Source organism: Ranitomeya imitator, chromosome 9, assembly GCF_032444005.1.
Source record: "Ranitomeya imitator isolate aRanImi1 chromosome 9, aRanImi1.pri, whole genome shotgun sequence".
Lineage (NCBI taxonomy): Eukaryota > Metazoa > Chordata > Amphibia > Anura > Dendrobatidae > Ranitomeya > Ranitomeya imitator.
The window spans coordinates 39,943,574-40,012,832 of record NC_091290.1 but is presented as its reverse complement, the minus strand read 5'-3'; the positions used below and the strand labels follow the sequence as shown (position 1 = coordinate 40,012,832).

At 45.0% G+C, this 69,259-nt stretch overlaps 1 protein-coding gene across 2 annotated transcripts; it reads right to left on the bottom strand.

The window, feature by feature from the left end:
• Positions 1-20,018: 20,018 nt before the first annotated feature.
• On the bottom strand, positions 20,019-54,941 carry DPF2 (double PHD fingers 2). 2 transcript variants are annotated; one of them, XM_069739219.1, is made up of 12 exons: positions 54,879-54,941; positions 51,338-51,498; positions 49,799-49,906; positions 47,977-48,137; positions 47,159-47,251; positions 38,217-38,295; positions 30,533-30,574; positions 26,495-26,650; positions 25,718-25,846; positions 22,957-23,069; positions 22,706-22,787; positions 20,019-22,590 (listed from the first exon to the last, which is right to left on the bottom strand). In XM_069739219.1, the coding sequence occupies exons 1-12, from the start codon at positions 54,899-54,901 to the stop codon at positions 22,517-22,519; spliced, it is 1,221 nt and encodes a 406-aa protein (XP_069595320.1). In that variant the 5' UTR covers positions 54,902-54,941; the 3' UTR covers positions 20,019-22,516. The 2 variants fall into 2 exon arrangements, with proteins under 2 accessions (XP_069595320.1, XP_069595321.1); XM_069739220.1 differs by lacking the exon at positions 30,533-30,574 and having other exon boundaries at positions 20,235-22,590.
• Between the last annotated feature and the right edge of the window lie 14,318 nt (positions 54,942-69,259).

Below are 69,259 nucleotides of genomic sequence, written 5' to 3'. Positions count from 1 at the left end.
GGAGTACTACAGGTAACAAGTTCAAAATAGGTGCAATTAATACAGGTAATGAGTGCAGAGTAGGAAGCTTCTTAAAGAAAATCTAACAGGTATGAGAGCCAGAATTCTTGCTGGTTGTTCAGTGATCAAATACTTATTTCATGCAATAAATGCAATTTAATTATGTAAAAATCCTACAATGTGATTTTCTGTTTTTGTATTTTTAGATTCTGTCTCTCACAGGTGAAGTGTACCTGCGATAGAAATTACAGCCCTCTCTATTCTTTATAGGTGATTGACAACTCTGACTTTACAGGTCCTCGAGAAGGGCACCAAGAGATAGAAATACAAGTAGGCTGGAAGGTGCTTGGAACTGCTCGGCCAAGGATACACTGAGTGCCTGTGCTTGGTTTGAACAGTCATTTGTGCTGACGGACTCTCTTTAACCTTATATATGTAGCCTTATATGTTAGGAAGAACTCTTTAATATACATATCATTCTTACCTGGAACGGGTTTTATGGAGAACTGGTTTGTGCCGTTCTTCACTGAAGTGCAAAAATAAGAAAATATACTATATTTCCCCTCTATAAATCCATGGCTACATCACATCTGTAATATGGGAGTCCGCTTTCGCCTCTACATTGAAAATGGATATAAAAAAACCTCAAGAAGAAACAAGGTGAGCAGATCATTAGGGCGTATATAGAATTTCAGGCGACAGGAGGAATATACTATATGTTATACACCAGGGATGCCGTCGATACAATTCTTATTTCATAAATCAATAGTACACATGAAAATAAGCAACTTTGTAATATTGACACAATGAATGAAATTTCGTCCAGCTCCTTGGATAAAATGGATAAATCTTCCTTCATTAGAAAAACATTAAAATTCCATCAAAAATTCCGGGGCACAGAATGACGGACAGGCAAACATTGATGTTTCTCTTTCAAATTCATGGGTAAAATGTGTATTCAATGAATACAGACTTTCCCATTGCGGAGATAAATGGTGGTTGGTGCTTCTAAGATTCTATGGAGCGGGGGAGGAGCTGGAGGCGGATACCAACATTGTGCGGCAGGTTCTCCTGACATGACAGTTACACTTCTCCACAAAGGTGTATCTTGGGTTTCTGGCACCCGGGGCAAGAATTCATTTCGGCGCCCCCCCCCCCCCCCCAAGGACATATGTCCCCCGTCAGCCCCATCATTGCCGTCTCCTCCCCCACCATCCCCATCATTGCTCTCTCCCCGTCAGCCCCATCATTGCCCTCTCCTCCGCCACCATCCCCGTCATTGCTCTCTCCCCGTCAGCCCCATCATTGCCCTCTCCTCCGCCACCATCCCCGTCATTGCCCTCTCCCCGTCAGCCCCATCATTGCCCTCTCCTCCGCCACCATCCTTGTCATTGCCCTCTCCCCCCACACACACATATTCACATACACACACACACATTCACACACACACACACACAAATACACACATTCACATACACACACACACATTCACATACACACACACATACATACACACACATTCACACACATTCACATACACCTCTCACCTCTCCTCGCGCTCTGCCGCAGCATATCATCGCCTTCCTCTGACACAGCCGGCCGCTGAATGATGACGTCATCCAGCGGCGCGTCTGTGTGAGAGGAAGCAAGAGGAAGCAGAAAGACAGATCGCTGGGCAGCGGAGCTGCAGGGATTTCTCTCTGCCCGCCGCAGCCACTCTGCAGGGGCTCCCCTCCACCTCTGCACACGTTGGGAGCCGGCGCTCTGCAGCTTCTCTGTGTCGGCTGTCACCTTGACAGTCGGCACAGAGAACAGCTGACTCCCAGACCGGGGGCGGCAGAATGCTGCCGCCGGGGGGGGGAGACACTGCGGACCGCTGCATTAGGCGGCCCGTCTGCGCCCCCCTACCGGCTGCTCCCCCCTAGATACGCCACTGGTTCTCCATAGAACTTTATGAGCACCAACTGTCAGCTCAGTAATAGGAAAGTCTGTATTCATTGAAGAAACATTTTACCAGTGAATTGAGAATTTTGGGAATGAATGATCAGTCCAGGAGGAGAAACGCGCAGATTTTTCTTATAAGATCTATTACAAATTTTCTTATTTTCATCTGTACTATTGATTTATTGGGATTTTTTTTTAAATGACATTGAAGCTAAAAAGGAAGGATTTGCCGATATAAATCAAACAGATCGTTTACTTTTAATTCCTGCAGTCATTTTATTGGTTACCATGGATCATAAGCTTATAAATCACTTCCGCTCGGTGAATCTAAAGCAATTTGATTCTCCTCGCCGTCAGGTGGGGCGGTGCGGTCACATCCGATTTTGTCCGAAATGACAGCTTGTGCCGTGATCATTAGCGTTCGCCGGCTTCTGGATTCACTTTGCAAACACCAGGCAGGAGGTGGTGGCAGGAAGCAGAGTTTTCACACGGGACAAGGGACGGAGTGTTTGCTCGCGGATCTCGGCATGTTTGAGTGCGTGTTTGTGTGTGTGTAACTAAGGCCATGGAGAAGACTTAATGAATATGGAGACTCAGTGCGACAATTCATGTATACATACACCTCTGTCATCTCCGAGGGCGACAAACCTATTCATCATCAGCACATAAAATGATCAGTCCACCGCCATGAAACTGATGCATGGTGTGTGAATAACAAGGAGTGCTACCGGATGGAGAACTCCGAACACCAAAATATTCGTGTATTCTATTTGTATCTAAATAAAACATACATGTAAACAAAATATATATATATAATAAATATAAAAATATTTATTTCAGATATTTTATGTATATATAAAATATATATTACTTTTATATATTATACATATTTTTCCTTGTATATATATTTTATACACATTTCTGTATATATTACTTATATATATATTATACATATTTCTATATATAAGCAATATATATGAGAGAGAGAATGTATAAAATATATATATAAGTAATATATAGAGTAATATATATATATAAATATATATATATATATATATGTAATATATAGAGAGAAATATGCATAAAATACATATACTATATCTAAGAATAATTACTGGTATGTGTGTTTTGTATTTATCTAAGAATCTTCTAGGTGTCACTTTATGAAGTTCTTGCGCTTCTAGACTTTAATTTAGAAGTAAGCCTCAGTGTCACCTCTTGTTACCAACCCACAGCTCCAGCACTTACCCCCAATTCTCCCCTTTGGTCTCAGTTAACATTTATACAGAACCTACAAGCATCACGACTGAGGCCAATGATTGACTGCAGCGGTCCGGTGGACGTAGACTCAATGATCACAACAGAAAAGTAAAGAGACTGGTGAAGGCTGCTGGAAGAACCAGGCAGTAGCAGTGGAGTATTGTTTGTTTGTTTTTTAATACAATTCCCAACCGGTAGAATAGATAGGAAACTCCTAGACAGCCGCTTTAAAGGGAATCTGTCACCAGGATTCTGCCATCTAAACTGAGAGCAGCAGAGACCCTGATTCCAGCGATGTGTCAATTACTGGGCTGCTTGCTGTAGTTTTGATAAAACCACTGCTTTGTCCTCAGAGATTATCACTAGAGGGCAGGTAAAAGTGCTAAAACCTAAGCTCTGTATAATTCCACCCACCGTCACCGATTGGCAACTTTCTGCCTATGCACAGTGTACACGGAAAGCTGCCAATCAGTGCAGTGCGAGGGGTTATACACAGCTCAGCATTCAGAGCAGTGTAGATTTGATCAAAATTGCAGCAAACGGCCCAGTATGTGCACACATAGCAGAGACCCTGATTCCAGCACCTACATTCTGCTGCTCTCGGATGGGGTAGCAAAAACCTGATAACAGATTCCTGTTAAATGTTCTATGGTGAACTAAGCTGTGGGCTTCATCGTTCCCATTTGATAGCCTTGGTGGGGGGGCTGATGCTATAGGACCCACGTCCAGCATTGTATATACTATGGACGGTAGGTTTCAGGCATGCCCACGCTCCACAAAACTCCATTAAGGACTACAGCCCCTTCATGATGATAGGTGATGGTCCTAGGGGGTCGTTCTGATCAAACATCGACCAGCCTAATGTTCGACTATCAGTTTGAACCCCGTTTAATTTTCTGCATTAGTTCAGCTGTACGGAGGCACATTGAGTCGTTATGGGTGCACGAGACATCGTATTTTCTCCAACACGCATTGCGCTGCTGAATGCCATAATTCAGAACATACTTTTCCATTTTCTCATGGACACTTGTTAGAAGACAACATGAAGACTGTGATTTAGAACACCACCGGTCTCCAGAACACGGGTATCCATCGAGACAAAGCCTCCTGTGACAACACATTTAAGCCCCGAAACAGCTGTCTGTGGATGGATACCATGCTTGGCATAGGTGGCTTTCCTTCATAGGATGCTGCCCTTCCCGTGGTTGTTCCTTCCCGGGGAAAGGCCTGGCTATTCACTGCTTGCGTCGAGAAACACGTGATGGTGTCTCCGCAGCTTCTTTACATGCATCTGCATATTTCCCATAAGGGATGGGGGCAGTGTTCTGGAATCACTGCGTTGAGAAACACGTGATGGTGTCTCCGCAGTGTTGGATGTTTTGGTCTCCCCGAGGCCAATCATCTGTGCCTTTATAGCCTTTTTACTAGGCACTGCTCCTAATAGCCAGATTCCTACTCCACACTGATGAGGGGCAAAAACCCCGAAACAGCTGTCTGTGGATGGATACCATGCTTGGCATAGGTGGCTTTCCTTCATAGGATGCTGCCCTTCCCGTGGTTGTTCCTTCCCGGGGAAAGGCCTGGCTATTCACTGCTTGCTTCGAGAAACACGTGATGGTGTCTCCACAGCTTCTTTACTTGCATCTGCATATTTCCCATAAGGGATGGGGGCAGTGTTCTGGAATCACTGCGTTGAGATGTTGGATGTTGGATGTTTTGGTCTCCCCGAGGCCAATCATCTGTGCCTTTATAACACATTTAAGTTCATCGGAAATCCGTTACTACGCTCTACAAATTAGTCCGGGATCATACATGCGAGAAACACGTCCGTGTCTCGCATGTGAAATCCAAGCTCTGGCACTGTGGAGCGGAGCGTGCGGCCGCATAGCAACCCATGGAGCCGAACGCTCTGCTCCCAAGTGCTGGCGCCAGAGCTTGGGTTTCACATGCGAGACACGGACGTGTTTCTCGCACGTGTGACCCGGCTTTAGTCCTCTTACAGGACAAAAGAATCTCACAAGTCCCACCTAGGAGGGGTACCTGCCCTTCATGTCAGCGTACAACCCTTTAAGGAGCCTTGCAATATGACCAGGGATAAATGCCCTGCCAGCCTGTTTCTGACTTTTTACCTCTCATCAGTGTAGAGCAGATTCTTACTCGCGGAGTGTGACACAATTGAGGCAACGTGGGGGAACTACTGGTTCTCCTTAAAGAGACTAGCTGCATATAGAGTCTTAAAGGCAATGCGCCATGCTAGAAAATTATGCCAATTAATTCTCTAGAACCACCAATGACACTGCCGTTTTTTGCAGTTTTGCCCCTCGTGTAGAGCAGATTCTTGCTGACTGAGTGTGACACAATTGAGGCATTAGGCTTCTTTCACACTTCCGTCAGTACTCGGCCGTCACGAAGCGTCGGATGTACGAAAAAAACATTCCCTTGAACGTTTTTTTGCTACGACGGCCCGCCAAATTCCGACGCATCCAGTGCACGACGTATGGAACGTGTGTCCATATGTCGGTAATACAAGTCTATGTGAATAAAACGCAACCTGCGGGCATCTTTGCAGGATGCATTTTTTTTCACAAAACGACGCATTGTGACGGGTTCTGAACAACGTAAGTGTGAAAGTAGCCTTATGAGGGAAGTACTGGCGGTCCATAAAGAGACCAGCTGAGCATGGAATCTTAAAGGTAATACCCCATGGGACAAAATTTGCAAATTACTTCTCTAAATGAACCAATGAAACGGCCATTTTGGGGGGTTTGCCCCTCATCAGTGTAGAGCAGATTTTTGATGTGTGTGACAATTGAGGCATCGCGGGGGACGTATTGGCTCTCTTTAAAGAGACAAGCTGCATATAGAGTCTTAAAGGTAATTCCCCACGGGACAAAAACTAATGAAACTGCCGGTTTCTGGGCTTTTGCTCCTCATAAGGATATGGCAAAAAAAATCTTTTTACTCAGATGTTCTGGTTTTATAACTTTCTCACTAATTGCCCTGCAATGCTCCACGTATACTTATCTACTATGGGTATATCTGGATTAGGAATAGAATAGCATTAATTTCACAAATAAACATAACCTGGTGTTATTCAGAAAGACGATTCCTTTTAGCTTTTTTTTTTTTATTAACCGGAATTGAACTTTAAAAATCTTAGTGCTCTGTGTCCTTTGCAATCCAAGAAAAGTCCATTTTTTTCCCTGCTTTATTGAATGCAATAATGGCTTTCTGCTTTGCTAAAACAATTACAAAGGTTTCCGTAATATCCCATTAGCATTTAACATGATTAATTAAGGATCGGTCCAGAGAAATTGTTATTGTGACACCGGAGTAATGGTCAGAATGTGAATAATAAATGATCTCGCCGTTATTTACCCTCATCCGCAGTATAGAAGATTATGTCAGCACACGACAGTGGACAGTCATGGACCGAGCAGTGTTAGGCCGTGTTCACACACTGCAGACATGAATAATTATGTCATAATTGCGCAGCCTCATTCAATAGCATTGTGCCATGCAGGTACACCGCACCGTCTGCTCACTTTTCAATCCCATATATTGGGTCAGAGGTTTAATTTTTATTTTTTGGACCAAGAATTTCTCAAGTTTTGGTAACTAGGATCAGTTTTATCAACAAGAAATATCACCTTTTTTTTTTAGGATCCTACTATATACTTACAGTTTGAGCAGTATGTAAATTCTTAAAGGGATTGTCCAGGTCTAAAATATGGATGCCTTATTTATGGGAGAAGTCATCAATATCAGATTTGTGGTGGTCCAACACCCCAGCCCACCCACTCACTCAGCTGTTATCCCCTGCAGTCAGTTGTGACCAGTGCAGCGCCATATATTGATTAGTGGCCGCACCCAGGTATTGCACCTTATCGCCGTTTCAGCTGATTAGTTCAGAACCATCTGGTTCATGGGGGGACGGGGACACCATGGGCCTCTGTGATTTCAAATGCCAGGTCTGAATTTCAGCCGCAGTCCGTACCTGCTTTACACCAAGATTTTGCACCAAAAGAATGAAGCAGGCCATTAACCCTTTTCACACACCGGCGACCTTGCTATTTAGATGCCACTGTCTATAATTACTGGCAAAACAGCAGTGATCGGAGTTAACTCCAGTCGCTGCTGTTACAAGGTGCTGACTGTATATAACACACGCCATCTCCTGGGTATTGGTGCAGGGTCTGCTCAATTCATATACATTTGTACCTGAATTGTGGGGTTATAATAACTAACTGCTGCTTCACGGATTATTCGGTTTTATTTTTTATTGTTTTAATTCCGCCGTACAGTTCTGGGGATACGGTCATTTTTATTTAGGGCTAATTTTTATGGTCTTTACAATGGAGCGTTTCTTACAGGATCCTCTGGGGCGTGTCTTTAGGCTCCTCTAAATTGTTATCCTGCGAGCAACGCCTCCTTGATAAAGTCCTAAAAATAAGCGCTAAATAAAAAAAACAAAAAAAGCCCAGATCTTTGGAATCATACGATGGATTAAAAAAAAAAAAAAAAACACAAAACAACTAAATAGTCTGAGGGGCAGAGGAAATAAACTAAATGTAAAAACTAGACGCTTTACTGGTCATCTTTAATGACTTTATGACCCTTGTGAGATGGCTCATTCTCCTGCCATAAAGGGACTTTTTGAAAAAGGGTAAATTGCTGCTACAAAAAGATGATCTTGGTCAGCGAGAATGCTTAGGTAAGGTACTAATGTCCTAACGTCCGTCCATAAATGGACCCAGAAAGTGTCAAAGGAAATCGCTCAGTGTACCTTTGGCGTGGCCAAATAGTTCAGTGCATCTACTGGTCTTCCATCTATCTCCTCCCTTCTCTGGCTCTATGAAGGAAGAGCTGTCAATCAAAGAAGAGGGGGTGGAGTTAGATGGGGAAAAAAGCAGGTAGGGAGGTATATTTAAATGTCTGGTCACGCCAAGGGTGTACCGAGCGCCTGCACTTGGTGTAAACAGTCATTCTGTGCCGACAGAGTCCCTTTAAATACCGGTCCCATATCCTCTACAACCAATGACCATGGAGATGATTGAAACGGCTACGATCACTTGACTTTCCCAGTCCAACGTGGATTCAGACAAACGATTCAAGGAAAACTTGGAAACCCGATTTTATGCTGCACTCCGGGATCGCGTGTCTCGTAACAAAGCGGCCATTAAATGTATATATCACCGTGGGTCTAGACTGGAGCACAGGCACTTGACTAAATCCCCACAAACATGGGAAGTATGTATGAACTGCGTGTCTGGTTTTAAACCTAGGAATCCAATCCTGACCACAATCACAGATGAGGCAAAAAGCCACATTTTTACCTGGTTTATTATATATATATATATATATATATATATATATATATATATATATATATATATATATATATATATATATATATACACACGGCTATAGATGTTCAAGGTTAAAATGTTAAATTTATATTTTATGTGAATAAAAGTTGATATATATATATATATATATATATATCACATGTAAAACACCATGGAATAAATGGCACTATAATAATAATATATATTAAAAAAATTAGACTGAGAATGCCTTTATTTGGCAGTGAAATGAGCTGTGATGAGCTATCATTCCATCAGTGACTAATAAAATTAAATTCCAATTGCTAGTTTTGATCTAATTGTTGCAAGGACTTTGGCAGGTATAATGCAGAGGGCAGGCGGTGAATGACCTCTACTGGGGGACTTTGGAATTGCAGTGTAAAACTGGCCTATGTGCAGCTTTACAGAAAAATATAAAAAAAAACAACACATGCCAAAACAGGGGAACCAGCGTAGCACAGAGCTGTGCTAAAAAATATTTTTTTTTAATTATTTTTAATGGAATTAAATTTTTTAATAAAACGTGTGATGACAGAGAATAGATGCTCTTCTATTACCGGTTTCCTTTCACAAATTGAACATTATTTACAGGATAACCTTTTTTATTCTTATTTTAAATCAATTACCACCTTTATGGAGGTATAATGCAAGTTTGATTGCAAACGTTCCTTCACAAAGGCTAACTACAAGGAGTAAAAAAAAAATAAAAAAAACAAACCTAACAGCAACAAGTTTGGGAAGTCTGAGTTGCTATAAACTTACAGACTCCAGCTTTAAATAAATATATCTGTTGATTTTTCAACTTTTTATAGGAATTTTGACAAGTTCAGAAATATAAATATACATTATGTGGTATCAATGTAAAGTTCGGATTTATAAAAGAGAAAAAAAAAAAGAAAAAGGGAGAGAGCAATGTTACCAGCAAATCTCTTACTAATCATTGGCCATTTATGGAGTCGGAGCTAAATTCGGAATGTGGAACAAGTTGTCAGCACCTTGACTTACCGACTCCACAGCCCTGATCGGTACCAGGTAGGAGGACACTATAGAAGAAGCTCAAGGACGGTTTTGTTTATATACAGTGGCACGTATAAGTTTGGGCACCCATGGTTACGGTTATTGTGAATAGTTATGCAAGTTGATGTTGAAATTATCTCTAAACGGCCTAAAGTTAAATACAAAAGAAGACATTTCCTTTGTATTTTAGACAAAATAATATATATCTACAGTATGTCATTTTTTAAATTTTTACAAATTACAAAAAGGATAATGGGTTGATGCAAAAGTTTGGGCGCCCTTAGAGATTTGTGTGCTTAAGATAAGGTCTGAAACCTTGGTTAAAGGTAATTAGCCTGTTCGGGTTGTGGCTTGTTCACCATCATCGTTAGGAAAGGCCAGGTGATGCAAATTTCCAGCTTTATAAAATCCCAGCCTCCTCTAACTTTGTGCCAGAAAACAGCAGCCATGGGTTCTTCTAAGCAGCTGCCTAGCATGAAAATGGTGGAGGCCCACAGAGCAGGAGAAGGCTATAAGAAGGTAGCAAAGTATTTTCAAGTTGCCTTTTCCTCAGTTCGAAATGTAATTGAGAAATGACAGTTAACAGGAACAGTGGAGGTCAAGATAAGGTCAGGAAGAGCAAGCAAAACTTCAGTGAGAGCGGCTTGTAGGATTGCTAAAAAGTCAAATCAAATCCCCCGCTTGACTGCGAAACCCCTGCTTGACTCTGGAGTTCTGGTACATTGTTCAACTGTTCAGAGACCCCTGCACAAATAAGGCCTTCATGGAAGAGTCATCAGCAGAAAACCTCTGCTGCATCCTCACCATAAAATTCAGGGTCAGAAGTATGCAAAAGAACATCTAAACAACCCTGATCCATTTTGTAAACAAGTCCTATGGACAAAGGAGGTTAAAATAGAAGTCTTTGGACAGAATGATCAAAGGTATGTGTGGAGGGAAAAAAGGGCACAGAGTATCAGGAAAAGAACATCTCGCTAACCAGTAAGCATGGGGGTGGATCAATCATGCTTTGGAGAGGGGGGGGGGGTTTGTTACAGCCAATGGCACAGGGAACATTTCACAGGTAGAGGAAGAATGGGCTAAATGAAATTTCAACAAATTTTGGATGCAAACATATCACAATCTGTAAAAAAAAAAAAAGCTGAAGTTGAAAAAAGGATGGCTTGTAACAATGGAGAACCTCAAAAGGCACAAGCTGAAGGTTTTACAATGGCCCTCACAGTCCCCTGATCTGAACATCATTGAAAATCTGTGTCTAGACCTCAAAATAGCAAAGGATGCATGACAACCCAGGAATCTCACAGAACTGGAAGACTGTTACAAAGGAAGAATGGATGAAAATCCCTCAAACAAAAGTTGGAAGACTCGTCTAACTACAAAAAGCGTTTACAAGCTGTGACACTATATTATTTATAGATAAACTTGGCACACACGTGGTCAAATGAAAGTGAGATTTAATTGAAAGAGAGTACATAGAATATTGACGTTTCGGTCTCAGGCTAGACCTTCATCAATGTACCTCTCAGAGTATTTCATAGATTGACGTTCTAATAGGAGATTAATCCCTCTGCTTGTGGCTGGTACAGCTATAAATAGCAGGCTACACTTGGCGCCGGTGCTGTGCTGTGCGGACGCGGCATCCACCGTTCGTCCTGAGTGTAAATGTACTTACATTCCGGTGTCTGTCCCCCGGCGCTGTGCTTCTCTGCACTTGTGTAAGCGCCGGCCAGCCGTAAAGCAGATTACAGCGGTGACGTCACTGCTGTGCTTTACGGCCACCCGGCGCTCACAGTCAGTGCAGAGAAGCAGAGCGCCGGGGGACAGACACCGGAATGTAAGTATGTAATTTTTTTTTTTTTTACGTTTACGCTGGTAACCAGGGTAAACATCGGGTTACTAAGTGCGGCCCTGCGCTTAGTAACCCGATGCCGATGTTTACCCTGGTTACCAGGGGACTTTGCATAGTTGGTCGCTGGAGAGCTGTGACAGCTCTCCAGCGACCACACAGCGACGCTGCAGCGATCGGGATCATTGTCTAGATCGCTGCAGCGTTGCTAAATGTGACGGTACCTTCACTTAGTAAATTGGCAATTCCCATGAGGCCAAGGCATTTTTTATTACTTTAGTTAAACCCTACATATATCTTATGTGGAAAATCAGTATGTTTAGCTACAAACTAAGAATTCTTAGGATGCTTTCACATTGTGGTTATCTTCACGTTCTTGGGGCCCCCTAAGTGCTTGCGTCCGAACTCCCCCTCCGTCACAAAAAGGCGCTGACTGGGACACTTGCTGTAATGGCGAATCTACGCTCCGTGATGCATAATTTTTGGAAGTATATGCCTACTGGACGTGGACACCCAGCTGCAATCTACTACGTCTTAGTGTCCACCTCCTGTAGCCGCACAAGTCCAAAAATTATGCATGAAAAAAGTAAACGGTGACTCCATCGGCACCATTATAGTCAATGGCCCTATTGGCGCTTATTTCAGAAACCTGTTTTGTGGGGAGGGGGGGCTTCAAACGCAAGTCCCATCGAGTTTCACGAACATGCAGAAGAGTGCAATGTGAAAGCGCCTTTATACACACTAAAAAAAAAAAATACAATTTCTTAAAAGGATCTTTAATTACGACAAAAAAAAAAAAAGGTTTAAATGGAAAAGGCAAAGAAAAATGTAATCTCTGACTCAAATTTGGCACTAGACGTGACAAAACCTTTTACTCTGTATGTTTACAGTGTAATAAAAAAAACATCTTCCTAAGACAGGAAATTAATATTTATATCACTACAAGAGAAGCATGGAAAAGCAGCAATGCCAAAACAGAAAGGCAACAAAAATGGCATTGTAACCAAATCCGGGAAGATTATAAGATCTAAATAAACACACACAAAAAAAAAGATAATAAACAAATGATGGTGACAGAGGCCAAGTCCTACGCTGATGCAACATTAAAATTGTGCTGGAAATATAAAACTCCTGTCCTAGTCTGTTACAATCATTAGTGATGACAAAAAAAAAAAAACCTCAACGAACCTCAGAAGCTTCTCATTATTTCGCTTACTTATTTTCTTTTGCATGGTGTTAAAAAAAATAAAATGTGGTAAATAACTCTGGAATCTTCAATGGATCCCACCGATTCTAAAACAGATTTTTTGTAACATATTGTACTTCAAGATCAAGGTAACATTTATTCGATATGACTTGCGCTTATTTGTGAAAAAAAAAAAGTGAAATTTGGCGAAAATTGTGCAAATTTTTTATTTTTATGCTCAGAGTTATGTCACACAAAATAGTTAATAAATAATAAATCCCACTAGTCTACTTTACATCAGTACATTTTAGGAAACTTTTTTTTTGTTATGAAGTTATAAGGGTTAAAAGTTGACCAGCGATTTCTCATTTTTTCAACAAGATGTACAAAACCTTTTTTTTTTTTTTTTTTTTTTAAAGGGACCACAACACATTAGAAGTGACTTTGAGGGATCTAAAAGACAGAAAATACCCATGTGACACCATTCTAAAAAGTGCACCCGCTCAAGGTGCTCAAAACCACAGTCAAGAAGTTTATTAACCCTTCAGGTGCTTCACAGGAATTTTTGGAATGTGGAAGAAAAAAAAATGAATATTTAACTTTTCTTTTTCCACAATTTTTTTTACTTTAGACCCAATTTTTTTAATTTTCACAAGGGTAACAGGAAAAAAATGGACCCCAAAATTTGTTGTGCAATTTCTCCTGAGCATGCAGATACTACATACATGGGGGGGAAACCACTGTTTTGGTGCACAACAGGGCTCAGAAGGGAAGGAGCAGCATTAGACTTTTTGAATGTAAAATTTGCTGACATAATCAGCAGACACCATGTTGCGTTTGGAGAGCCCCTGATGTGCCTAAACAGTGGAAACCCCCAAGTGACACCATTTTAGAAAGTAGACCCCCTATGGGAACTTATCTAGATGTGCTTCACAGAGGTTTATAATGTAGAGCTGTGAAGAAAAACAACAAAACACATTTTTCCCACAAAAATGTTATTTCAGCCCCAAATGTTTCACTTTCACAAAAGTAACAGAAGAAAATGGAACCCAAAATTTGTTTTGCGATTTCTCCCGAGTTCGCAAATACCCCATACGTGGGTGTAAACTACTGTTTGCGCGTACGACAGGATTCAAAAATGGGAGTGACTAAGTGGAACGCAGACTTTGATAAAATTGTCAGCATTTGGAGAGCCCGTGATGTGCCAAAACAGTGGGAAAATCCACACAAGTGACCCAGTTATGGAAAATAGACCCCTCAACGAATATATCTAGATGTGTGGTGAGCACCTTGAACCCACCTGTGCTTCACAGAACCTTACAATGTTAATCTGTGGAAATGAAAAAATATATATACAATTTTTCACCCAAAAATGTTTTTGCTATTTTTCCCCATTTTCACTAGGATAGCAGGAAAAAATGGATCCAGAAATATGTGCATGTTCTCCTGAGTACACAAATACCCCCATATGTGGTTGAAAAATTTTGAGGCACAGTGCACAGCTCAGAAGGGAAGGAGCACCATATTGGAGTTCAGATTTTGCTGGACTGGTTTGAGAGTGTCATGTCACATTGGCAGAGCCCCTGAGGTGCCAGAACAGCAGAACCCCCCTCCCCCCCATAAGAGACTCCATTTTTGGCCAGGATCACCTTGTGAGACACTCGCACGAGTCTCGCACTCAATACCTGGCACTGCCTTCAGCACTCGGACCAGAGCGCTCAGCTACACAGAAATACATGCAGCCGCATGCTACGGTTCCGAGTGCCGGCGGTAGCGCCGTGTATTAAGATGCGAGACTCGTGCCAGTTTTTCGCAAGTGTGATTCCGGCTACAAACAACCTCTCAATGAATTCATCTAGGGGTGCAGTGATCATATTGACACCACAGGTGGGTCATAGAATTTTATAGCAATGGGTTGTGAATAAAAATAAATTATATTTTTACTAGCAAAATTTAGCTTTGGCCCCAGATTTTACATTTTCACAATAGGAAATGCGTAAAAATGGCACCAAAATTTGTCCCAATCTGCTGACTGTAGACCCCCACATGTGGCTGTACAGTACTGCTTAGCCGTACGGCGAGATTCTGAAGGGGCAGAGCGCTATTTGCCTACTGGAGCACAGGTTTTCCTAGAATAGTTTGCGGACTCCATATACATAACTCCCAAGAGATAAAAGAGAAAAATCCCCCCCTCAAGTGGCCCCCTTCTTTGGAAATGATACCCCTTCGGGAATTTTTATACAGGTGTAGTGCCGATTTTGATTCCATAAGTGTTGTCCAGAAACAAGCAGCAGTGGATGTTGCCAAGTGAAAATTGGAAACGGTCGTTGTAGTGACCAGTACGCTGTAGTCACCAGTACGTTATGCCCAGCTCACGTTTCTGGAGAAATGCGCCCATAAATTAGGCGGGCTCACATTGCTACAGAAATGCCAAACATGTGGATGCTAAATGTGGATTAGACACACTGTGTGGCTCAAAAAGGGAGAAGGGCATTTGGAAGTGCAGAATTCACTGGATTTCTTTTTTGGAGGGTGAGGAGCCATTTTGCTTTCCCAGAGCCTTTGTACTAGCAGTAACAGGGAAGCGCCCTATATTTCCATTACAGATACAGATGACAGACCGAGTGGGAACTTGCTTTTTTTTTGTATGGATTGATTTGAAGCTTTTGTTAGGAACATTTTACATAACGTTTGGGATCGCATTTATCCTGTGCTCTACGCTGAGCGGTTACATCAAGGTTTTCACCTTAATCTCCTAGTGACGTGATTCAGATGAAACCCCCGATAGATCCATCTATCTATATAATCGTCTAAGGGGTACTTCCGTTTGTTTGTAATGGAAATCCCGAGTTGGTCGCGGCCGGCCGCGACCAATAAGCGACAGGCTTAGTCTGGCCGCGAATTGGCCCCTCCCTACTCTCGTCAGTGCCCCCTCCCTACTCTCTTCCAATCAGTGCCAGTGTCGCCCAATCCCGGACCAACTTTTTACTATTGATGCGGTCTACCGATGCGCACGATGATGCTGCCAGTTTCCGTTCCCAGTGATGCATTGCGAAATTACCCAATGACTTAGCGGTCTGATAAAGAGGAGTTACCCCCTTGAAACGCGTAGGAAAGCGTCCTACCCACGCACCCATCCTTCCTTACAGTGACATCACATCAGCCTGGCCCCTCATCATCACGGCGTCCTCAGTGTTTGCTTCTGGCAGGGGCACGCTAGGTGCAGGCGTCTTCTGCTTTCCCCTCTTCCCCGCTGGGGAACTACAAGTGGCAGAGGCATACTCCTGACTTAACGGCACCAGACAATTGACAGCACCTCCACCGCTAATAGTCAAGTAAGTGGTTTTTCAGACATACGACATTACGGGACACCAGTACAGGATCCCCTGACGATATTATCCTAATACTAGCCAGCAGCTATACCTAGCCGGCTCCATTGGATACCTGGCTTAATATAGCCAATCATTTAAGGATGGACTAAGAGCATTAACAGCACACAAGCCAACGTCAGATTAACGGCTTACTATCAGCAGATATATCAGTAAGTACCATTAATTTATAGGTATTTTTTTCTTGCAACACACTGTGGTCCCAATATATTCCCAGTACATCGTATCCTTACATTTGTAGCCAGCCATCTTTAAGTCTCTCATCAAGATCCAGCATATATTCACACCAGCAGACAAGTTTTGTTTTTTCTTCAATCCTTGCCTGTCATCGAAGTAACAAGCAAATATACTAAACGAACACGTATATTAGTACAATCTACTGTGAATATATCACTAATTGCTGCATCATTTTACTAGTTTCCATTTTTGGACATTACATCCTCTCACGTCACCAAGAGAATTCGCTAACCTTCTCTACCACAAGAGTAAGTACACTCTACTTTTTTTGTCCTTTTAGACCAATTGGTACAACAGTAGCGCGGTGAATATTATTTATGTAATATTACCTCGTAAAGGGATAACCCAAAATTGTCAAAAAGCTATAGAAAAAAAAAAAGTTTTAACTTACCTGTTCTGTGATCCCCGCCAGTCCAGCAATGACTGATGACAAAAGACTGGTACATCCAGACTAGCGTGAATAGGTGCATACCAGGAGCTACCTCCATGTACAATATGCAAAAAACTGGATGTGCCAGTTTGTCATTTGTACGTTGGCTTTTAAAAATAACAAAATGTAAATGGTCCATTGCTAAAGTTTGGGCACCCTGCATGGTGGGCACCCTGCATGGTTAGTACCTGGTAGCACCCTCTTTTGCAAGCATCACAGCTTTGTAAACCATTTTTGTAGCCAGACAAGTCTTTCAATTCTTGTTTGAGGGATTTTCATCTATTGTTCCTTGGAGCATTCTTCCAGTTCTGTGAGATTCCTGGATTGTCTTGCATGCACTGATATTTTGAGGTCTAGCCACAGATTTTCAATGATGTACAGATCAGGAGACGGAGGTCCATTGTAAAACCTTCAGTTTGCGCCTTTTGACGTTGTCTATTGTGGATTTTGACGTGTTTAGGATCATTATTATTGTAGGAGCCATCCTCTTCCTCTTTTCAACTTCAGCTTTTTTTTTTTTTTTTACAGGTGTTTGCATCAAGAAATTGTTGCAATTTCATTGAATCCGTTCTTCCCTCTACCAGTGAAATCTACCCCATGCCATTGGCTGCAACACGCCAAAGTATGATTGATCCACAGCTATGCTTAATGGTTGGCGAGATGTTCTTTTCCTGAAATTCTGAGCCTTTTTATTTTTTTTCCCCACGCATATCTTTGATCATTGTGGTAACAGAGTTCTATTTTAACATCATCAGTGTACAGGACTTGTTCTCTAAATGCATCAGGCTTGTTTAGATGTTCTTTTGCATTCGTCCGACGCTGAATTTTATGATGACGATGCAGGAGAGGTTTTCTTCTGATGACTTCCACGAAGGCCATATTTGTGCAGGGGTCTCTGAACAGTAGAACAATGTAAAACAACTCCAGAGTCTGCTAAATCTTTCTGAAGGTCTTTTGCAGTCAAGAGGGGATTCTGTTTTGCCTCTCTAGCAATCCTACATGAAGCGCCCACTGAAATTTTGATTGGTCTTCCAGACCTTATATATTGACCTCCACTGTTCCTGGTAACTGCCATGTCTTAATTACATTTCAAACTGGGGAAAAGGCAACTAGAAAAAGCTTTGCCATCTTCTTATAGTCTTCTGCTTTGTGGGCCTCCATTTTCATACTAGGCAGCTGCTTAGAAGAACCCATGGCTGCTGTTTTCTGGCACAAAGTTAGAGGAGGCTGGATTTTTATATAGCTGGGAAATCTGTATCACCTGGCTGATGATGATGATTGATGATGATCAAGCCAATATCCTAACAGGCTAACTAAGGCCTGAAAACTCGGTCAGTTATCTCAGCACACAAATCTGCAAGGGTGCCCAAACTATTGTATCGGCCCATTTTCTTTTTTGTAATCTTTCAACTGTAAAAAAATTACAATATACTTGTTTTGTTTTTTTTTGCCTTAAATACAAGGAAATGTGTCATCTTTAACTTTAGGACTTTTAGAGATCATTTCAACTTCAACTTGCTTAACTGTTCAGAATAACAGTAAACTTTGACCAAGAGTGCCAACACGTTTACTTTCCATTGCATATTGGTATATGATGACATGATTCTTGCAGGGCTGACAGCAATCAGACCTGGTGGCAATGAAACAGGGCATTGGCCGGGCAAGTAATGCTTCTATTATAAACTATACAATATTCATTTCCAATTTTATTTCTTTTGCAGACCATTGAGACATGTCCATGTATTTGAGTCACAGATCAAAATGAACCATGTGTGGGTTCGTGATTAATATTGTAATATGCAGAAGCTGCGTGGTTTGTATGATCCTCCCATGTTTGTGTGGGTTTCTGTTGTGAATTCTGTGGCAGAGCTCCCTCCTGTGGTCACAAGTGGTACTTCGGCTGATTCTCTCTGGGAGCTTCCGTTTGTGGAGGAAAGTGGTACTGCGGCTTCTGAGTTTCCTCCCTCAGGTGATCTGGTGAGGTCGTTAGGTGCTTCTCTACTTAACTCCACCTAATGCTTTGATCCATGCTTCCTGTCAATGTTCCAGTGTTGGACTTGTTTTTCCCTGGATCATTCCTGTGGCCTGCTGCTCTGCATAGCTAAGTTCTTCTTTGCTATTTGTTTGCTATTTTTTCTGTCCAGCTTGTCTAATTGTTTTGCTGGAATCTCTGGGACGCAAAGGGTGTACCTCCGTGCCGTTAGTTCGGTACGGAGGGTCTTTTTGCCCCCTTTGCGTGGTTTTCTTTAGGGTTTTGTGTAGACCGCAAAGTTATCTTTCCTATCCTCGCTCTGTTAAGAAAGTCGGGCCTCATTTTGCTGAATCTATTTCATCCCTACGTTTGTCTTTTCATCTTAACTCACAGTCATTATATGTGGGGAGCTGCCTTTTCCTTTGGGGTATTTCTCTGAGGCAAGGTAGGCTTATTTTCTATCTTCAGGCTAGTTAGTTTCTCAGGCTGTGCCGAGTTGCATAGGCAGAGTTAGGCGCAATCCACGGCTGCCTCTAGTGTTGTTTGGAGAGGATTAGGGATTGCGGTCTGCAGAGTTCCCACGTCTCAGAGCTCGTTCTATTATTTTGGGTTATTGTCAGATCACTGTATATGCTCTGACCGCTATGTCCATTGTGATACTGAATTGCCTATCACAACAGGTTTCCTCCTACACTCCAAAGACCTGGTGATGGGAAATTTACATTGTGAGTCCCAATGGGGACAGCAATGATGTAGTCTGTAAAGCACTGCAGAATAGGATGGCTACAGAAGTAAATGAGAATTTAATAAAAAAAAATAATCTTATTTTAGGGGGAATGGGAGGGTCTCAATGAGGTATGCAAACAACTAAGTGATCAGAGCACCATTTCTTTTGAAAGATTGTTCAGCTCTTCCGTTTTTTTTTTTCTTTCCAAGAATTTAGAATGGGTGCATTTTAAGATCAAAAGAAAAGTGATAAGTTTCCACACACATATACACTAGTGATGAGCGAATGTACTCGTTGCTCGGGTGACCTTCGAGTATTTATGACTGCTCGGAGATTTAGTTTTCCTCCCCTCAGCTGAATGATTTACAGCTACTAGCCTGCTTGATTACATGTGGGGATTCTCTAGCAACCAGACAACCCCCACATGTACTCAGGCTGGCTAGCAGCTGTAAATCATTCAGCTGCCGGGATGAAAACTAGATTTTCGAGCAGCCATAAATACTCGGGAGGTCACCCGAGCAACGAGTACATTCGCTCATCACTAATATACACTTATATATCACCCCTCCAGAGGTTTGACTAGTCATTTGGATGATGCCAGCCACTTTAAAACTAGGACCCAAATGGTTAAATAATCACATAGCCAAGTAGTCTTCATTTATTCCTTAAATATTTTGCCTTAAAAATAGCACTTTGTTACCATCGCCATCCACAAACAGTGGCTTCAGGCAATGATTTAGATCCAGAGATCTGACACACACTTCCTTCCATATTAAGTAATGCAGAGATAAATCCACCAAGATTAATTTTTCATTTTGGGATTCGAAACCAACAGCAATTGGAAAAAAAAGATAGAAAACCCCGGCACAGAGCATTTAATTCTTAATAAAGAAAAGCCAGAAGAGATTAAAAATGACCTGTTTCCTGTAACTTAATAAGAGTTTAATGTATTACAATAAGATACATGTCGCTCACATAAGACAGCTGGTATTGGACCCTGAGCTCTCCCAGTGCACTACCATGTTTAGTGTTGTACGTCTTCACGGTCAGAGACTTTACTGGCTCTGGTTGTGATAAGAGGCCTCCAAAATTACAAGAACATTTTGGTCTCGTGTCTACACCAGTCGTGTCCTGCTAATAACACTGTCGTAGCCCTCTTTAAAAGCACATAGCATCCTATCCAATAATGGAACCTACCTAACAAACAAGTGCACAGATAAAACACTCCAGAACTCGTGGGCAGATTGTGCCCTTGCCTGTCCCCAGTTTGAGCAAGTTCTTGAAGGGCTTTAAGTAAAAGAGTAAGTGATGGGATGCAACGGAAAAAAAATAAAGTCACAACTCTGCACTTTATAGCTTGGAATAGACAGCCATCTTGGGGAGAATAAAAAAGGGATTGGTATAAAGCACATTTTATTTTTTTCCTACCACCAAAAATAACTGCTTGCAGCACATCGTCAGGGCTTCTTAGTAACAGGACCTTCTTTTTTTGCCTTAATTTTTTCCAATTGGCAAATGTTCTTCAAGCATGGAAAGTGTCATGGTTTAACGCTGCGTCCCCTTCAGTGACCACCCTCAGCACGTGGACAGAAGCATGGTTTCAAGCAAGTGAATGGGATTGGCTGTAGTTCCCGAACCGTTAGAACTCAGAGGACCTCACTAATTAAAAAAAATGATGGCATATGTTAGATTACTAGTGATGAGAGAACATGCTCAGTTAGAGTATCTTGGGCGTGCTCGGATAATATATTCGAGCCCCTGTGGCTGCATGTCTCGCGGCTGTTGCAACACATGCAGGAATTGTCAAACAGGAAATCCATGGATGTGCTATGACCGCCTACCGCCGCAGGGACTCAAATATATTCTCCGAGCATGCCCAAGATACTCAAATAACGTTATGTGAGCACGTTCGCTTATCTCTAAAGATTACCCTTTTAATGTCCAAGACCCCAACTAGGAGCCTTGTGCGAACTTTGAAGATCCAATAAAACTGGCGATCTGCCATCTCCTAGTACTCTTCTTGGCATTACTGCACATGCCGATGTTCTGCAACATTAACCATGTTTTATAAAAAAAAAAAAAAAAAAATCCCAAAAATACTCATTATTTTCACAATAGATTCCCTTTATTATTTATATGGAGTTGGGTGAAGGGTCTAAAAAGTGACACTCGCACGCTAAGAGCCCATGATCATGTGCTAGATGCCACTTATTCTGGTGAACATGCAACATGGAGCAACATTTTGCAAACATTTTGACGTGAGTACAATTCAAAACTTGATTAGCAAGAGGGAGAGAAGAGGAAAAAAAAAAAAAATACCTAGTTTACTAAATACAATGATTACTTTATTTTCTTAAGTTAAATTTCCTATGCTATAACGATAACTGGATACTTGAATGGGTCTATAGATCTAAAATGCCCATCAGTCACTTCTCCCCTTCAATCCAGGTATTTTTAAAAAAATATATGTATACTCTAGAAAAATAATGAATATTGCAACTTTTTCCAATGCTGAAAAGCATTTAGTAAGCAATAAGAGAATCCAGCAGAAATGGTGTTGGAAGGTTGAACTTGTCGGAAGGAGGCTGACGGCTTCAGTACTGATAAATTAAGTTGCAAAAGTATCATACACAAGTTTTCGCTCTCCCCCATTAAACACTGGTTTTCGCCGGGGAAGAAAAACACCATACGGTATATTTTGAAGTACCCATAAAAGTGTGAGTTGAGGCTTTATACTGCAAACTTATCCGTATGTACCAGCATTTCACACCTCTAAAAATCTAAGCTAGAACTCAGGTAAAAACCTGGGATCGCCCCCTCACTTTAAACGTGTGGTCTGCTATGACCGATGGTTTCTTACGGGGAGAATCTTAGTGACATGAGAGTTCCAGCAATCAAGAGGTTCATTTTTGATATATTTTGCAGTCTACCCCACACATTTTGCAATGAAGGACACACTGTGCATATTTACGTGCGTGCACACACATACATATACACAGCTTGTGGATAAAGAAGCATTTGTATATATAGATATATTCCAAAAAAAAAAAAATCTATGTTTTTTTTTCCATGATGTGGTAAAGGATCAGGTCCACAAGCTCCGCAGTGCTCCTCACCCTGTATTGTCTATTTGGCTAAAATGTCAGGAGTTTTGGTTCTGAAAAATAGAAGCTTTGTCTTTAAGAAGAGCCAGGCACAAATGACAACTCCAGCTTCCTAAGAAATAAGAGAAAGGAAGGTTAGAGGGGAAAAAAAAAAAAAAAATAATAGTAATGAGATTCCAGTATAGCGGAGAATACCTTTAATTTTAATTATTTTTTTTTTTACTTACCCTCAGGAGGCTCTGCCATAGGAGGTGAGAGACAGTACATATGATATCCTCGGTCGCAGTCGTCACAGAACAGCAACTGGTCCTGTGAAAATAAGCAGCTCAGAAACCGTCTAAGACATAATGCACTTACAGGCAGGATGCATAGCGCCGATACAGTAAAACATGAGAGATAGAAAAATCAAAGTGCAGGCGATAAATCAGATCCAAGGTCTACTTAGCACTTTGGAAATAAAACGTATAAATTTACTCACGTCATTTTCTGATGTCCCGCAAATGTTACAGCACTTGCACTCAATGCACTGCCAGCGGTACGTCTTCACTGCGGCCATCATCACCGGTGTAAACTGCAAACAGGAGGGGTGCCCTATGAGCGCAAGAAAAACGGGGCTCAGAAGTAGGGTCCAAAATAGATTTCTTTTTGTCGTTTTAAAATGTGCGCATAAAACTTCATTGTCTTGCCATATTTATTTTTTTTGTCAGTTGCTTGACTGGAAGAGGCGGTTGCTCAACAATGCAGGGTATAACATCACAATGCAAAGGGAAACACTAAAATTTAATATATAAAAAAAAAAGCTACTAAAAAGAGAAAGATGATGGTGATTATGAGCATTGAAGGAATCCACGGCCATTAATATCCCACACTGGACAGGTTAGCTAATATTTTCCTTCATAACAATGGAGTATTTATTTATTTTTTGGTTCAAAAGGCCAAAAAAAAAAAACCCCATCTCCAGAATTCAAACTTAGCAAAAAGTTATCGCGTAAAGCTTCATATTAAAAAGTAAAAAACAACACTTAATACTGCGGTGATCTATCTACACATGCTTCCTCTGACCGTGACTGACATCCCGAAGTAGAATATATCTCTGGAGTCAGCAGTGCTCCGATTTCTGGATAAGAGCTTCAAATTCCCTGCATAGATGCACATTTTAAAGGAAACCTTCTGGTAGCCACTAGAGGACTTTAGTAGCCTAATGTATGCGGTTTTTATACGACGTTCAATGCATAGATGGTGTGCTGTAAGGTCCTGAGCACTCATTACCGGGGATCGCACAGAGCTAGAATGTTTTATGTCCATGCAGGGGATTTGGGGCTCTGTATGACTGAAACAAAAGCACTGACTGCTATAACAGAAGAAGAAGCATTAAAGCCTAGAAATAAACACCTTTGGAAACCTTTTATTTCGGTGACTCATTTCTGTGTTCATTGCTGGTTGCCGAATGAGTCAACTGAGAACCCATCAGGGAGCTGGTTCCAACCGGAGAGTTTGTAGCCCTTTATCGTTTTCTGAGCCCCTTTGTTTATTTAGGACCATAAAACACAGCAGAGGAGCTGAACTTTCATGTGATCATAAACTAGAAGAAAGTTAATTGGAAAAAAAAAAAAGCTGCAAGCTCCTCCAGTCAAAGCAATCTCACTGAAGGATTCTCAAATAACTCAGTCTGCAGTTAGCAATCGGCAGGGAAACAAAGCCAAAGAGCACAATTTTTAATGAAGCCCTATTGTAAGCAAATGCATGAAGCAATGTACACTCTCAGTAATTAACTTAGGGGTTCAGATAGCGCACTCGCCACGGAGCCAGACTTACTATTATGTGCGTATACTGTGTGTGTGCACCGCTTACGAGAGCGGCACACTTCAGATTGGTGTTTAGAGTGATCGGTGGAGGCCTGTAACCCACTCAACAGCAGCCATTTGTAGCGCTTATTATAGATGTATGTAAGTTATGCTTTACTTTAGTTTAAAATATATATTTATATATCTCTATCCCATCTGACTTTCCTTAGAATGTATAATCGTGTATCATCTGGCCCTATGTGACACCGGGCTTGGAAAGACATTTGCACACTGAGTGCTGTAGAAGAAACCATCACCTACAACAACAAAATAAAGAAAACTTACGCCATTTATTGGTAATCTGCAGTTAAATAGTTAACCCCATGCTGAAGTGCAGCTACAAGAAAAAATAAAAAATAAAAAAGAAGAAGTTTTAGTCCCCTACCAGCCTCTAGCTTCCAGTCATCAGGATGGTGCAGGGAACGATTACAGGACCGCTTATCAGTCATTGTGGCTGTAATCCCTCTCCAGCAGATTGATTGACAGCTCTCGGCAGTGTATTCATGCAGAGCAGGCTGTCAATGTGTTGGTGAATCAAGCGTGTCCTGATGACTGTAAGCAAGCAGCTGCAGGGAAAAAAAAAAACCCATAACATTTTCTCCCTGTAGCCGCAGCTCCAGTAAAGCAGTCAGACATTATTTACTTGCAGGTAAAAAGCTTTTAGAATTAGGTATTTTCTGTGGTGACAAGTTACCTTTTTAACGCTACACGCAAAAATTGAAGATGTGTTGTTAACACCTAAAAACAAAATAGGCTAATACAGGTGATGGCTGAGCCATTATGTGGTTTATTACGCTTAAACCGAAGACTAAATATATCATCTCACTGCAGAAATTATTAAACTGATGTAACCCATCTTTAATAAATAAAAAAAACAAAACGAAAAAAAAACAAAAAAAAACTGTCAGTCTCTTTCTCACCGTACTTTAGTTACAAAACATGAACCCACACAGACTGGTTTTTCTGCAGACTGCTCCGTCTGTTGCATCGATTTCACATTTATTTGCATAGTTATATTAGATTGCATTTCATTATAAAGCACAATGACATCTGGCATTTTTAAATTATTTAATTACAGTAACATGTTACTTTATTGCACCACAACTATAGTCTAATTGTTTTTTGTTGTTTTTTTTTCAATTCTCAGCTAGTAACATGGGAGAGGCAATAGTAGAAGCACTGTACTCATTGTTTTGGGGGAAGGTGGGAGAAAAGAGGAGCACCCAACACACATCGGTAAGTAGGGAAGGGCATGCATCTCGACCAAGAATGGTAAAACTTCCCAATATGTAAACTTTTCAGTCAGTGTATACCACCCAGCCATCTTGAAAACCAGGCAACTGTTGAGCTCCCATACTGCTCATTGTATCACCCTCTTTACCCTGCCTCTCATACCCGAGCGACCGCAGTCTGAGCAAGATACCAGCTCTTCGGGCTGGTTCGTTTTCTTGTTGATCTTCGAATCTCCAAGGCAAAAGTCACAGTAATTGTTAGGCAACGCAAGACCATCAGGGCCCTTCTTGGCTACAAGGAAAAATGAGAAAACAAAAAAAAAAAAAAAAAAAAGGAAGCATCAGTTTATCATGGGGACGATTCCGTTAAAAACTCTTAATTGGCAGGAAAAGCCAAATAATTTTTAATCATGTATTTGCATTTACGAGACGCTATGGTACTAAAGCAGGGATCTAACTAGAGGCTAGATCTTCAATCGGTGCTTATAAATGCGTCTCTACTAGTGATGAGCGAATATACTCGTTACTCGAGACTTCTCGAGCACGCTCGGGGGGCCTCTGAGTATTTTTTAGCGCTCGGAGATTTAGTTTTTCTTGCCGCAGCTGAATGATTTATATCTGGTAGCCAGCATAAGTACATGTGGGGATTCCCTAGCAACAAGGCAACCTCCACATGTACTTATGCTGGCTAACAGATGTAAATCATTCAGCTGCGGCAAGAAAAACAAACTCCGAGCACTAAAAAATACTCGGAGGACCCCCGAGCATGCTCAAGAAATCTTGAGTAACTAGTATATTCGCTCATCACTAGTCTCTACGTTTGTATGGCAATGGTCACCATCACCATGTTGCAGCTCCAGATTGTTTGCCAGCCTGACAGGCAACAAAATATATGAAATAAGCATAGATTATCGGAGACATTTAAGGCACAGCGACGTACCTGTCTTACTCTTTTGCTCTTCTGGTCTATGCATTATGGGTGTTGGCGGCTGAGAGTCTTCTTTGTCCTCCGCTCCAGCCCCTTCTTCATCCACCAAATGGGAGTGCGCGTAGTGATAGCTCAGACCAGGCCGGTTTTTGTAACGTTTTCCACAGACTGAGAAAAAGAAATAAAGTAGTAGCAGAGAGGGAGAGAATAGAGAAAAAAAAAAATTATGAAGCAAAGCGAAAGATCACAACAAAAAAAGGTAACAGATAAATCAGCAAAAAGAGAGGAGGTAGGGAAACTGACCGCTAGACTTCCAAAAAGTACAAGGCAGTCAATAGGTTAATATGAAACAGCAAAGCATGGGTGGACTGGCAGATAAGCAGCAAGGTTATAATCTAGGACCACGATACAGCTCCTGTGCAGTGAAGGTTTGCCTTTACTAACCATAATGTTACATATTTCAATGAAAGACATTTATAGCATATCCATAGGACTGGGACCTGCGGGGCTGCAAAAGTGAAAGGAAAACAGTCCCTAAAACGGCAGAGTGCTATGAATTCAATACTGTATACCACTAAATGACTTCTAAGCAATGTATGTGCCATCGTGCAGGCATCTGAGGGAGTATAGTTCTCCGATGTTTAAGAGAAAAAAAAATAAAATCTGAGATCACATTAGTAAAGTCTGATTCCTGGCCACCAGCGATTTCTTATGCCCCCAAGTGTCCTTTCTGCAACGACTACAGAACTGACCAATGTGGCATTTCAACACATTTGCCCCTTTGAATTGCAACAGGTTAAATCCACAGCTTATCTTGCCATGCTGGAAATATCAAATCTGCAGTTATGGTCAATTTATGCTGCAGACTGTAGGGGCGAGTTCATTAAAGGGAGTCCGTCTCCCCATAAGATCTATCCAACCTATTAATATGGGCATACGGGTGAGAGACTGCCGAAAACAGCCCTACGTGGGCGTCTCATGTCAGATGTCTTATTGCTGACAAATCATCTTTTACCACTTTATGTAAGTGAGCTCTTCCAGGCTCAGGGCGGATGGTGCCTGGAAGATAAAGCTCTGCCTCCAGAGCCTAGTATAAATGAAGGGGGAGCTACCAGCGCAACATCTAATGGTTACCAGTGTGATATTTAATAGTCACTCTCTGCCATCCTGTGTAGTGATAACGGACACCTCTGAAGGTTCCTCTCAGCTTCAATCTCAGAGGCAGACAAGGATGCAATATTGTAACAATACAGCAGAGCTCAGAGAGCTGCAAAAAAAAAAAAAAAAAAAAAATGTTTGCAGGAGGACAAATTTAATTTCTCCTGTTCTATGTTGGTTACACGTCTCACACTGGTAACTACTCCTTCATGTAGAAAGCTCTGGACGCAGAGTTATCTTCTGGGCAACGTCCTCCCCGTAGTCCGGAAGGGGTCTTTTAAATACAAGAAAAATGTTGATTTCTCTGGAATAAGACATCAGATCGCATTGTGTTCAGCTTCCTATGCCCTGCATATAGATGGCTTAAGAGGGTTGATCCGACTGACAGGAAAATGGAAACCAAATGCAGTAAAATACCCAACAGCAGGTATGCAAATTGCCTCTTCAGAGAAAAAGGGGACTTGAACTCTATAGCGCCACCTATTGGAAGTAGCGATTCTACAAGTCACAATCAGCCCTTTAACGAGTCTTGCAATATGACTTGGGATAAGAGCCAAATCACTATCTCAATTCGCACAACAGCAGATCGTCACATTGGGTCCAGCGACTGCTCCGGTCTCAGTGTTTTGACTGCAATGGTGACCGAATGTCACAACAGTGTGTACGATCTACCTCGGCACACGACAACAACAACAACACCACACTAGAGGGAAGCCATTTTTGGAGCCAGGGAAGGCAAGCACCTGCTGTTACTTTAGGCATTGTACAACGTTTGACACTTTTGAAGCTATGATCACATGCCCAATAATGAGCAGTTATTCCTTACTGGACATGTGACTATAGACTTCGCCTCATTCACAACAACCTGCTGCAATATACTGCGGGAAATCCTTTGGAGCCTACTCAGAGACACTGCGAAATTCATATTAAATCCCCCTTTAAAAAAACGACACCATCTTTCAAGGTTTCAAAAATAGTCTAAATCATCTAGGCGCCCGACAACTAGTATTTATCACTAAACAAACAGTTATTAAAGTACACAAATCATCTGTACTGGTACACGTAATGTGCAATATGACAACGGAATCTAAGCCATAACTGTATACGAAACTCCATAACAAAAGCCAACGTGGGGCGTCACACTCAAACCTTACAGACAAATATACACCATTAATGGTAGGAATTTTAGATTTACTCAAGTACAAAAATCAAAGCAAATTCACCATACTAATGTTTCCACAGGTCAATCACAGAACAAAGGAACTACCCGCAACAACAACAAAAATTGTGAAAGCAAGCACACAAGACCTGCATCTGTCTTAGTAGGCCCCCATACACCGAATAAAGTCTGCCATCTACTGTGTACGGGGTATCTATACAGGTAAAATAAGTAGATCGGATATGATCGGTGATCACTTGTATACCGGTGGGGGTCCGCCTGCTGGGACCCGCATTAATCGTCAGAAAAAGGCACTTTTATCTCTGTTAGAAAGTAGCAGCAGTGTGGATACCCGACCGCCGATCCATTCAATCCCTAGGGAGCTGCTGGAAAAAGCCAAGTGCAGAGCTCAGCAGCCCCATAAGGAATGAATGGAGCGGCGGTCCGGCACGCACACTGCTGCGCTTTTCTAACAGGTATAAAAGTACGAGCTTCCATCAGTGAGGGTCTCAATGTATAGATTGGGTGGCTTGGCCGAATGGTCCCTTCATGACCACAGAGGTTGGTGAAATGCTCACTCATGTACAGAGTGGAGAATGAGATTTTGGTTAAGGTAATTAATACCCTACAAAAGGATCAAACTGTACGAACGAAAAAATAAATCCATGTGTGCATTTCACAAAAACGAACTAAGGGAGGTAACGAGCCTCACCAAGGAAGGTAACGAGCCTCACCAAGGAAGGTAACGAGCCTCACCAAGGAAGGTAACGAGCCTCACCAAGGAAGGTAACGAGCCTCACCAAGGAAGGTAACGAGCCTCACCAAGGAAGGTAACGAGCCTCACCAAGGAAGGTAACGAGCCTCACCAAGGAAGGTAACGAGCCTCACCAAGGAAGGTAACGAGCCTCACCAAGGAAGGTAACGAGCCTCACCAAGGAAGGTAACGAACCTCACCAAGGAAGGTAACGAACCTCACCAAGGAAGGTAACGAGCCTCACCAAGGAAGGTAACGAGCCTCACCAAGGAAGGTAACGAGCCTCACCAAGGAAGGTAACGAACCTCACCAAGGAAGGTAACGAGCCTCACCAAGGGAGGTAACGAGCCTCACCAGAAGCAGACTGCTACAATAGTGGTTGGTTTAGGTGATAAAGTGAAAATGACCGAGAATGACATGTGCATTTTACTTCGGAAATGGCTACAAAAAGTATGAAATTAAAAGACGCTTGCAATATGGACTACAAAGGGCTATTCATTTGCACAGCAGGCATTAGTTGGCATTGTCACAAATTGTCCTCACGTGGACATGTCTGAAAAGACTTCATTGATCGAGTGTATCAGCTTAAAAGGTTAATACGTAGTGTATAGCAACAGAGGTGAAAGAAATGCAGACTAGGCTTATACAGCACAAACAAAGCCAGGCTTCATATTTTTCAGGCCAAGTTACTGAGCAGAAAACTCAACAACATAGTAAGGACATACCAGGACATTTATCTAGCGCAGCAGCATAAGCACAGTGACCACCCCAAAAAGATACAAGAAGGCAAAAGGGCAAGACAAAAGCATACTAAGAAGATGGGGGTATGAAAGAGACAGATGGGCACACGTTACAGACACCACCATAATGGCGACTAGCATGACTGAGAAGAGAAAGCATGCCAAGCTGCAACGCCAAGGAAGACGGGCAGAGAGGGGAAGATGGCAGACTAGAGCCACAAGCGAGCAAGTTTAACTACCTCTTTCGGAGAATTTCGAAGTTTGCTTTAGTTTGTAACTGTCTGAAACAAGGAAAGAAAGAAATAGAGAGAAAGGGATGAGTATGCTACCTACACAAAGAGCAGAAAGAGCAACTGAAGCAAAAGGTTTTACTTTGATTTTATTATTATTATTTTTTTTTTTAATGGGGAATGCAAATTGAAATAAATAAAAAACGCTGTGATCTTTAAGAGTGAAAAAAGTCTGGAAATTCTTATCTCAGTGCAGCTTTGACTTGGTTCCCAAACATGAATGAGCTGAAAAGTTCTTGTGTATAAGGCTGGAATCACACATGCAGGAGCGGATGCAACGCAGACGCATTTCCCTTATGCTTCTAGCTGTGGCTCATAAAAAAATAAGTAAAAATTGAAAACTGCATGTGCGATGCCTTAAAGATTGTTTTTCTAAATTGTGATTTGTGAGAGAAAAAAAAAAGGCATCAAAACTGCACTGTATACACTAGGCCTTTAAGAAAATCTGTCTCAAGGGGAAATGGCTTTATAATAAGCTGTTATGTCCTCCAAAGCCAAAGTCGTTGCATCATGCAATTATTTCACGTCCAGAATATTTTTAATTTTTGCTTGTGCAGAATACCAACTCGCAGATTAAAAGGGCTCTCTGGGGCAGCTCACATTTGCAGCGGGAGGTGACTGTCGATTTGGCACAGGTTTGAAGAAGAAAAAAATAAAATCACCAGTGTCCATCATCAGTGCCCAATGCAGAGGTGAACGGTGCCGGAGAAACCCTGCGACAAGTGGCTCTTGTAGGAGACCGTTGGCCATTATGCGTCATACGAGGACAGCCTGTCATATAAAGTCATTCTCCCGTGACAGATTCTCTACAATATCTACAGATAGAAGGTCAGACATACTTAATGTACACATCAATATACACAAAAATGACAAATGCAGAATCCAACTTAGAATTAGCTCAACGTTCTGTAAGTTACATTAGTCTTATTTCTATAAAGCCGCTTACTATTTCTCAGTTACAAATTGGCAATGCATTAAGTGTTACATTTAGACATAGACCTGCATATCCAAGCCCAGGAATAACGCGTATGATTCTTATTAATAAATCATTTTCTGACGTTTCCAAACTACAGACATAAGCCAAGAATGATTTGTCATGGAATTCAATGAGTCACAGGTACGTTACATTTTTCTAATAGAATTTCAGCAAAAATTTGTACTGAGGGATACAAACCATCAGAAATTATCTGCAATGCGGAAACTTGCATCTGAATGCGTCTGGATCCTGTACAAGGTTTCTCAATTCAATCTCCGTAGGTGGATGGACAATAACAGGTTGATGACGTATCGTAGACGCCAATGTTGTGGTCACACAGGTTACAGAGGAAGTACCCTGGTGCCATTTGTCATGGATACGACCATTGGGTAATACGTGGCCATCTCTATGTGCAAACCAAAGTAGGGGTGCATTTGTAGGCTTGCTTGTGCATTCAGCAGGGACCTCAGTCTTTAATGTTCCATGTCACAAACTATAGCACACTGTCCTTAGAGGGAGTGTCAGCGGAAAAATGACTGTCCAAACCAAGCACAGGAGGGGGGGGAAGCAGAGGGAGAACAGATGGAATGGGGGAGGAGAGAGAGCGAGAACAGATGGAATATGGGGGGAGGGACAGATGGAACGGGAAGAAATAGAAGACAAGTAGGTGGGAAGGTGGACCGAACTGCTTGGCCATGCCAAGGGTGCACTGAGCGCTTCTCCTTGGCTTAAACTGTAATTTTGTGATGACAAACTCCCTTTGCAAGTTTACCCTTGTCCAAACACAATTTTGGACACTGTACTTCCAGCAACAGATGATATTGCCCGTATGGTACTTGGTGCAAGTTTACAGCTAGCAAACTGCACAGAAGGCAACCATTAAGCATACTTAATATTCTACATTCTTGATTGCAAAGTTAAATGGAACTGGTTGGCACAATTTTACATAAGTAGTGGCATATTTATATAGGCGCTGGATCGCCAATAAAAATTATACTTCTTTTACAGAGATCCGATGCACCAGTCATGAGAAATGTAGCGTAGAAGCCATATGCCAACTAGACTGGAATACACTGGGGGAATTGTCAAGTCACCCGGGCTCTACGGCCCCAGTGCCCTCCAGCTTGATTTGCATATGGATTTTATGTTACATTTCTCATCACTGGCACAATGGATCTCTATAAAAATAGGTATAATTTGTATTTTGGGACAAGCCCTTCACAGATATGCCACTTCTTCCCTTTGACTGACAGATGCCCCCTTTAGAGGCTTCCTGTCAACACACATGATCAGCTATAACTAATAGCAGGCTAGTGCTGTATGGATTAAAAACATGTTGCAAATATAATTGTGACTGAAAGACGGAAAGAAAAAAAAAAAAAAAGAAGAAAGATTCCAATAGTACAGATGCAAAAAGTTACCCAAGTTATAACATGGAGGATATGAAGGGTCGAAGTCCAAGTGAATTTTTTTATGTACAATTTGTTAAGTGCACACCGCTGCTGTGCATTCAGCCCAACTAGTGATGAGCGAATATACTCGTTACTCGAGATTTCGAGCATGCTCGAGAATATTTATTAGTGCTGGGAGATTTAGTTTTTCTTGCCGCAGCTGAATGATTTACATCTGTTAGCCAGCATAAGTACATGTGGGGGTTGCCTGGTTGCTAGGGAATCCCCACATGCTGGCTAACAGATGTAAATTATTCAGCTGCGGCAAGAAAAACTAAATCTCAGAGCACTAAAAAAAAACTCGGAGGACACCTGAGCGTGTTCGGGAAATCTCGAGTAACGAGTATATTCGCTCATCACTAATCCTAACATGTGAGAAGTTAATGGGTTTTTTTTGTGCCTTTTCCCTACACTGGGTCCCTATAGTGTAGGGATTTCTGGGCATCCTCCCTGACTGCGGACCACTGTAGGTTGCAGATGTAGTGTGTACCAAGCTGCATAATATGACTAATCAGTGTGTGATTCATATACATCCTCACATACTTGAGTAATATTAATTCGGCTGTTTTTATGTTAATTTGGTCCCCTGGCATATTACTACAGTGTAAATCATTGAACGCACATTTTTCTCATTAAAAGTGGTGACTGCAAACATATTTCACATATAATGAACTTGTGTTTTGCATATTTAGACTTGAACAATTCCCCGTCCTAATATCTTAATTGCGGATGCATTTTTCAGAATCCAGCAGGAAGTGACAAATTAACTTATTTGGATACGGCCGATGAGACGGTACAAACACGCTGGGCGCGCTTGTAATTGCTTCTTTGTGTTTGGCAATTTGCAGTGTTCTCGCAGCTCGGTGTGACAGATTTTGATGCAGCTGCATGCGGTAACACAGATGGTGCCCTCTGCTTCGCAGCTGCTGTATGTGTATGTTGGGGAATGGATGTGAGCACAAATAGCACTGATTCCTTCAGGCTGGGAACATACTTTATTCACCTGCATATGACAGAAACAAGGATATGCAAAACGTAACCCTAAATCTGGCAGAGGGGGGGCACGTTTTATCATAAACAATGGGATAGATAGATATCCTGTATTTTTCGGATTACAAGACTTTTGTTCCCCCAAATTTTGGGTTAAAGTGGGGGGTGCGTCTTATAATCCGAATCTGTGTGGTGTGATGTGCTGTAGAGGAGGGGGGGGGGCAGCTCTGGAGTGGTGTCAGGGGGCTGGCTGCAGAGACAGAAGGTGGTCCTGTGCTCCCCCTCATTAGCCTCGTGTAATATTCACTGCACCCGCTGTCCATCACCTCGGTGATGTAGCGCACCGAGTTGGTTGACAGGGGAGCAGTGCATATTACATGTGCCTGCACTCCCCCTCCTCCCATCCTGAATATGCCCCCCTGCAGGCACACACATAGCCCCCCCCAGTCACTACGTGCCCCCCTGCTGGCAGGCACATGATAAAATAAACACTTAACTCACCTTCTGATGATAGCTCCGTGCTCCCTGCTCTTCCTGTGTCTGTGCCGACATCTGATCAGGTCATCGGCACAGCACAGTGATATCATCACCGTGTGCCCAGGTCACATGATCCGATGCCTGGGAAACAGGAAGTGCAACCGGGGGGCCATGGGCCTGCCAGCAGCACAGGGGGGCCGCCGTGGGCCTGCCAGCAGCACAGGGGGGGGGGGGCCCGTGGGCCTGCCAGCAACACAGGGGGAGGGGGGGGGGGGGCCGTGTGCCTGCCTGCAGGGGGGGCCCCCCCCATGTGCGTGCCTGCAGGGGTGGGGCCCATGTGCATGCCTGCAGGGGGGGGGGGGGGGCGCATGTCCGTGCCTGCAGGGGGGGGGGCGCATGTGCGTGCCTGCAGGGGGGGGGGGGATGTGCGTGCCTGCAAGGGGGGGGCATGTGCGTGCCTGCAGGGGGGTGGGGCGCATGTGCGTGCCTGGAAGGGGGGGGCGCATGTGCGTGCCTGCAAGGGGGGGGGGGCGCATGTGCGTGCCTGCAGGGGGGGGGGGGGAGCCGCATGTGCGTGCCTGCAGGGGGGGGCCGCATGTGCGTGCCTGCAGGAAGGGGGGGGACGCATGTGCGTGCCTGCAGGGGGGGGGGGGGGCGCATGTGCGTGCCTGCAGGGGGGAGGGCGGGGCCATGTGCGTGCCTGCAGGGGGGAGGGGGGCCATGTGCGTGCCTGCAGGGGGGGTTTGTAGTGACAGGGGGGCCATATCCAGGATGAGATGGGGGGCAGTGTGCCAGGATGGGGGTTATATAGATACGAGGATGAGGGGCATATATACGATTTGCAAGACGGACACTGGCATTATAAGACAGACCCCCATTTAACAAAAAAAATTTTTCTCTTTTTCTTCAAATTTAAAGCGAAATACGGTGTACGGTGCTACTGGCATGCCATCTGTAGCAAAACAGAAAAAGTATATATATAAAAAAAAAAAAAAAGTGAATGCAGGCTATGCTATAAAAAGATGTTTCATAACTTGCACCCTTCGAAGCGAGATAAAGCACACGACAAAAAAAAAAAAAAAATGTTTTACAAGTTGTTGACTTGCCTCCCAACTTATCCCAGATCTCTAAGCGATAAAGTGGTTTTTCAAGCACGCCCTTCACTTCTTGTGTGGCCAGGTATCTGTAGACCTGATGTTACCAGCCCTGGTCACCTCACAATTCAGAGGGGAGCAGCGCTAGGATAACTTTTTAAGCATCTTGGGATGTGCTTAAAAAACCAGTCCAATCCATGTATGCCCCTCAAACTTGAGTACTAGATAGGTCATCAATAGCAGATCTGTGGGTGTCCAACACCCATCATTTGGGGCCGAACCTAAACACTTTGAACAGAGCTGCTAAGTGCGGCCTCTACGAGAGCATAGCTTCAGTGCAAAATAAGAGCAGAAGCTCCCGAAAAAAGTAAGTTTACAACCAGTTTAGGCCGAAACAAACAAAAAAAAAAGTGCTACATATCAGACATCAAGCGATCTGATACTGATATCCTTTTTAAAATGGTTGTCTGGGCTTAGGTTCTGCTGCTAATGCCTTGGGGCAGGTTTTGGTCTAGTCCATGACTCAACAGATCAGAGGTGATTCAGCAACATGAGGACGACCCACAGAATATTACACGGGTTGTTTATTCTTGTGGCCAATCAATATTTTCTTAATACATTGAATTTGTAACCATGTATATATTGTTTTTTTCTCAGGAATGCCAAGTCTTTAAATGGGATTCTCAAGGGCTGAAAAGACAAGTCTGTGGATGTATGAGGCTAGCACACTGGAGGCAACATGCCGACTACATTCTCCTCCACTTCTCTCTATAGGACATTGAGAAGTGCGTAAACCACATGCACGCGGTCACGTGAGCAGTCCCTCGTTCTGTGTACACACAGGACCATCGTGACAGTGTGCGCAATACACCTGATCACGATTCTGCAGTCACAGTGAGTGCAGATTTTTTTTCCCATTTCTGCTGGAAAACCCCTTTAAGACGCAAAGGAACAAACTGTCCATTTTTAACACACTTGAATAAGTTAACGAACATGAGCACAAAACATTAGTCATTTGATTGCTTTCTAAATAAATGATTCATATAGCATACAGCACTACCAGAGCCCAGGAGAATCGATCAGATTGCTATAAAATCGGCCACGGGAAGCTACAGAGTGCTGGTGCACAAAACAATCTGGTAAAGAAATGCGAGTAATTGCCGGGGTACTGGGACCTTTATGTAAAAGGTGAGTGTATTCTAGCATAGCACGGTGCGCAGGATCACAATGGTGAGAGGTGGTGCTCAGGAAAGGGGGGGTCAAGATTACTATTACTATGCCTACAAGATGGTAGCCTACGAAAAAAGCTTTGGGTCCTATGGCTTGCAGTCAAGACTCCCTTCAATGTCTACATATTAAAAGTGGATGACCAGGATTGGGTCTCAAGTCTGCAGTCACCATATGGGGCAGCACGGTGGCTCAGTGGTTAGCATTGCAGCCTTGCAGCGCTGGAGTCCTGGGGTTCAAATCCCACCAAGGACATCTGCAAGGAGTTTGTTTGTTCTCCCTGTTTTCACGTGGGTTTCCTCCCACATTCCAAAGACATACTGCTAGGGAATTTAGGTTGGGAGCCCCATCGGGGACAGTGATAATAATGTGTGCAAACTGAAAAGCGCTGCGGAATATGTTAGCGCTATATAAAGATTATGATTATTATTATAATAGATTATGAACCCTAACCACGAATTCATGATAAATAGATCAGCTGCAATACAAAAAAGGTCTTATGTTCAGACAACCGCTGAAATTTATACTGAAATTTGCAAAGGATTTTTTTTTCCCCTTGATCCAACAGGAGTGTAATGCCAGCTATGATTATTCTTACACACGGCTGCCCCCTAATGTCCTTTTAAGAAAAATGCAGGGTCCAAGTCATCTTTAGGCTTCGATAATACCCCCGTTGACTGCAATAGATATAAAGCCTTAAGCATCACTAGACGTTCTTTCACCTCATTTTTAATATTATAAGTTTACAAAACTGGTCAAGAAAAGTAAAAAAAAAAAAAAAAAAAAAAGCCTCACATTTATAGATTAGTTATAGGACACTAGGAGACAAAATATTCGGCCAGAATGCTGCTGTGTGGGTTTTAAAAGTCATTCACATTCTTTGTATATAAAGATAACCTGCGAAGTAAGACTATTTCTTCTCAACTTTAACAGAGCATCCCAAGTCTGAGCTAGCCAGTGTCACAAGAGAAGATGTTACCAACCAGACAGAACAATTTTTTTTCTCTCTCCATCTAATGTTAGGATACATGGGGGTATGTGTCCCCCAATGTTATTAAGAAGTCTTTCTTTTTTATGTTAATGTAACCAATACATCACCATTAGGAAACTTATAGTGCAAGAGAATCAAAGTACATGGAAAACCTGCTTTTTAAAAATTTTTTATCAAAGTCCTTGGTTATAAACAGAAAACTACAACATGACTGGATAAAAAAAAAAAAAAAAAAAAAAAAAAAAATTATATATATATATATATATATATATATATATATATATATATATATATATATATATATATATATATATATATATATATATATATATATATATATATATATATATATATATATATATATATAAATATATATGTCATTAAAACAAAAGACCAAAACAAAAAACACACAGGAAATCTGACTCACTGTCACAGGCATACGGTTTATCCCTTTCATCAAGAGCTGCTGCATCAAGCTTTTTCCTGGCACTGCCCAAACCTTTTCCCTAGAAATGAAAGATAAAATTCCTTGCAGTAAGAACGTGACATAAAATCACCCCTAATACTTATATGTAACCTTCAAGTTATATTATAAAAAGATATAACCAAGACTCAGTTTCCATTTTCTCTTTTTTAATACCAGATTTTTTTTTTTTTTATTTTTTTTTTTAATTTCAAAAATTCTGGAACTCTCTGCAGTGGGAAAAACGCATGCGGTATTGGCATGCGTTTTCCGGCTAAACACTAGCGTTTTCCAAGCGTAATTAGCTTGAAGAATGCTAGCGTTTTCCAAGCGAAACTGTGACAGGTTGGTCACACTTGTCAAACAGTGTTTGACAAGTGTGACGAACTTTTTACTATTGATGCTGCCTATGCAGCAACAATAGTAAAAAGACCCAATGTTAAAAATAACAGGATTTTTGGTTGCTTACCGTAAAATCTGTTTCTCGGAGCCTTCATTGGGGGACACAGGAACCATGGGTGTATGCTGCTGCCACTAGGAGGCTGACACTATGCAAATAAAAAAGTTAGCTCCTCCTCTGCAGTGTACACCCTACCGACAGGAAGTAGGATATTCAGTTAAGGCCCCTTCACATTAAGCGACGCTGCAGCGATACCGACAACGATCCGGATCGCTGCAGCGTCGCTGTTTGGTCGCTGGAGAGCTGTCACACAGACCGCTCTCCAGCGACCAACGATGCCGGTAACCAGGGTAAACATCGGGTAACTAAGCGCAGGGCCGCGCTTAGTAACCCGATGTTTACCCTGGTTACCATGCTAAAAGTAAAAAAAAAACAAACACTAGATACTTACCTACAGCCGTCTGTCCTCCAGCGCTGCGCTCTGCTTCTCTGCTCGCCTCCTGTACTGGCTGTGAGCCGGAAAGCACAGCGGTGACGTCACCGCTCTGCTTTCCGGCTCACAGACAGTACAGGAGGAGAGCAGAGCACAGCGCTGGAGGACAGACAGCGGTAGGTAAGTATGTAGTGTTTGTTTTTTTTACTTTTAGCATGGTAACCAGGGTAAACATCGGGTTACTAAGCGCGGCCCTGCGCTTAGTTACCCGATGTTTACCCTGGTTACCAGTGAAGACATCGCTGGATCGGTGTCACACACGCCGATCCAGCGATGTCTGCGGGGAGTCCAGCGACGAAATAAAGTTCTGGACTTTATTCAGCGACCAACGATCTCCCAGCAGGGGCCTGATCGTTGGTCGCTGTCACACAGAACGATTTCATTAACGATATCGTTGCTACGTCACAAATAGCAACGATATCGTTAACAATATCGTTATGTGTGAAGGTACCTTTAGTGAGAAAGCAGTAGGAGAAGCAACGTGTAAAAGAGGAAGAATAATAATAATAATAATAAACTTTATTTACATAGCGCCAACAAATTCCACGGCGCTCCATAGATTAACAGTTTCAAACACTCGAAGAGTGTTCAAAGAACTCAAACGTATACAGTAAACAGAGCTGTTCAACTTGGGAGGGTGCTGTGTCCCCCAATGAAGGCTCCGAGAAACAGATTTTACGGTAAGCAACCAAAAATCCTGTTTTCTCTATCGCCTTTCATTGGGGGACACAGGAACCATGGGACGTCCCAAAGCAGTCCCTGGGGTGGGAAAAACAGACTTCAATCAGGTCCGAGGACTCACCACTGCCGCCTGCAGGATCCTTCTGCCCAGGCTGGAGTCCGCCGTAGTTCGGCGAAACGTGTGGATGGAAGACCAGGTGCCGCTTGCAAAGCCGTCAGCGATAACCCTGTGACGTACCGCACTGGAAGCGCCGACTGCCCGGGTAGAGTGAGCCTTTATCTCAGGAGGGGGCACTCTTGTTCTTGACCCGGTAAAGCTTCCAAAATTGCCGTTCTGATAGAGCGAGCAATAGTCGCCTTGGAAGTCGGCAGGCATCTACGCACGCCATCAGGGATGGCGAAAAGAGAATCCATCTTTCGGAAAGCGGCTGTGCTAGCCAGGGAGATCCTCACTGCCCTGACGAGGCCCAGCCTGTTCAACGATCACTCCAGAGGATGAATCGGAGCTGGACAAAAGGAAAGGTATAACGATGTCCTCGTTGAGGTGGAAAGATGAAAACCACCTCGAGAAAGGAAGGAAGGCAGAGGCCTGGGACCACCTTGTCCTGGTTTAAAATCAAGAAAGGAGGTCGGCAAGAAATGGCCGCCAACTCAAAAACGCGGCCGATCAAAAAGATGGACCTGAGAAAGGCCACCTTCCGAGATAGAACTGACAGGGAAAAACTCCCTGAGAGGCTCAAAGGGGGGAACCCCTAAGCACAACCAACCCAACCTTTAAATCTCATGAATCCACAGAGGCCCTGTACGGAGGGACAGCGTGGGCTACTCCTTGAAGGGAGGTCTTAACCTGTGGCTGAGAAGATAACGTCTTCTGAAAGGGAAGAAGAGCGCAGGAACCTGGTCCTTTAGGGAACTAAGAGCGAAGCCCGAATCCAGCCCTGCCTGAAGGAAAACCAAATGGAAGGCAGGGAAAAAGGACATAGGTGAAAAGCGGTTGGACTCGCATCAACGAAAGTAAGCCTTCCAGGTACGATAGTAGATCCTGGAAGAAGACAAAGGCTTCCCAGCCTGGATTATAGAGTGACTCATCTGGGCCGAAAGGCCGGACGCTCTTAGAACTGTGGAGTCCACAGCCACGCCGTTAAACTGAGCGACCGATAATTCTGGTGGCAGATCGGACCCTGAGACACCAGATCGGGTCCGCCTGGAAGACACCAGGGGTGTCCGCGAGAAGATTGGCGATGTCTGCAAACTAAGACCTCCTGGGCCAATCCGGGACGATCAGAATGACCGGCACCCATCCAGCCTTGATCTTTTTCGACAGCTTGGAAAGCAAGGGAAGGCGTGGGAACCGATAGGGGAGCCCGAACTGCGACCGAGGAATGGCCAGAGTGACAACACCACTGTGAGAGGATCACGGGACCCTGGGCCGACCCGAGGGACCTCCTGTTCAATGGGGACGCCATGAGGTCCACCTCTGGAGTCCCCCCTCGAAGAGCAATCCGATAGGAAACCTCCTGAAGTACCATTCCCCTGCCGCGAGGCCCTCGCGGCCGAGGAAGTCGGCGGCCTAAATGTCCACGCCGGGGACATGCACTGCGGAGCTCACCAGGACCGTTGCCTCTGTCCAAAGGAGGATCCTGGAATCTCGGCCGAGGCCAGCGAACGCCGAGTCCACCCCTGGTGGTAGACATATGCCACTGCTGTGTCATTGTCTGTCTGGATTCGAATTGGCAGGCTGCTGAGAATCCTTACCCAGTGAAGGAAAGACAGAAAGATGATCCGGGACTCGAGGACATTGATCGGCAAAGGTGGCTCCTGCACCGACCAACAACCCTGAAAGAACAGGAGACAAAGCCCCGCGCCTCCGCGAGCGGACTGGCGTCCGTCGTCACCACCTGCCAGGGAACTGGAAGGAAGGATATGCTGTGAAGGATCTACTCTGGGATAAGAGAAGTGACCTCGGCCACCAGTCGAGGAACCATTTGACCTGGGAGAAAGCCGGATCGGACGATGCAGGGAGAAGACAGACCTGTCCCCTGCGATAAAATAGCCTGCTGAAGAAGTCTTGAAAGAAATGGGCGAAGGGAAAATTGCTTCCGATGTTGCAACCAAACCTCCTTAGGGCCTTTAAGGCCCATCGGAAAGGAGGGGAGCCGAGAACCCTGGAGCAAGCGAACTTCCTGACAAAGGAGGGATATCCTGTCCTCGGGAAGGAAGACTCTGGTCCGACAAGTGTCGAAGAACATGCCCAGAGATACGAGGCGCTGAACAAGACGGAACTTCTTCCTGTTGACGAGCCACCCGCAACGGTTAGAATGTCGGGAAAGATGGATAGACTTTCGGGAGCCTGAAACCGAAATTCCTGAGCCTCCGTGAAAGTGATTACTGAACGAGGGAATATCATCCTGAAGTGTCTCCGACTAAACTTCCTGTACAGCAAATGGAGATCCGGACTGGGACGAACCTTGCTGTCCTCAGTCAGTACAGAAAGATTCGAAGAGAAGCCTGTGAACCGATGAACCGTTCCTGTTCTGGGACGGGAACGTTTACCCCAGATTTAAGGAGGGAAACAATGGCTGTAATGAAACCCAGGACTAGAGCGGGGTCTCTTGGAGGTTGGGATTTGAAGAAAACGATCCCAGGACCGTGAAATGAAGATTTTGTATCTAGAGGATACAAGTGCCCTGGCCCATGCGCCCTCTACTGAGGAGACCCAGACGTCCCTGAGGAACAGGAGACGGTTGCCCAGTCTGAGAAACGGGCTGGGGTCTAGTCGTGGGTCATGCCTAGGTGGAACTTCCAGTCCTGGACATGGAGAATCCACCTTAGGAGTAGCAGGCACGCCAGGAAAGAGTGAGTCGAAGAATACCTTCTTCTATTTAACGTGCCAGTGGCCTCTGCTGTTGCGAAGAGGAATCTGATGCCGCGAAACTACGAAAAAGGTCAAAAAGACCGAAGTAGCCGCCTAAGGGGAAGTAGGCGAGGTATGGAGAAGGGGACTGGTGCCGCCAGTGTCGTCCTTAATAAATTTGGTCCAGCTTGGAACCGAAAGGACGTGAACCCTGAAAAGGCAGGCTCGTAAGGGACTTCTTTGATGACTCTTGAGCCAAAAAGTGCGACAGCTGGCAACAACATTACTGGGCGCCTGTGCGGCAGAAGACGCGACGTCCAGGGAACAAATTATTCCCCGGCGTGAGAAATCTGGGAGGCAAGTTCCGCCAGCCGACCTGATGGAGCTCCAGCTTGAATGCCCCAACAGAGTTGTTTAGCCCCTCGGATACAGACTTCGAAACCCAAGTGGAAGCCAAAGCTGGGCATTGGGATGATGCGGCAGCTTTGAAAGCCGACTTCACGAAGGATTCCATGATCCTATCGATGGAATCTTTCAGAGCCGCCCACCGGACAGCTTAAGGACTGTGTTGGTGGCAAGTTTAGCAGCCGACGGATCCACAGGGGGAGAGGTCGTTCTCTAACGCCTCTCATTCCGGTTGGCAATGAGATCCGGAGGAAAGAAATATGAGACTCCAAGACGCTTGTCTCTTTGAGAACGTCTGGTCGAATTCGCTCTTTCTCTGGACAGAAGCTCCTTGAATTCAGGATGAGGAGCAAATACCTTGGGAGGTAGCTTAGACCGTCTAAACGAAACCGCCTGATCTGCGGGTTTCGTAGAGGAATCTTTGATGCCACAGGTCTGATTGGTCGCTCCAATGAGGCTTTGAACCATATCCCTCATGTTAGCGATTTGGTTCGAATCCGGCCCCAAATTATCCTCCGAAGGCGTATCAGAGAAAGCCTCGTCTGACTCAGGGGAGGAGGATCGGGAGGACGCCGACTGCAGAGGAGGACCGAGTGTCGAGATGGAGCAAGAAGAGGACTCAGACTGGCATTCCTGTCTGGACCTTTTGCAGCTAGCCTTGGAGGGCTCGGACGGAGCTTCCAGCGACCCGGTGGCTACTGTGGGGGTCTGCAGGGGTAACCGATCCAGCACGGACACCAGGGTTGAGACACCCGTGTTAGATTGGCCACCGATTGAGACGGAGAGGAGGCCCAGCCTGGGATTGGGGAATCACTCTCGGGCGGATCGGCCGGGGGATCCTGGGCGGTGGCCACAATCGGGTTGCTGCAGGAGTAGGAAGACGAAAATGGCCCTCTTTTTCGCCCGAGTGGATAGAGGGCAGGGGGGGGGGGGGGGGTGGGGGCAGAGGGGAGTGTCAGTCTGCAGAGCAGAGCTACTCACGGTAGACGAAAAACGGGATCCGGAGGACGCTGTTCGGCTTGATAGGATGGGCCTCCGGTAAGAAGTCGTCTTTTAGGCAGGAGGGTGATATGGGCTCCTGCCGCAAATTGGACCGATCTGCGGATGTGACTGCGGTATGAGCTCCTGAGATGGCGACGGATGTCTGTCATGGAGGAGAGGTGCATGTAAAGGAGTCCCAAGATGGCGCCAGTGGGCGGAGAGAAGGCGGGCCGCAGTGAAAATGTCGGGCGGGAGAAAAGCCCGCCCGATGAGAGAAGAAAGGGGGCGGAGTCAGGCACCGGAAGTAGGCCCAGGCAGAAGCCGAGCCTAAATTAGCGATCGGTGACCGGCATGGAAGGGCCGCAGCGGTGAACAGTGCGCCGCAGAAAGCGATAGGTGAGCGGCCGCCTACAGCGGCGGGAGTAGCGGCCAGAGGGACACAGCTGCAGGGGGCCCGATTAGCGATGCGGCGGCCGCGCTGAAAAGAAATGAACGGCCGCATACAGCGGCCGGAGCAGGGAAGCCGCAGAGGGCCGAAGCGATGCGGCGGCTGGTAAGCCACCACGCTGAGGGAGGATGCGCGGCGCTGCAAGCGGCCAGAGGGACACAGCTGCAGGGGGCCCGATTAGCGATGCGGCGGCCGCGCTGAAAAGAAATGAACGGCCGCATACAGCGGCCGGAGCAGGGGAGCCACTGAGGGCCGCGCTGAGGCTGGGAAGCCTGCAGGACCCGAGGCGGAAATGTCCCCCCCTGAGCACGGCCACGCAGATAGCGTGCCCGGACAAGAAGCGGCGCGGTGTTCCGTAAAGGCAGCCGCGCCGGAACAGGGAGGCCGCATCCACGGAAGTGGCGCGGCTGAAAAGAGATGCAATTCGCATCAGAAAACCCCTTAAATAGGAACCCCCTTTTTTGGATCCAGGGAAGCCACAGGGTGGGGAGGGAAAATACTCACCTAAACATCCCCCGCCGGTACTAACCTGGAAGGAATGAGACGTCCACGGAGCTGATGGACGTCCTCGTCTCCTCCGACCGACAGGCTCTGGTGGGCGAGTGGGTGGGGGACGGAGCCAGGACCGGACTTCTAAGCACGCTTGTGTGCTAGGATCTTGGTCCTGGTGAGGGATCTATGAGGATACGGGGTGGCAGTACACACCGTACTCATAGTCCGCATAGTGGGACTACAGGTGTGACTGTTCACCCTGTATCCCTCCGGAAAAACCTGAAAGGAAACGACGCACATTGAGGTAGATAAGGGTCTAATGAAAGACCCGTGTCCACCTCCTACTGACACTAAGCTAAACTGAATATCCTACTTCCTGTCGGTAGGGTGTACACTGCAGAGGAGGAGCTAACTTTTTTATTTGCATAGTGTCAGCCTCCTAGTGGCAGCAGCATACACCCATGGTTCCTGTGTCCCCCAATGAAAGGCGATAGAGAAATAAAAAAACCATGATATTCTCACCTTCCGGCGTCCCCGGAGTCTTCACGCTCCTCGCTTTCCCAATAATGCTTTGAGGCAATGACCTGTGATGATGTAGCGGTCTCGCGAGACCCCCTACGTCATCTGGGGTCATTGCCGCTAGGCATTATTGGGAACGCGAGCATCGCGAAGAGCAGGAAGACTGCCGGGGATGCCGGAAGGTGAGAATATCATGATTTTTTATTTTAATTCTTTTTTTTAACAATTATTTGGTTCCCAGGGCCTGGAGGAGAGTCTCCTCTCCTCCACCCTGGGTACCATCCGCACATGATCTGCTTACTTCCTGCATGGTGGACATAACCACATGCGGAAAGTAAGCGATCAATGCATTCCTATGTGCGCGGAATCCCCGCGATGTGCACAAAAAAATGCGGAATGAATTCTAATAATAGGATGCTTAATCTATGCAGTTTTTTTCATGTTTTTATTGGGGAAAAAAGCGAAAATTTTCTGAACGTGTGCACATAGCCTAAAGGCTCATTCTGAACACAGACCACCAATGCACAACCTGGCTGCGGGTCTCCAGACCCATGCATGACAGCTTCATGTATTTCTGTAAGGGTGTCACGCTCAGGTTGGGAGAAATTCCAGCCAGTTGGTGCATTAGCGGACAAATCTAAAGGTACCGTCACACTAAGCGACGCTGCAGCGATACAGACAACGATCCGGATCGCTGCAGCGTCGCTGTTTGGTCGCTGGAGAGCTGTCACACAGACAGCTCTCCAGCGACCAACGATCCCGAGGTCCCCGGTAACCAGGGTAAACATCGGGTTACTAAGCGCAGGGCCGCGCTTAGTAACCCGATGTTTACCCTGGTTACCATCCTAAAAGTAAAAAAACAAACGCTACATACTTACCTACCGCTGTCTGTCCTCGGCGCTCTGCTTCTCTGGTCTGGCTGTGATCGCCGGGCAGCCGGAAAGCAGAGCGGTGACGTCACCGCTCTGCTTTCCGGCCGCTGTGCTCACAGCCAGACCAGAGAAGCAGAGCGCCGAGGACAGACAGCGGTAGGTAAGTATGTAGCGGTTGTTTTTTTTACTTTAACGATGGTAACCAGGGTAAACATCGGGTTACTAAGCGCGGCCCTGCGCTTAGTAACCCGATGTTTACCCTGGTTACCAGTGAAGACATCGCTGAATCGGTGTCACACACGCCGATTCAGCGATGTCTACGGGGAGTCCAGCGACGAAACAAAGTTCTGGACTTTGTTCCCCGACCAGCAACAGCACAGCAGGGGCCTGATCGCTGCTGCCTGTCACACTGGACGATATCGCTAGCCAGGACGCTGCAACGTCACGGATCGCTAGCGATATCGTCTAGTGTGACGGTACCTTAAGACAGTTTTGCACAGACATCCGAATGAGCCTTTAGTTTAGGGCAAAGCTTCTCCTTGTGTTCAACACTGGAGACTTGGGATAAAAAGTTTGTGTTCAGTCTCCATCTCTGCAGCTTCTTACTCACAAGGTCTCTGCTGCAAGACTTTATTAAAAAAAAAGATACAACAATCTATATAATTGCTGTATATAAGATTGTTGTGTACATAATCTCTTCTTGCAAAAGAAAAAGGACAATTCTTTAGATAAAAGCCAAACACACAATGCTATTTTTTCACCTTCGCTTTGCCCTTTCCACGTCTTTTCGGCGTATCTTCTTCATAATCCTCATCATCCAGGTCATCTAAAAAATCGTCTGGGTCCAAGATACGCTAGGGGATTAATACAAAAACGGAACAATGGAGTCCATGCATAGTTCAGCTACTAGGTACGTATTTCCAACTTATAAGCTAAAATGTCACAAGCTGCTGCATACAATTGAAATCCTGCTTATGTGCATTACTTCAGGCTACATACCACAGCTATGCTCCCCCCATGATGCAAGGTCTCATGTGATGTGTACTGAAAAAAAGACTTCCTAAAATAGACATGTGATTTCTCAAGGCGTTTTATAAAGCGCTCATGCAATACAGAGCGCTCATGGAATTTAAATAAAAAGATTTACATAGTATGGTAGGTTTAGTTGCAAGGGGCTTTAGCAAATGCATGTCACAAATAGAGGATCCCTCCCAATTATCCAGTGTACAGAGCTACCCATGCAGGGGCAACATGTGGCCATCTGAAAGTTTATGGAGCCTCAACCCGAGTGATCAGCAGACCGATGTAGATGCAAGACACTTGTAGATTTACATGACGGACTAACCACAAATTAGTAAAAAAGTATAACTAAAGGAAGTGTATTTAATTTAAGCTATATGTATTAGGAATAATCAGTAATGAAATCCTAACATATTAATCACAGACAAGTTAAGAGGACTGCTCATAGACATTGGTATTATAATGCATCTTGCGCCTCCAAACGTCACCGTCACCTCCCTGACTTTACCGTGATAACGCCGCTCGCTATGTAATGCTGCCTCCCTTTGTAGGCCTGTACCTTCCGTGCTCGGCTGGCAACAGGAGGGAATTCTGTGAGGCTGTCGTCATCGCGAGGGTCAGGAATAATTCTCTTCTCAACAGGGTCCGATCTCAGAAGAGCTTCTAAGCTGCTGCCATCTTGTGGCGTAAAGCCTTCTTTCTTCAAAAGCTGCTCAGGATCTAGAACCCGGGAAATAAAAAAAATAAATAAATAAATAATAATAATAATGCAATATATATATTGTGGTCTTGTAATATAATTATACCGCTTGTCTATTTGGATGCACCTTTGTACCCCAACAATAATTAGAATAATCCGCGACCCATGAGTCATACAGGTCTTTACCATTTCAATCATATATAGCCATGCGATATTCTTCTGTCACCTGAAAAAAAAAAAAACAACTATTAACCTGCAGATATTGGGTTAATCTGCAGGTTAATAGCGTAAACCTGCCCTGTGCTTAGACCCAGTGTGCTGAAAGAAAATTAACTTTATCCCCCAACTGCAGCATTCGGGTTTCATTTACTGCTCTGTGTATAGAGACTGGCAGCTGTAACGGAGACCCCATGTGACTGACAGCAGCTCAGTATTAGGGCTGGCTATCAGTCAGTGCCGGGAGCACGGTTACAGCCACCACTCTATACACAGAGCGATGACAACCTGTTCCAGAAACTCGCTTATGACTAAAGCCGGAACGCTATGGAGGAATAAAGTTAATTTTCTCCCGGCAGAATGGGTCTATGTGCTGGGAAGGTTCAGGATTCACAACGCTACTAACCTGCAGATTAACACCATATCTGCAGGTTAATAGCATTTTTTCAAGTGACATGTTCCCTTTAAAGAGATGCACTAGTGTTACTATGTGGTTCATCATGTCTATAGAATTAAAAAAAAAAAAAAAAAAAAAGGGAAAATTAAATTTGCAAACTCAGTTTATGGAAGATCAAACTCCTTCTACACAGTTCCTTGTGTATGCACCTTTAATGCAGATAAATTTTGTCTCTGCCAATTTAAAAACTAAATTGTCAGGCTTGTGTATAGACCACACATACAAGTTTGGTGCCGCTCACTTCCACATCAGAAATGGCACCCCTGGACAAGCCCTTTAACCAATATTCACACAAGGCCAAGGCTACACGGCAACATACCACGCGACACTCAAGTCAGTGTGACATTGCATCTAATAATTACCTATGAAGTCGCATTGCGACCTGCTACTTCCCACAGCAGCAACACAGTTGGTCACAAGTCGTGACTCACTTGCCACGGACTGCAATGCACACGAGACTTAGCTTTTATTTATTTTTTTAACAAAAAAAAAAAAAAAAAAAATCACAGCTTTAAAATAGTCACGCTCCAGCAAGTCGGAGACAAGTTTCATAAATGTTTTTCTCACGTGATTTTTGATTGCTTCATGTGACATGTTACCATGTAGCCCCAGCCTAAGGGTATGTGCACACGTAGAATGGTCCACTGCGGATTTTTCCGCAGCGGATTTGATAAATCCGCAGGGCAAAAACATCACGTTTTTTCTGCGGATTTACCACGGTTTTTGTGCGGATTCCACTGCGGTTTTACACCTGCGGTTTTCTATTATGGAGCAGGTATAAAACCGCTGCGGATTCCGCACAAAGAATTGACATGCTGCGGAATGTAAACCGCTGCGTTTCCGCAAGTTTTTTTTTCGCAGCATGTGCACAGCGTTTTCGGTTTCCCATAGGTTTACATTGTACTGTAAACTCATGGGAAACTGCTGCGGACCCAAAGCAAAATCCGCATCGTGTGCACAGAGCCTAAAGCAGGGTGGGAAACTATTATTGAGGGGGATAAAAAATACCTGGCTTGAGAGTGGGAAAAGAAAGCCTAGGGTCTTCAGGAGGGTGCGACCTCCTCTTTTTGCGCCAGCGGCGAGATGGATATGTATACAGCTGTCCTGGTGCTGAGCCTAGAAGAAAAAAAAAAAAAGTAACAGAAAAAGATTATACATAAATAATAAACTCTGAGTAAGACAAATAGCCAATTCAACTAGTTACTTAGCTCAGATAATATATCATCAGATGCATCAAAAACTTCTGTAGATTGTGATTCATTTTAAATTATGTCCGGTAAAATTGAGTCCAGAAAACCGGAAAGGGAAAGCTATGGCAATGTGATGTGCCCCTAATCAAGGTGTTAATGGGAACCTGTCAGCTCTTACATGTTGCCTAAGCCATAGGCAGCGTGCATCAGCCATATACGTTTGTCTTTCAAACACTGCGGCGTTTCAGTGAAAAAAAAAACGAACAAATATACATTTAATAGTTACTGGGGACCGAGCCACACGAGTGACTAGACATAAAAGCCTCTGCCTACGTGTGCATATAGGCAGAGGCTTCCCAGTCTCTGTTAGCGGGCAGGGAGAAGCCGCCAACGACCAGGTTGTATGACTAATCAAAAGTACGACTTGCTCCCCGGAGGCTATATGTTTTTCTCTGAAACGCAATTTTACCCATGTACCAATTTATAATTATGCTATGAGCTCACTGGATCCACTAGCACACAATGGTGTCTGCTAGAGGAGGTGTCCATCAATTTTCAGGGCCCTTATACTTCGCCAAGATTATTTCTGGTTGTTGTATTTTTCTTTCAAAATTTGGTTGAGCGGTGAACATTTTTTATTGCAGTCATCTTGCTCAGATATTTGTAACTATGGAGAAAAAAAAATTATATATATATATCATGCAAAAGCACAAGAAAAAAGAAGCGCACTTACCCCAGGTACGGTGGTCACAGTTTTATTCGGACATATATTAAAACATCGGCAGGGAGGAAAGTGAACAGCGAACGGACTACGGCCGTTTCGTGCTATAGAGCACTTCAACGGGTCCTTGTGCTTTCCGGCGCTCACTGTCAGTGCAGAGAAGCACAGCGCCGAGGGACGCGACAGGAATGTAAGTATGTAGTGTGTTTTTTTTTTACGTTTACGCTGGTAACCAGGGTAAACATCGGGTTACTAAGCGCGGCCCTGCCGACTTCGGGATCGTTGGTCGCTGGAGAGCTGTCTGTGTTGTCGTATCGCTGCAGCGTCGTTTTAGTGTGACGGTACCCTAAGTACCGTAAGCTGGATTCTGCAGCCATCTTCTCCCCTACTATCTGTCTGTTTGTACTGTATGTGCATGTTGAGAAGGTAAAGTGGTAATCACAAGCTGCATTACTGCATGTGTTACTGCATAGTTGAGCGATGATTGCACTAACGACTCACAGTTATCACAATCTCATGCATTCTCTGGAGGCAGCAGAGGAGATTGGCTTCGGTTTCGGGCAGATCTTGCACTGTGGGATGCCAGCCTAACTAACCTTAGCCAATGACTTACAGTACAATATAATGGCGTCATACCTGGGCCCCGGTGTCTCTTCTCCATCCATATATAACAATTGCTCTGAGCTACACCCGTCTGGGAATCCAAGAATGGCATCCGAACGCTGCGCTCTGCACATAAGCGAGCGTTGTAATTGTGGCACTGCTCCATGGCATCTTTATAGTACTGCTCCCCGATCCTAGGCAAACCAAAGAAAGATATTGAATATAATAAGTCAGCAGTGCCTGGTACAGTCACACTTTAATGATGCCCCAAAACTGAAATGCACAATGTAAAGCTCTAGACGAAAAAGCTGAACCAAGAAGAGCAGAAGATTGTAACTGTAAAGTGTTCTGCATGAAGAGAGCATTTTCCAAAACAAAAAAAAAAAATGCTTTTACAGATCAGACTAATGATAGACATTCGATTTTCGATGAGAAATGAACCCCTTTAATTTAAGTATCTACAAGAGATCCTAATGTGGCGAGATTGACAGCTACGTTTGCACCCTGGAAATGCCAAACAAAGTATGTGGTGCTTTCCCCGACTGAGCAATAAAAACCAGGAGTAACCTTGCTCGGAGGCCTAGATCACATGCTGATCAATACAAGAGCACGTGACAAAAAGCATTACAGATGGATGACTGCACAGAGAGAGATGGCAGCATTAGTGAGTGTACACAAAGCAGCAGTCTACAATGTCAAGTCAGGAGCAAAGTAGTGGAGGAGAAAGGGATTATAAGACTGAATAACTGAAAAAAAAAACAGCCAAAGTCTTCTAATACTTCATGGATGTTGAAAAGACATGATCAATTCTGTTACCTCACTGCTTACTAACAGTTTCTTCTAGTTCGGATGGACTGTGAAGCCTGCAGCCAGTGGCCACTGATTAGCTGCAGTAGTCACATCCCTACCCAAAATGTTGATGTACAGTGCAGAAGGGCGGTGCCTTATTTTTTCACTTCACTGAGCCTATTAAGTTCAATTTTTATAGTAGTGGTGAACTTTTAAGAAGCTTATCTGGAACTTAGGGGAGGTCGCTGTGGGTCCACAACCTAACGGACCGATAGTTGCCAACTACTTACCTATTCTGCCGTACGACGATCTCTCCCAACACAGTATCACAGAACCACTCCTGTTTCCTGTGACGTCACGGCAACACATCAGTATCACTACGGTCATTGACAGATCAACCCAACACAGCGGGGACCAAGCTGTCAATCAACATGTTACCAGTGATGTCTCAACGGCAGACCACAGCAGAGGAGGTTGAACCGTTATCTTGACGTGATGTCAAAGGAAGCAGGAGAATCGCCACCTGAGCCGGAACAGATCGCCACAGGGTAAAGCAGGCAGGTAGGTAACAACTATCTGCTGGAAAAAAATATCCTAAGACCCAGATAGCACTATAAGTAAAAAGTCAGCAGAACTGACAACTGTAAGGACTCTAAAACGCTGACACCTGCACACTCCATTCAGAAGTGTGGATGATCGACAGAGAATAATAGGAAACTTGTTCATTGGCCCGATAAACGAGAACTAAACGACCTGTATAATCGATCAGTGCTCAATAAGATGCACTTATAGAATATACAAGCATAAAAGAAAAGGCTTCTTTATAAACCTCTCCCTGACAGGTGTATGGAGCGGGCTCCGGCGCGGAGCGTGCCCCCCACAGCTGATGGACCAAAGCGCTGAACAGCGCTGTTTAACCACGTACATGCAGCGGTCACCCTCAAAGCACAATGTAATAGGTTTATAGTAAAACATAACATGTAACATGCACAATTAATGCTGTAATGAGGAAAAACAAATAAGTAACACCAGGACACCAATTCATCAAAGCTATTAAGCCAAGAACGTGGAGTAAAAAGGTTTGAAAAGGTGAAAAATGTTTTTGCAACTCGGGAATTATGTCAAAAAACCTGGCACTGTTAGCTGTTTTAAAGCCATTTTTCCAGCTGCGCAGAAATTGTTGGCGCAGAGGGGGGGGGACAGGTGTGATGTGACAACCCATATAATTCAGGAGGAGCTGCGGCAATCTCTAGTGGAGCACCCGACACTCGTGAAGAGAACGTGTCTATGTGAATCCGGAGCGTCAGATTCAACCTCGACGCGTCATCAAGACGGAGGGGGGAGAAAAAAGTAAGGAAAGAAGTGTGAACCCGCAGCAGGTGCGCTGTGCCCCATGGAAGATACAGGATGAATAGATCCGGGAGAACAATGAAGAGGACAGAGGCAGTGACGCAGCACAAAGGAGGACGGGATGCATGGAAGTGTGCAGCGCTACTGAGTGTGTGTGCGAGATATACACTAGAATGAGATATATATATATATATATATATATATATATATATATATATATATATATATATATATATATATATATAATCTATACACACACACTTCTTAACCCAGGAGCTGCTGCAGATGCACAACGCAGTGTGTGTCCATACACGGGGTATACATGGCAGGTGTGTGTGTGTGTGTGTGTGTACATACACACACTATACAGGCAGCCGTGGCGGTGCTGCAGCAGCTGTGCCCGGAGGCCGCCTCCCCTCGCCGTGTCCCGCACAGCCGCCGTCCCCTCCGCACCTCCTGCTGCTCCCTCCTCAGTCCCCTCCGCACCTCCTGCTGCTCCCTCCTCAGTCCCCTCCGCACCTCCTGCTGCTCCTTCCGCACCTCCTGCTGCTCCCTCCTCAGTCCCCTCCGCACCTCCTGCTGCTCCCTCCTCAGTCCCCTCCGCACCTCCTGCTGCTCCCTCCTCAGTCCCCTCCGCACCTCCTGCTGCTCCCTCCTCAGTCCCCTCCTGCTGCTCCCTCCTCAGTCCCCTCCGCACCTCCTGCTGCTCCCTCCTCAGTCCCCTCCTGCTGCTCCCTCCTCAGTCCCCTCCTGCTGCTCCCTCCTCAGTCCCCTCCTGCTGCTCCCTCCTCAGTCCCCTCCTGCTGCTCCCTCCTCAGTCCCCTCCTGCTGCTCCCTCCTCAGTCCCCTCCTGCTGCTCCCTCCTCAGTCCCCTCCGCACCTCCTGCTGCTCCCTCCTCAGTCCCCTCCTGCTGCTCCCTCCTCAGTCCCCTCCTGCTGCTCCCTCCTCAGTCCCCTCCTGCTGCTCCCTCCTCAGTCCCCTCCTGCTGCTCCCTCCTCAGTCCCCTCCTGCTGCTCCCTCCTCAGTCCCCTCCGCACCTCCTGCTGCTCCCTCCTCAGTCCCCTCCGCACCTCCTGCTGCTCCCTCCTCAGTCCCCTCCTGCTGCTCCCTCCTCAGTCCCCTCCGCACCTCCTGCTGCTCCCTCCTCAGTCCCCTCCGCACCTCCTGCTGCTCCCTCCTCAGTCCCCTCCTGCTGCTCCCTCCTCAGTCCCCTCCTGCTGCTCCCTCCTCAGTCCCCTCCTGCTGCTCCCTCCTCAGTCCCCTCCGCCTCCTCTCGGCCACTTTCCACGTCACTTTCTCGTCCTCGCTTCCTCTCCTCACGCCCAGATACATGACGAGGCGTCACCGCGCTCCTCCGCCGCCACTTTCCCCGCCGTTTCCTCCCCCCTCACTCACAGACATCACACTTCATCCACTCTCGTCCCTTCCACTCACATCTTTTCCACCGCCGCCGCCATCTTCTCGCTCTCTCCCGCGACACAAGCGCTCGGCAAGTGCGCCTGCGCGCACGGTCGTGACGTCATTGTCGGGCCTGCGCACTAGAGCGGAGCTGCACGCGCTGTACATAGGGCTGCGGGAAACATTGCAGCCTCCCAAGGCCTTATATGCCGTGGTGAATAGTGATGCAATGTCCAACCTGTCACCAAGTGCCAGCACAGCAGCCTGGTATATACTGCACAATGTGCTGTGTGTGGGGACACAAGTCACTACAAGTCCCAGCACAGCAGCCTGGTATATACTGCACAATGTGCTGTGTGTGGGGACAAGTCACTACAAGTCCCAGCACAGCAGCCTGGTATATACTGCATAATGTACTGTGTGTGGGGACACAAGTCACTACAAGTCCCAGCACAGCAGCCTGGTATATACTGCACAATGTGCTGTATGCCCCAGCAGGTATATACACCCGGTGTATCATGCGGCTCTGTCCCCAGCAGGTATACACCCGGTGTATCATGCGGCTCTGTCCCCAGCAGGTATATACACCCGGTGTATCATGCGGCTCTGTCCCCAGCAGCTATACACCCGGTGTATCATGCGGCTCCGTCCCCGGCAGGTATACACCCGGTGTATCATGCGGCTCTGTCCCCAGCAGGTATACACCCGGTGTATCATGCGGCTCTGTCCCCAGCAGGTATACACCTGGTGTATCGTGCGGCTCTGTCCCCAGCAGGTATACACCTGGTGTATCGTGCGGCTCTGTCCCCAGCAGGTATATACACCCGGTGTATCATGCGGCTCTGTCCCCAGCAGGTACACACCCGGTGTATCATGCGGCTCTGTCCCCAGTAGGTATACACCCGGTGTATCATGCGGCTCCGTCCCCGGCAGGTATACACCCGGTGTATCATGCGGCTCCGTCCCCAGCAGGTATACACCCGGTGTATCATGCGGCTCTGTCCCCAGCAGGTATACACCCGGTGTATCGTGCGGCTCTGTCCCCAGCAGGTATACACCTGGTGTATCGTGCAGCTCTGTCCCCAGCAGGTATACACCCGGTGTATCATGCGGCTCTGTCCCCAGCAGGTATACACCCGGTGTATCATGCGGCTCTGTCCCCAGCAGGTATACACCCGGTGTATCATGCGGCTCTGTCCCCAGCAGGTATACACCCGGTGTATCATGCGGGTCTGTCCCCAGCAGGTATACACCCGGTGTATCATGCGGCTCTGTCCCCAGCAGGTACACACCCGATGTATCATGCGGCTCCGTCCCCGGCAGGTATACACCCAGTGTATCATGCGGCTCTGTCCCCAGCAGGTATACACCCGGTGTATCATGCGGCTCTGTCCCCAGCAGGTATACACCCGGTGTATCATGTGGCTCTGTCCCCAGCAGCTATACACCCGGTGTATCATGCGGCTCTGTCCCCAGCAGGTATACACCCGGTGTATCATGCGGCTCTGTCCCCAGCAGCTATACACCCGGTGTATCATGCGGCTCTGTCCCCAGCAGGTATACACCCGGTGTATCATGCGGCTCTGTCGCCAGCAGGTATACACACGGTGTATCATGCGGCTCTGTCCCCAGCAGGTATACACCCGGTGTATCATGCGGCTCCGTCCCCAGCAGGTATACACCCGATGTATCATGCGGCTCTGTCCCCAGCAGCTATACACCCGGTGTATCATGCGGCTTTGTCCCCAGCAGGTATACACCCGGTGTATCATGCGGCTCTGTCCCCAGCAGGTATACACCCGGTGTATCATGCGGCTCTGTCCCCAGCAGCTATACACCCGGTGTATCATGCGGCTTTGTCCCCAGCAGGTATACACCCGGTGTATCATGCGGCTCTGTCCCCAGCAGGTATACACCCGGTGTATCATGCGGCTCTGTCCCCAGCAGGTATACACCCGGTGTATCATGCGGCTCTGTCCCCAGCAGGTATACACCCGGTGTATCATGCGGCTCTGTCCCCAGCAGGTATACACCCGGTGTATCATGCGGCTCTGTCCCCAGCAGGTATACACCCGGTGTATCATGCGGCTCTGTCCCCAGTAGGTATACACCCGGTGTATCATGCGGCTCTGTCCCCAGTAGGTATACACCCGGTGTATCATGTGGCTCTGTCCCCAACAGGTGTACACTCGGTGTATCATGCGGCTCTGTCCCCAGTAGGTATACACCCGGTGTATCATGCGGCTCTGTCCCCAGCAGGTATACACCTGGTGTATCATAGAAGATCGGAGGAAACAGGAGTATTTAGGGTTAAAAAATAGTAAGCTTTATTACAAAAACATATCAAGTCATATAAATATATTCCAAAAAGTGATACTAAAACCGGATGATGTGCCAGATCAAGAGCGCCACCTATGCCCCAATAGTACATAATACATAGTGAGAGGTAAAGGGGAAAGTATGTTCCAAAAAAATATATATATATCTATGTTCTGACCAACTGGTCAAAAATGTGCAAATATGCAGCAGGAACAACACTCCCCAAAGGATAGATGGGGGAAGTGGCACTAGATCGCATCCAAGAGCGCCCCAACGTACGTTTCGCTTTTTAGTATGTCAGCTTTATTATCCCCTTCCCTTATTACGCCCCCGGAAGAAGCAGGAGGTGAAACGCGCGTCAGGGTGAGGGGACGCCATTGGCACAAGGTAATACCACCTCTCTTTGCAGCTATGGATATTTTCTGGTCAGTCTAGTTATTTCAGTGCGGTCAGCTCAGGATTTTCTATCACCACGGATACTCTATAACAAAGCCACTGTGCTAGTGATTGTTACCGCTCCTGTCGTCCCTGCGCGCCGCCGTCACTCCTCCTCCAGGCTTCAGCATGCTGGTCTCTCTCTTAGCGCAGCGTCTCCTCCTCCTCCCGCTGCGCGTCCCCGCCGCTCCTCTTCCTGGTCACGGCGCGCTCGTGTCCAGATAGGACTTCCTTCACTTCCGGTTCCCCGCTCTGCCAAGGGCGTCCGGTGCTGGCGCAGGCGCCCTGGAATCATCAAGGGACGCATGCGTTCCTCTGCTGCTCCTCCTTCCCCGTGACAGCCAATCTGTACAGGACTTCCTGTATTTAAGGTCGGTCTTCCTGCTTAGCTGTGCCTGATTGTCATTTGGCTTTTGCTAAGTGCTTCCGGCCGTTCGCTCTGCCAGTGCTCTCTGCTTCTCGCGTTCCTTATAGTCTGTGCCCGTTATCGTCCCCCTGCCTGCCTTCTCCTGTGTCGTTTGTCTTTCTGTGATTTTGTTCCTCACTGTGTCCTTCTCTCCTGCAGGTATTTCCTGTCCTGGCTCTTCGTTCTGACCTCCGTCTCCCTGGTCCAGTGCTTCGCTCCAGTCCTTCCGGTTTGTCCTTTGGCTCTCCTCTCACCTTTTCCCCCTTGCTCTTTTGTTCTGGTTTTTCGCTGCTCTTGAGCCGCCCCTCTTCGTACGGCCACTGTGGGTTTGACTCCTCTGGGTCTGCGCCTGACGGTCCCTGTATAGAGGTCGGTTCCATTTGGTTAGCTCGCCCGGAGGTTCGTCTCTCCCACGGTCCAGAGGGTCCACTCATCTCGCTTCTTAGCGCACCATAATAGTACAATCAGGCCATGGACCCCGCTGGTACCCCATTCTCGGCCCAGAAGGAGTTAGCTATCTTGCGCGAGAATCAGCAGCGCATTATGTCCTTTTTGAAGACTATGGAGTCTCGCTTGTCTTCGTTACAGGCCGCTGATCCGGTTAACGCCGCTCTATTAGCTAACCTTCAGCAGGAGCTTACTCAACAGCGAGATACTCAGGCTCGCATGCTGAGTTATATGGCCACCATCGATGATCGCCTATTCAGTTTGCAGTCCTCAGCTTCCGTTCAGGTCCCTTCTCTCGATTCTAGTCCATCTTCCATCCCTCACCCTCCTCCTCGCCTTGGAAAGCCTCCCAGGTTTAGTGGGGATCCCAAACTCTGTAGAGGCTTCTTACATCAGTGCCGTCTCCACTTTGAGCTTCTTCCTCAACAGTACCCCACTGATCGGGCTAAGGTGGCTTTTCTTGTGTCTCATCTCGAGGGGGAGGCTTTGGCTTGGATCAATCCCTTGTGGGAGCGTGACGATCCTTTAATCTCCCACTTAGAGGACTTTCTTGGGACTTTTCGTAAGGTCTTTGACGAACCTGGACGTCTGGCCTCTACGACAGAGTCCCTCTTTAACCTTCATCAGGGGTCTCTGTCGGTAGGCCAATTGTTGTGAATTCTGTGGCTGAATTCACTCCTGTGGTCACAAGTGGTACTGCAGCTTCTGAGCTTCCTCCCTCAGGTGTTCTGGTGAGCTCGTTAACTGCTTCATTACTTAACTCCGCCTGATGCTGCTATCCTTGCTCCTTGTCAATGTTTCAGTGTTGGATCTGAGCTTCTCCTGATTGTTCCTGTGACCTGCTGCTCTGTATAGCTAAGTGCTTTTTGCTTTTTTGTTGCTTTTTTTCTGTCCAGCTTGTCTTTTGTTTTGCTGGAAGCTCTGAGACGCAAAGGGTGTACCGCCCTGCCGTTAGTTCGGCACGGTGGGGTTTTTTTTGCCCCCTTTGCGTGGTTTTGCTTTAGGGTTTTTTGTAGACTGCAAAGTTTGCTTTACTGTCCTCGCTCTGTCCTAGAATATCGGGCCCCACTTTGCTGAATCTATTTCATCCCTACGTTTTGTCTTTTCATCTTACTCACAGTCATTATATGTGGGGGGCTGCCTTTTCCTTTGGGGAATTTCTCTGGGGCAAGTCAGGCCTATTTTTCTATCTTCAGGCTAGCTAGTTTCTTAGGCTGTGCCGAGTTGCCTAGGTAGTTGTTAGGCGCAATCCACAGCCGCTTTTAGTTGTGTTTAGGATAGGATCAGGTGTGCAGTCTACAGAGTTTCCACGTCTCAGAGCTCGTTCTTGTATTTTTGGGTATTTGTCAGATCACTGTGTGCGCTCTGATCGCTAAGCACACTGTGTTTCTGGATTGCCTTCATAACACCTGTCATTAGCAAACATAACAGTACAAGGAGCCTAACTAATGATTCTCAATAGAGGAAAAGAAAAAGTTCTGACATCATTTTTTTTTTTTTTTCTGCTCTGTGTTCACTTTTTTTTTTTCCCCTAGACATTTGGGTGATTCTGGACACAGGTGTGGACATGGATATTCAGGGTCTGTGTTCTTCAATGGATAATCTCGTTATAAATGTACAAAAAATTCAAGATACTATTGATCAGAAATCTATGTTAGAACCAAGAATTCCTATTCCTGATTTGTTTTTTGGAGATAGAACTAAGTTTCTAAGTTTCAAAAATAATTGTAAGCTATTTCTGGCCTTGAAACCTCATTCTTCTGGTAATCCTATTCAACAGGTTTTGATTATTATTTCTTTTTTGCGCGGCGACCCTCAAGACTGGGCATTTTCTCTTGCGCCAGGAGACCCTGCATTGAGTAGTGTCGATGCGTTTTTCCTGGCGCTCGGATTGCTGTACGATGAGCCTAATTCAGTGGATCAGGCTGAGAAAAATTTGCTGGCTTTGTGCCAGGGTCAGGATGATATAGAAGTATATTGTCAGAAATTTAGGAAATGGTCAGTACTCACTCAGTGGAATGAATCTGCGCTGGCAGCTTTGTTCAGAAAGGGTCTCTCTGAGGCTCTTAAGGATGTCATGGTGGGATTTCCTATGCCTGCTGGTTTGAATGAGTCTTTGTCTTTGGCCATTCAGATCGGTCGACGCTTGCGCGAGCGTAAATCTGTGCACCATTTGGCGGTACTGCCTGAGGTTAAACCTGAGCCTATGCAGTGCGATAGGACTATGACTAGAGTTGAACGGCAGGAATACAGACGTCTGAATGGTCTGTGTTTCTACTGTGGTGATTCCACTCATGCTATTACTGATTGTCCTAAGCGCACTAAGCGGTCCGCTAGGTCTGCCGTCATTGGTACTGTACAGTCCAAATTCCTTCTGTCCATTACCTTGATATGCTCTTTGTCGTCGTTTTCTGTCATGGCGTTTGTGGATTCGGGCGCTGCCCTGAATCTGATGGATTTGGATTATGCTAAACGTTGTGGGTTTTTCTTGGAGCCTTTGCGGTGTCCTATTCCATTGAGAGGAATTGATGCTACGCCTTTGGCCAAGAATAAACCTCAATACTGGGCCCAGCTGACCATGTGCATGGCTCCTGCACATCAGGAAGTTATTCGCTTTCTGGTGTTGCATAATCTGCATGATGTGGTCGTGTTGGGGTTGCCATGGCTACAAACCCATAATCCAGTATTGGATTGGAATTCCATGTCGGTATCCAGCTGGGGTTGTCAGGGGGTACATGGTGATGTTCCATTTTTGTCGATTTCGTCATCCACCGCTTCTGAGGTCCCAGAGTTCTTGTCTGATTATCAGGATGTATTTGAAGAGCCCAAGTCCGATGCTCTACCTCCGCATAGGGATTGTGATTGTGCTATCAATTTGATTCCTGGTAGTAAATTCCCTAAAGGTCGATTATTTAATTTATCCGTGACCGAACACGCCGCTATGCGCAGTTATGTGAAGGAATCCCTGGAGAAGGGACATATTCGCCCATCGTCATCACCACTGGGAGCAGGGTTCTTCTTTGTAGCCAAGAAGGATGGTTCGCTGAGACCGTGTATTGATTACCGCCTTCTTAATAAGATCACTGTTAAATTTCAGTATCCCTTGCCATTGTTATCTGACTTGTTTGCTCGGATTAAGGGGGCTAGTTGGTTCACTAAGATAGATCTTCGTATCTTCGTAGTGCGTATAATCTGGTGAGAATCAGGCAAGGAGATGAATGGAAAACTGCATTCAATACGCCCGAGTGTCATTTTGAGTATCTAGTGATGCCGTTCGGACTTGCCAATGCTCCATCTGTGTTTCAGTCTTTTATGCATGACATCTTCCGTGAGTATCTGGATAAATTCCTGATTGTTTACTTGGATGACATTTTGATCTTCTCAGATGATTGGGAGTCTCATGTGAAGCAGGTCAGAATGGTTTTTCAGGTCCTGCGTGCTAACTCTTTGTTTGTGAAGGGATCAAAGTGTCTCTTCGGTGTGCAGAAAGTTTCATTTTTGGGGTTCATCTTTACCCCTTCTACTATCGAGATGGATCCAGTTAAGGTCCAAGCCATCCAGGATTGGATTCAGCCGACATCTCTGAAAAGTCTGCAAAAGTTCCTGGGCTTTGCTAATTTTTATCGTCGCTTCATCTGTAATTTTTCTAGCATTGCCAAACCATTGACCGAATTGACCAAGAAGGGTGCTGATTTGGTTAATTGGTCTTCTGCTGCTGTGGAAGCTTTTCAGGAGTTGAAGCGTCGTTTTTGTTCTGCCCCTGTGTTGTGTCAGCCAGATGTTTCTCTTCCGTTCCAGGTCGAGGTTGATGCTTCTGAGATTGGAGCAGGGGCGGTTTTGTCACAGAGAGGTTCTGATTGCTCAGTGATGAAACCATGTGCTTTCTTTTCCAGGAGGTTTTCGCCCGCTGAGCGTAATTATGATGTGGGCAATCGAGAGTTGCTGGCCATGAAGTGGGCATTCGAGGAGTGGCGTCATTGGCTTGAAGGAGCTAAGCATCGCGTGGTGGTATTGACTGATGATAAGAACTTGACTTATCTCGAGTCTGCCAAGCGCTTGAATCCTAGACAGGCCCGTTGGTCGTTATTTTTTGCCCGCTTCGACTTTGTGATTTCGTACCTTCCGGGCTCTAAAAATGTGAAGGCGGATGCTCTGTCTAGGAGTTTTGTGCCCGACTCTCCGGGTTTATCTGAGCCAGCGGGTATCCTCAAGGAAGGAGTCATTGTGTCTGCCATCTCCCCTGATTTGCGGCGGGTGCTGCAAAAATTTCAGGCGAATAAACCTGATCGTTGTCCAGCAGAGAAACTGTTCGTCCCTGATAGGTGGACTAATAAACTTATCTCTGAACTTCATTGTTCGGTGTTGGCTGGTCATCCTGGAATCTTTGGTACCAGAGAGTTAGTGGCTAGATCCTTCTGGTGGCCATCTCTGTCACGGGATGTACGTACTTTTGTGCAGTCCTGTGGGATTTGTGCTAGGGCTAAGCCCTGCTGTTCTCGTGCCAGTGGGTTGCTTTTGCCCTTGCCGGTCCCAAAGAGGCCTTGGACACATATTTCGATGGATTTCATTTCTGACCTTCCCGTTTCTCAAAAGATGTCAGTCATTTGGGTGGTCTGTGATCGCTTTTCTAAAATGGTCCATCTGGTGCCCTTGGCTAAATTGCCTTCCTCCTCTGATTTGGTACCTTTGTTCTTTCAGCATGTGGTTCGGTTGCATGGCATTCCTGAGAATATTGTTTCTGACAGAGGTTCCCAGTTTGTTTCAAGGTTTTGGCGAGCCTTTTGTGGTAGGATGGGCATTGACCTATCCTTTTCCTCGGCTTTCCATCCTCAGACTAATGGCCAGACCGAACGAACCAATCAGACCTTGGAAACATATCTGAGATGTTTTGTTTCTGCAGACCAGGATGATTGGGTGTCCTTTTTGCCGTTGGCTGAGTTCGCCCTTAATAATCGGGCCAGCTCGGCTACCTTGGTTTCTCCATTTTTTTGCAATTCTGGGTTCCATCCTCGTTTCTCTTCAGGACAGGTTGAGTCTTCGGACTGTCCTGGTGTGGATTCTGTGGTGGATAGGTTGCAGCAGATCTGGACTCAGGTAGTGGACAATTTGATCTTGTCCCAGGAGAAAGCTCAACTTTTCGCTAATCGCAGACGCCGTGTGGGTCCCCGACTTTGTGTTGGGGATCTGGTTTGGTTATCTTCTCGTCATATTCCTATGAAGGTTTCCTCTCCTAAATTTAAACCTCGTTTTATTGGTCCGTATAGGATTTCTGAGGTTCTCAATCCTGTGTCTTTTCGTTTGACCCTCCCAGACTCCTTTTCCATACATAATGTATTCCATAGGTCGTTATTGCGGAGATACGTGGCACCTATGGTTCCATCTGTTGAGCCTCCTGCCCCGGTTTTGGTGGAGGGGGAATTGGAGTATATTGTGGAGAAGATTTTGGATTCTCGTGTTTCTAGACGGAAACTCCAGTATCTGGTTAAATGGAAGGGTTATGCTCAGGAAGATAATTCCTGGGTTTTTGCCTCTGATGTTCATGCTTCCGATCTTGTTCGTGCCTTTCATGCGGCTCATCCTGGTCGGCCTGGGGGCTCTGGTGAGGGTTCGGTGACCCCTCCTCAAGGGGGGGGTACTGTTGTGAATTCTGTGGCTGAATTCACTCCTGTGGTCACAAGTGGTACTGCAGCTTCTGAGCTTCCTCCCTCAGGTGTTCTGGTGAGCTCGTTAACTGCTTCATTACTTAACTCCGCCTGATGCTGCTATCCTTGCTCCTTGTCAATGTTTCAGTGTTGGATCTGAGCTTCTCCTGATTGTTCCTGTGACCTGCTGCTCTGTATAGCTAAGTGCTTTTTGCTTTTTTGTTGCTTTTTTTCTGTCCAGCTTGTCTTTTGTTTTGCTGGAAGCTCTGAGACGCAAAGGGTGTACCGCCGTGCCGTTAGTTCGGCACGGTGGTTTTTTTTTTGCCCCCTTTGCGTGGTTTTGCTTTAGGGTTTTTTGTAGACTGCAAAGTTCGCTTTACTGTCCTCGCTCTGTCCTAGAATATCGGGCCCCACTTTGCTGAATCTATTTCATCCCTACGTTTTGTCTTTTCATCTTACTCACAGTCATTATATGTGGGGGGCTGCCTTTTCCTTTGGGGAATTTCTCTGGGGCAAGTCAGGCCTATTTTTCTATCTTCAGGCTAGCTAGTTTCTTAGGCTGTGCCGAGTTGCCTAGGTAGTTGTTAGGCGCAATCCACAGCCGCTTTTAGTTGTGTTTAGGATAGGATCAGGTGTGCAGTCTACAGAGTTTCCACGTCTCAGAGCTCGTTCTTGTATTTTTGGGTATTTGTCAGATCACTGTGTGCGCTCTGATCGCTAAGCACACTGTGTTTCTGGATTGCCTTCATAACACCTGTCATTAGCAAACATAACAGCCAATACGCCATTCGGTTCCGTACTTTAGCCTCTGAACTAGGGTGGAACAACGAGGCTCTGGTTGGCGCTTTCTGGCGAGGTCTGTCGAGTCGAATCAAGGATGAGCTTGCAGGTCGTGATACCCCCTCTACCTTGGAGGACCTTATTTCCTTAGCCACACGCATCGACCTTCGCTTTCAAGAGCGATCTCGTGAAGCTACTAGGGAGAAGAGATCTAATACTTCTATGCATCCTTTTCGTCAGTCCAGTGGTCCTCGACTTCCTGCCTCTCCTACTCCCCCACCACCTGAACCCATGCAGGTAGATCGCGTTAAGATGGCGGAGCAGCGTCGTAAGGAGAGACGTACCCAGGGTCTCTGCTTCTACTGCGGTAGTGCTTCCCATTTGCTGCGTGCTTGCCCAGAAAGGCCGGAAAACTCCTCAGCCTAGGACAGGTAAGAGAGGCCTCCCTAGGTGTTCCTGTTTCCTCTCTATCTTTAACCCTTTCTGTTTTATTAGTTCTCAATCACAAACGTTTTTCCGAGGTCGCGTATGTGGATTCGGGCGCGGCAGGCAATTTTGTCAGTCTTGAAGCGGTTCGGAGGCTTCGCATTCCAGTTCTCACTCTGGCTACTCCTCGTCTTATTGCATCAGTGGACGGCAGACCCTTGCAAGAGCCCATCACCTTGGTTACAGAAGAGATTGAGTTACAAGTCGGAGCTCTTCATCATGAGAAGATTGCGTTCTATGTCCTACCTCATCTTTCCCATGCTCTATTACTCGGGTTGCCGTGGCTCCGTACTCATGAGCCTACTCTAGATTGGCGTTCAGGTGATGTTCTTCGCTGGGGATCTACTTGCCAGGAACAGTGTTTAATTTCCGTTTGTCCAGTCGTTTCTTCTCTGCCGGTCACTGTTCCCGCAGGATTACCTCATCCTTATTGGTCTTTTACTGACGTCTTCAACAAACAAGAGGCAGAGAACCTTCCTCCTCATCGTCCTTACGACTGCCCGATTGAGCTTCTCCCTGGCAGTACACCACCTAGAGGTAGAATTTACCCACTTTCTCCTGCTGAGACACAGGCGATGTCCGACTACATCCAAGAAAATCTTGCCAAGGGATTCATTCGAAAATCTTCCTCTCCTGCCGGAGCAGGGTTTTTCTTTGTAAAGAAGAAAGACGGTACCCTTCGCCCTTGTATTGATTACCGTGGGTTGAATAACATTACTGTCAAGAACAAATATCCTCTTCCTCTCATCCCGGAGCTTTTTGATCGACTTAGAGGAGCTCGTATTTTCACCAAACTTGACCTGCGTGGTGCCTACAACTTGGTTCGTATCCGCTCGGGTGACGAGTGGAAGACCGCTTTCAATACCCGGGATGGTCATTATGAGTACTTGGAAATTCCTACTGCTTTCCACAGGTTGGAAATTTCCAATGTTGAATTTGATATAAATGAACTAACTATCCATGATCATACAGAATCCCCATCTACATTCACCACAGTATTACAAGCGCCCACTCCATCACCATCTTCAGTAGTATCCAACATCTCTTTTTTAGAGATAGGTCCCACACGTCCAAGTGTTTCAGAAATAATTTTACCACCACTAATCAGTTCTTCACAAACAGCTCAAATTTTCAGTCCAATACAAAAGAATCATATTACAAATTACTTCGCACCAACTGTAATATCAAGATCCAAAAAAAGAAAAGTAGAGCAAGAGGAAAAAGAGGAAAGGGATCTAACAGATATCTGAGAATATGTAAAAAAACAAGGAACCCTGAAACTTATAAACAACTAAATCCGCCTCTGGTTAAAATATTTAATTTATCGTCCCATATTTTATCCTCCTCAGAAATGGAAATTTTAAGTAGGGGACTAAATTTCTGCCCTGCTCAAGATATGAATGCATTCGATCTTTTTCTCGATTTAAATGCGTACACTCGTAAACTCACTCTTAAAAGGCATTTCTTGTTGAACGAAAAAAATGGGGACATTGGGGATCCCCAAAAAATACTGATCCCAATAGAGACAAACAAAGAAAGGGAATATATCCATAAGGAGGTACACCCAAAATCTCTATTTAATCCTCATCAACACCGAGGACCAAATATAGATACCTTTTTTTCATTAGTATCTGAAGAATTTAGGAAATGGGAAAATAATAATAATAAACATAAAATCCAAAAGCATGGAACTGGAAAAAACAAGATAAAAAAGGAGAACAATATCTCTAAAAGAGAGAAAATGGCATTGGAGGATTTGAGACAAAATACAGATATAGTAATAAGGCAAGCTGATAAAGGAGGGGGAGTAGTTGTGCAAAACAGATCTGACTATATTGAGGAAGCTTTGAACATATTGTCTGATATGAGATATTACAAAATTCTGAAAGAAGATCCTACACAATCCTTTATTCGGGACTATCACCATATGATTAAGGAAGCCTATGAGAGGAACATTCTCAATAAAACAGAAAAAAGGTTTTTATCAAATCCTGCACCAACCATGGCGTTATTTTATCATCTACCAAAAGTGCATAAGAACTGTGAAAAACCACCTGGTAGACCAATTATATCAGGAATAGGGTCTTTAACTTGTCATCTTTCTCATTATATTGACCTGTTTCTACAAGATCTAGTAAAGTCTCTTCCTTCATATTTGAGAGATTCCACACAATTAATCGAGGAGCTGAGGGATATTGAATGGGAAGATAATTATTCCTTTATCTCATTGGATGTTAATTCATTATATTCCAACATAGATCACGAAATGGGGGTAAATGCAGTGGGTTTTTATTTAGCAAAGACAGAGATGCTCCCCGAACAAAGAGATTTTCTGCTAAAGGGTCTGAAATTCATTCTTGAACACAATGTGTTCATTTTTGAAGGCGTACTGTACTTACAGTTGCTCGGCACCGCGATGGGGACTCGGGTCGCGCCAAGTTTCGCAAACTTATTCATGGGGCGATTCGAGTCCTCATCGTCACTTTCTAAGCCTGTTTTCTATGACAAAATAAGGCTTTATAAGCGCTTCATAGATGATCTGATTATCATATGGAAGGGGACAGAGGAGGAAGCGGCACAATTCATAAAGGAGCTCAATAATAACACCTGGGGGATTACCTTTACATCACAAATTAATAAAGAAAAAATGGTATTTCTTGATTTAGAGATCAGCCATAGTGGTAAAAAAATCATCACGAAATCCCACTTCAAAAAAGTGGATTCAAATGGCTTTTTAGATTTCAATAGTGCACATTACAAGAAGTGGAAGGTTAATATACCCCACAGCCAATTTTATCGCATCAGAAAGAATTGTACGAGAGAATCTGATTATGTAGCTCAGTCTAAAATTTTAAAAAGAAAATTTAAAGAAAAAAGATACCCGAAAAATTTGATAAATGGTGCATATAGGGACAACAAAATAAAAACACAGGAAGAATGTTTAAAAGGAAAAACCAGGAAGGGGGACACTTTGACTACTGGTAAGGAAAAAAGTGATGATCGCTGGAAATTGAATTTTGTGACAACATTCAATAGGGGCAATAAAATCATAAGAACTGTGCTTTCTAAATATTGGTACATCTTGAAGCGTGACCCTGTCTTGGGAAAACATCTCCCTGATAAACCAGGGATTACATATAGAAGGGGGAAAACTTTGAAAAATTTGGTGGCCCCCAGTAAATTAAAAAAACAGTTGGATCCAAAAAGAAAAAACATTTATAAAAATAAGGATCAAACTTTATGTGGAGTTCTTCAAGGCACCGGAGTTTTTAAATGTAACTCCAAAAAATGTTGCACCTGTGGGATCCTAGATCATGGGGCTAAAACTATTAAATGCAATAATACTGGTGATGTCTTTGAAATCTCACAAAGACTCACCTGTAGTAGTGATCATGTTGTATATGTCATCACATGCAGTTGTGGTTTGCAGTATGTGGGACGCACTGTACAGACACTGCGGTCCCGCATTAATGGCCACAGAAATAGAGCAAAAAATGGCTTTTTAAAACATAGTCTCTCAAGGCATCTACTACTTAAACATAATAAAATTTTTAACATAAAAGTAACTCCAGTGGAGCAGATACCCTCTGGAGTTGCAAACAGGAATGCTCTTTTAAACAGGAAAGAAACGTTTTGGATATATCGTTTGGGAACATTATTTCCAAATGGATTGAATGATATCATAGAGAGAGTTTAGAGGATTTTTTTTTTTTTTTTTTTCTTGTGATTTTTTTTTTTTTTTATTCTTCTTGTGTTTTTTTTTTTTTTCTTCCCTTTGATATATTTTTTTATTTATTTTTATTTATTTATTTTTTTTTTCTCTCTTTCTTGCATCAATGTTAACAAGGCTGTATCAATCAGTGGGTGTTTTCCTGAACTTGGTCCACACCCCAAATCAAGTT

Coding starts and splice junctions, on each gene's coding strand:
- DPF2 (XM_069739219.1), bottom strand. CDS start 54,901: ATGGCGGCGGCGGTGGAAAAGAT. Junction 48,138..49,798: donor TTTTCCCACTCTCAAGCCAG/GTATTTTTTATC, acceptor CCCGGGTTCTAG/ATCCTGAGCAGCTTTTGAAG. Junction 30,575..38,216: donor TAAACCGTATGCCTGTGACA/GTGAGTCAGATT, acceptor TCCTTGTTTCAG/ACAGTTACAAACTAAAGCAA.